The 71,490-nt window shown below is 38.7% G+C and overlaps 4 protein-coding genes across 4 annotated transcripts; all 4 read left to right on the forward strand.

The window, feature by feature from the left end:
- The first annotated feature begins 4,263 nt into the window (after nt 1-4,263).
- LOC103057958 (phospholipase A2 inhibitor alpha-like protein) lies at nt 4,264-7,938 on the forward strand. Its single transcript, XM_007420743.3, has 4 exons — nt 4,264-4,370; nt 4,690-4,787; nt 5,352-5,435; nt 7,371-7,938. Exons 2-4 carry the CDS (start codon nt 4,706-4,708, stop codon nt 7,709-7,711), a joined length of 507 nt encoding a protein of 168 aa, XP_007420805.1. The 5' UTR covers nt 4,264-4,370; nt 4,690-4,705; the 3' UTR covers nt 7,712-7,938.
- Nucleotides 7,939-22,859: 14,921 nt separating this feature from the next.
- Nucleotides 22,860-34,459, forward strand: LOC103059146 (uncharacterized). The gene is made up of 7 exons (XM_025167242.2): nt 22,860-23,049; nt 26,592-26,699; nt 28,451-28,558; nt 30,261-30,377; nt 32,668-32,784; nt 33,136-33,219; nt 34,083-34,459. The coding sequence occupies exons 1-7, from the start codon at nt 22,860-22,862 to the stop codon at nt 34,457-34,459; spliced, it is 1,101 nt and encodes a 366-aa protein (XP_025023010.1).
- A 16,598-nt stretch (nt 34,460-51,057) lies between these two features.
- Nucleotides 51,058-53,905, forward strand: LOC103057714 (mannose-binding protein C-like). The gene is made up of 4 exons (XM_088154439.1): nt 51,058-51,259; nt 51,590-51,688; nt 53,227-53,298; nt 53,487-53,905. The coding sequence occupies exons 1-4, from the start codon at nt 51,058-51,060 to the stop codon at nt 53,903-53,905; spliced, it is 792 nt and encodes a 263-aa protein (XP_088010565.1).
- Nucleotides 53,906-63,810: 9,905 nt separating this feature from the next.
- On the forward strand, nt 63,811-70,307 carry LOC103057469 (pulmonary surfactant-associated protein D-like). Its single transcript, XM_088129256.1, has 4 exons — nt 63,811-63,970; nt 65,514-65,589; nt 67,568-67,656; nt 69,934-70,307. The coding sequence occupies exons 1-4, from the start codon at nt 63,811-63,813 to the stop codon at nt 70,305-70,307; spliced, it is 699 nt and encodes a 232-aa protein (XP_087985382.1).
- The last annotated feature ends 1,183 nt before the right edge of the window (nt 70,308-71,490 follow it).

Raw genomic sequence — 71,490 nt, forward strand, 5'->3', positions numbered from 1 at the left:
ATTGTGAAATTTGTTTTAATTGGTTTATGTTACTCTGCTTCTTCTAATTATGGAAAGGGAATATTATTAGCAAAAACAGAACAAAGTAAGTAAAATAATAAAATTACACAATAGAGTAGATCATACAAAATATTTGCTTATTAGATTATACAAAATATCAATAATAGTTAAAGAGAGAGAGAGAGCACTAAAGAGCTGATTCCAAAAAGCTAAGCAGAGTCAGACCTGGTTAGAACTTGAGTAAGAGACTACTAAGGAACTCCAGGGCTGTCAGCTATGCTAGGAAGTTGAAAAAGTTTCCTTGAAGAAGATAATCACAAGCTACTTCTGTATTGTTGCCAGAAAACTGCATGCATGTACCCCTAGGATCACCAGGACTTTACCCTTTAATTTATTATAATAAAAGCAATGAGAAAATATCAAACTGGAAAATTCTGTGTTGTATGCATGAAGAGAGATTTCTTAATAACTGTTTTTCTCAAAAGTTGAGAAAAGTTGAGAAAAGTCACTTCCTTTAAAACACTTCTTCTCATCCAGGGGCTATCTCTGGATTGTATTCAGGGCAAATTTGCTATAATTGTGTAAACCACCATTGAACTGTTAGTATCTCTGAAAACAGGTCAGGTTCTAAATCCCCCTCCCCCCGCAATCTCTATGAAAAAATCTGCTGACTCTGTTGCAAAGGTTGATGTACAAAGGTTGTGCTATGATCTCTGGCCTCCATATAGTGTCACTTTGGTTGGGATCTTGAACACTAAAGGTTATTAATCAGGCTTATGAATTCCAGAGGTCCAAAAATGCAACTATCATTAATAACAAGTCAATCCAATATATTAAATAATATTTGAGGCTAGTGACACATAAGGCAATCCAGTAATAGTCACTTGGTAATGAGTAAATACAAAGAGCAGGTTACAGGTTAAGTTCTTAAACAGTTAACAATCCACGGGGCATTTAATGCATTCAATTCAATGAAGAAAGACAAAAGATGAATTCTAAAAAAGGTAAATGGAGCGTGCAATTTTGGGAAGAGATTCACTTTAAGGAAGGATATACCAAGTTCATCTATTGACAGGGAAAACAAAACAAAATTAGAAATAAAATGTAATGTTAAAGCTTCTTCTTAAACCAAACACTTTAGGATTTGGGAAACCATCGATAAGGTGTCAGACCAAAAGTATTTTTTCAATTCTGTCTTTCCAGACTGAGACCTAGGAGGAAAGGAGATTGATTGATTGATTGATTGATTGATTGATTGATGCATAAGGGCTACTTATAGAGAGGATATTATCAATGTTTATCCTAGCAAAAGACTTTACAGACACAATTATGTTTAAGATCAGCAGCAGGACAAACTTGAACCCTGGAATTATAGATTGTTCCAAATGTGGGCATCAAGAGGGGGCAGCAAATGACAAAATGTGAAGAATGATGTAAGCTCATCTCCTATTATAGATTGTCATGATGTCACCACATAAGAGGTGGAGCTTCTCCTTGATGTCATGACACAAGTTTCATCATTTTGACAGAAAGAACCTCTGGATTCTGTAGGTGCTGTTGCTACCGACTGTGGCTTAAACAGGGAACTATTCTTTGGGTCTTCCCCTTTGACAATGTTTGCCATTTACAGGTGTTTATTTCAGAGGATAGGAGGTTTTAAGAGAGCTGGTGGTGGGAGAATTCTTGCAAAATGCACTTTTTTGTCTTGGGAGGGTAGTCCCTAAATTTAAATTACAGAAAAGCTTCTCTGGGGCTTTTTCCAAGTTGGAAAGAAGTCTCTCCTTTCAACTGCAGGCTATCTTTGCCCAACCTGACTGAGAACTTCCTGCCAGTTCCTATTGTTGTTGGGACATGGGCAATAATACCCACTGTTCAAAACTTTCCCACCACCTCTTAACTTGCTTGGCCAAATATTATCATGACAGGATCAATTGCAATAGAGGAAGTCTAGCTGCCGCCAAGAAGTGTTTTCCACCAAAAGGGTGCCAATATTTCTACTTGGGCTAAAATATGATTGATTCCAATACTGCCCCAATTCCTAATTCTTATGTCAAGTATTTTTATTTAAAGTTTTTACATAATTAAAAGATAAACAAGAAAGAGTAGATAAAGAGAAAATAAAAAGAGGAAAAAAATGCTAGAAACAATGCAGGTAAAGAAAGAAAAAGAGAAAAGAGATAAAGACACGGCTTCTGATCTTCTTTACAGTAGATACAAACTTATCATCTCTCCCCCTTTCAAATTACATTATATATTTCCAGTTTTCCCGTATTCAACCCTTTTCAATCAGCAGATCCAGAAATCACCAATTCATTTTTGTCCATTTTCAGCAAAAAGTCCATAAAAGGTTACCCATCTTTTATAAAAGTTCTTATTGTTTTGTCCCTAATCAAACAGGTCAATATTGCCATTTCTGCAAGTTCTGCCATCTTCACAATCCATTCTTCCATTGTGGGTACTTCTGTATTTTTCCATCTTTGTGCATATAATAACCCCTCCGCAGTAACCATATATAAAAACAATCATCCACAAGTCTTTTCTAATTGAGTATCCATTAATCCTAATTTTAAAAAAGTTCTTGTTTCAACTGAATATTAATTTTTAAAATTCCTTGCATCATTGTATATATTTGTGTCCAATATTTTTTTTGCTTTTTCACATGTTCACCATGCATGATAAAGTGTCCTTCCTGCTTTTCACATTTATATCAATAATTAGAAGTACCTTTATACATCCTAGACAATTTCTCCGGTGACATATAACTTCATCACTTTGTAAAAATTCTCTTCTAAATTAAAGGAGAGTCCCAATTCCTAATTCTTAAGTATCTCTTGCTCTAAAAAAGGATGAGAGGAAAGAGAGAAAGCATTCAATATTGAAAGGAGGGGCAAAAGATATCACAGGCACGCACACAAACAAGCTTACTGATAAATAAAAGTATAAGATTAAGAAAGATGGAGAATATGCATAAAAAAGGGTTCCGTTTGGTTAATTTCCTCTGAAGATGAGCAAAGTGTGATGGAAAAATAATAAAATAAAGCTGGAAACTCTCTCCCCCTTCCCCTTGACTCTTCTGCAGGAACCTCTTTACTCCCCCTCCCCTTGTCTCTCTTTCTGCCCCCTCCCTCTTGCCTCTCCTGCAATCTCTTTTCTCCACTTCCTGCCATTCTTTACTCATGCAAAACAGGATCCGCTTCAAGCTGTTGCACAACCAAGAGTGACCAGGTTCCACTGCCAAAAATAGCCTCTTAGCACTATCCTATTGAAACAACGGGAGGGCCATCCCCGTCTGCTTAAGGGTTTGCTGTGGTTCTTATCTCACAATAGAAAAATCATTTATCCCCCATTTAACACCTATCCAAACCTATCCTCCAATCAGATCGCTCAGATTTCCACCTCTCAACCTCAAAAGTGTATAAATTCTATGTTTTTCTATCGTTCAGGGTCTCTCCTTCTTGAAAACAGGCACCCAATGATCATTGGCACCCAAAGATCAACATGGTTCTTCTCCTCAGCGTTGTGCTCCTGTCTTTGGCAAAAATTCCACAACAAGAGGATATTTCCAGGGAGTGTTTTCCCAGAAGAGTAGCCCGATGCAGAGACAGTGGGGTGAAGGTCCTGGACTAGGAGCATGGAGACCTCGGTTCTAGCCCCCTCTGAGCCATGGCGGTTTCCTGGGTGACTTTGGGCCAGTCCTCCTCTCTCAACCCTCTCTCAGAGGACTGTTTTGTAGGGAACAAGAAAAATTGAAATTGTCAGATTCTAACCACTAAAAATCACCCTCTAAATCTGTTCAGGAGTATTCCAAGCACCAAACATTATTTTCAGAAGAAGCAAATCCATTTTATCAGCTGAGCTTCCCGCAACTCTGTCTCAGTATCTCTACCAGTCCAAGCACCAGCTAAAATGAAAGAATTTTCCAGCCTTTTTCAAGGTATCTCTTTCTGTCTAAGTGGAAGATAGTGGTTTGCAAAATTTTGGATTTGTTTAGTGTAAACATGAAAGGATCTTTCTGCAAAGCTATGAAATGTAAAGGGTTGGTGTTTTATTGCAAAGCATTGCAAAATCTTTCAGGGACATTCATTCACACGCACACACCCTGTAGTGTCCAGTATTTCCTCATATTTTCGATCCCTTCTGACTGGAGAATTTCCAGATTTTCTCAACATTCCATGAGAAAGGCCAGACTGTTCTTAAATAAACAGCCATAATTTACCATGGGGGTTGGTGGTAAAAGACAGTGGCACCACCTTGAGCAATCAATTTGCACAGAACTCATGTTGCCCAATCCATGACTGATATAAAAGTACCCTTGCACTGGACAGAAAGCAGTTTCTGTGAGCCTCATCTAGAACAGCAGAAATCCCAGTGTGAGTGCAAAATAACAACTTGCTTGTAATGTACGATAGCTAATTAAGAACATTATAGTTTCTAAGAGGCATCCTGCTGGAATGTTCATCCCTAGGTTTAATGGATGGGCTAGAAAGTATGATTAATGGATGCTTGTAGTTTGTTGAAGACAGTAATTTCTGCAGATATGTATCAAAATGTCTTAGATTAGACTGGGCTTGCATAGATTGTAGACAGTGCATGAAATGATGCTTTTGATATGTATTACCTGTACAATGTGAATCTAAAGTTTAAAATCACTTGCATGCCATAGTAACTCTGTCTGTATGATTTGTATAGGTTGCACGGTCAAAAGATGCATCTGATTCTGGTGTCCAGTCTTCTTCTTTTGGGGACATCTCTGGCCAACGGACATGAAACGGATCCTGACGGACAAAGTGATACTCCTAACCCCATACAGTATATGAGAATGGGGAGGGGGCTTAGCACATGGGCAGAAGTGGGAAGGCAGGCATGCAATTCCTTGTTATCTGAATGCAAAAAAGGCTCCTGGAAAGCAGAGTTGGCAAAAGAGCTCCTCAGAGATCTTTTATTCCCTAAATCCAAACCAACAAACAGATCGTAACCATAGAAATAAGCATATCAGGGCTGAAGCTATACTTGTAATGCAAGGACGCCTATTCTTTGGAAGAGCCTTCAGAACCTGCAATGGAATAGTCAGCAAAGCAGACTTGCCGACTTCCTTCTTGTTCACATGGGGGAAGGTCCAGGTAGGCTTGAGAGTGAGGCAATAATCTAACCCCTACCCCACCCCAAGATGTTTCATGCATTCTTCTGATACATATTAAGCTGAGATGCCGAGCATTCAACTGAAGGAAGAGTAGGCAAGTCCAAGAAAGAGTAGATGTTGACTGTTTCAATGCCAACCTATTAGGAGCAGTTTGGTTTAACTCGGCTTGCCTTCTGCGACTCCATTAAAGTGATGCTGTTTTCCTTCCTAGTCCTGCATTCTTTGGTTGAAAAAGTACACAAACTTGAAGAAAAAGTAGAGCACGTGTCAAATGCCTTTTTTACAGTCCACAAAGGTAAGGTACTTGAAAACCTGGCTTTTCCTCCAAATTACGTGTTGAATTCTAGCCACCTCTCTCTTACCAGAGTGTCTATAGGGGCAGGGGTCAAAGTAGTCAAGATGGTGGCTGTGACTGTGCAATCTTTTTTTAGCCTATCACACATGCCACATATGTAGAAAAATGTGGGGCTCTGAGTGTGTGGTTGAGGCCACCGTTTTACCCTCCCTCCCTTATGGGCTTCCCTTATTGCTTATTGCTGGGTTGTGTCTTGTCCTATGGAATGAAAACAACAAAAGTCACATATGAATCCTCTCTTAGGCTAGTTTTCAGCTTTGTACCTCTGTCTGCAGCCTCCAAATGCCTGATAGATACTCCCACACTCTTTCTGTGCTCTTTTCCCAACTGCGTAGAGAATGGCCAAAAAACTATAGATCTCTTGAATGATTTAACATTCATTTGGATGTGCTAACAGTGAGAAACTTACTCATGTTGAGTATTACTCAAAGTAAAGATACCAAATCTGGTGCTGCAAAAATTCAGATGATCACAAGTGGCAGCAAAGGGCTACAGTTTTCGGTATCTTTTGTTTGCCACCTGGTAGTCATCTGAAGTTCTGAAGTCTAAATTTGGTAGCCCTTTTTCAACTTTTTTTTTGGGGGGGGGGGTTGCCAATTATTGCTGTAATAATGTTGTCATTATTACTGTAACTTTGTTTGTGTAAGCCGCCCAGAGTCATCGTGTGTGAGTTGGGCAGCTATATAAATTTGTTTAATAAAACAAACAAACAAACAAATAACTATTACTGAGTTTATGTCTGAAGAATCTGCATTGCCTTGCTGCCCAACTCAGTTGGAGAACGTATCAACTGATGTAAGTTGATTGCTCCTCTTGACGGAACTGTGTCTTTTTTTCAGGAGGAAATGAAATAGTATTAATCATTTGGAACAAATGCTATCCATTAAAGATCCCTGATTTTTCCATTTCCCTGTAAAAAGAATGCCCCTTCAAGAGTCACCTTGAGGTGACTGAGTCCATTCCTTAAATAAGAGGCATTTTTTTCAGACCCTGCAAAAGTCGGGAAAAAATCAGGATCCTTTCAGGAATAGCAGAGAAATTCTGTACGTGCACCCAGTCCAGAATGTGTCCATCCTATGAATTCAGAACATTGCCAATAGTCCCTTTTTCCAAGTTTCCAATACCTTTCCTATTCAGAAGGACGCTGAAACATGTACAGATTCTTCTTCTTACTTATTTATTTATTTAAGCAATTTATATGGCTGTCCAATTCACTCATGGTGACTCTGGGAGGCTTACAGGAATAAAAATCCCAAATACAAAACCCACCCCACCCCCGCTTCATGCTTTCTTCCCAGATATGTTCTGAAGTTTGACAAATGCTGTCGCATAGAGTCTTCTGCTCTTTTAGGACACATTACACCTTTTAGGATACATTCTAGGATCGCGTGCATCTGAAAGAGCTTGCTTAAGCAAACCACTTTTCTTTTGAAGAAATGCCAGCAAGCTTCCTGCTCAGCTTCTTGCCCACAAGCACACTGTTTACATTAAATGGCACTCCTGGGAAGATGGGTATTTTCAGCAGAAAACTAGAGTAAGGTCCTATTCTGAAATCAGAAGCAGGACAGCTTGGTTGAATGTCCAGAACCGTGCTTTTCTCCAAATAATAAAGGACCAGATTATTGCATTTTTTAAAAGCGAAATGGTGTCTGTTGTTTGGCCCATTTGCAATTCCTTGATTTTTCTCTCTGCTGCTCTTCATGGTACTTCCTTTCAGAACTAAGTACTAAAATGTAACTTTCTTGCTTTCTCTTCTTGTAAAATCTGCTTGCTGCCCTGTATCTAGGGAGGGGGAAACAAATTTTCAAGTGAAAGAAACATGATCTGTAGAGCATTTTGTACAATCAAACGTTTGCTTGTTTATTGTGTTTCTAGCTCGGTCTTTTGGAAGTGGCAGTGAAAGGTTATACGTGACTAACAAGCAAGAAAGGAACTTTGAAATTCTCAACTTGACATGTACCGAAGCCGGTGGCCATATTCCTTCTCCTCAACTAGAAAATGAGAATAAGGCCTTTGCAAGCGTTTTGGAAAGGCACGACAAAACAGCCTATCTTGTCATCCAGGATTCACCAAAGTTCACCCACTGGGCTGAGGGAGAACCAAACAACGCTGATGGAACCAAGGCATGTGTGATAGCAGATAAACACGGAGAGTGGCACTCTGCATCCTGTGAAGAAGTGCTCTTGGTCGTGTGTGAATTTTCTTTTATTGAATGAGAACGAAGACTAGTGTGCTGTGCTAAGTAGAGGGGCTACCTAGAGCTAACACGCCGAAATCAACTCTACCAACCAGGAGACTTTAAGAAGACCCCCACCCTTATCTATCACCTGGGAATGCTGTGGGCATAAAAATGTAGAGCACCTATGAATGATTCCATTTGCATTTTGAGTATATACAATATATATATTCAAGAATGGTAAATAAATGCATGAAATAAATGTCACTTTCTCTGGTTCGTTTGTTTAATGGTTTGTTAGTTCATTTGTTTCTTCATCTATCTATCCATTTATTTTAAAACATGAATTAAAAACATAGATATCCTTTAAGTTAGACCTCACTTAACAACTGCCCTGTTCAGTGACCATTCAAAGTTACAATGGGGCTTCACATGACCGTTGCAGCGTCCCACAGTCACATGATCGAGATTCAGGTGCTTCGCAACTGGCAGGCATTTATGACCATCACAGTGTCCTGCGGTCATGTGATCACCATCTGCATGCTTCACAGCTGGCTTCTGAAAAGCAGAATCAATGGAAAAGCTGGCAGTGAAATTGCAAGTCAGGGTCATGTGATGTTTCGCTTAACAACCAAATGGAAAATGACGTTGTAAGTCCATCATAGTCACATGATGTTTTGATGGAGTTGGCAGTCCCAACTGTGGTCACTAAGTGAGGTCTACCTGTAATCAATCAAGTAACGAGTTTGCATACAGGGACGATGCCCTTTTGAAATACACGATTTATTTACGCTTTGAAAATATCCAGGTATCCTTCTAGAAAAAACTGGGTTTCTTAGGCGAATAATGCATATTAGAGCCAGTTTGGTGTAGTGGTTAAAGGCACCAGACTAGAGACAGGAAGACCATGAGTTCTTAGTCCTGCCTTAGGCATGAAACCAGCTGGGTGGCCTTGGGCCAGTCACTCTCTCTCAGCCCTAGGAAGGAGGCAATGGCAAACCACTTCCGAAATCTTGTCAAGAAAACTGCAGGGACTAGTTTAGGCAGTCACCAGGAGTCAATACTGACTCAAAGGCACACACCCACACATCCACAAAGAAAGCATATTAAATAATATCACAGTCATCACATAATTATTATTTTGGTTGGGTTCATTTATTCTCCCTGAATTGATGACGCTGTAGAAATATGACATCTCCTGGGGTATTAATCTTAGAGGATTGGTTGAGGAAAGGTTTCAGGTGTTTGTCTTTTGGAAGTTTGATTTCTGTTTTTGTTTTATTTTGTTTTTTTCCTTCTGAATTATGCTGGGTCATCTGCTGCTGCTGGGAGGAAGAGAACACCGATGAAAGTAAATAAATAATGGTGAATCCCACTCAGGCTGTAAGTAGGGGGTCACGTAGCACAACGATAATACAAAATAAATAAGGGCCATGCTTTGTTGCTACATCAAAGCATAAATGGTAGGGATTTATTAGGTATGGCCAGATGGAGAGATAAATTCGACATAGTAAGAAGGAAAAAGACAGAAAGTCCTTTGTGATAGAAGCAGATCTGTGCAGCTTGCATGATTTACCTGTTTGGTTAGCTTCCTGTATTGCAACAGTGCTTTAACAATGAAATCCTTATCCTCTGACTCCACGCACACACCGAGCTAAGGAAACTTCATATACGTATGTGTAAGTGTTTGTGCGTATGGCCGTGTATTGATGTACGTGTATGTAAGTATTGGTATCAATATTGACTAGCACCCAGATGTCTCTGAAAGTTGACATAATGTTAGGCTGTAGCATAGTGACTTGTTGTAATAAACCAGTCTTGTCCATCAGGGAACTTCTTGGCTTCAACTTCTGAGGTTTTTAGTCCTTATTCATTTGGAAGGCATCAAGAAGGGGAAAGGCTACTGTAGATATATCTGGAATGTCATAAATACAGACCAGATGGGTATGGAGTATCATCCCCACAGACTGTACAAGCACACTTTCTCTATTCCTACCACTTCCTTTGGAGCAGCATCTCTCCAGACATTCGAATGATACCTTCTCTGTTGGCCTGTAGGAGGTCTATAAAGAGTCAGCTGTTCAAACAAGTCCTAGGGGCTGAATGATATGCTTGCCCACTGCTGATGGGGGATGGATTGCAGCTATTCCCAGGGTTTTATATTGAGATTTTGTATTATATTGATTTAGATTTATTGATTATATTTTGTTTTGTCTTAATCTAAATTACGGAGTAGGTTGGGATTAGAGCTGCATATCAACTCTGTAAAAGAGGGAGGGACAAACACAGAGAGAGATGGGGGGGGAGGGAGAGAGTTTGGTGTAATGGTTAAAGGCACTGGGCTAGAAACCAGGAGACGGTAACTTCAAGTTCTACCTTAGGCACAAAGCCAGTCATTCTCTGTCAGCCCTAGGACCACTTCTGAAAATCCTTGCCAAGAAAACTGCAGGGACTTGTCCAGGCAGTCACCTGGAGTCAAGAACGACTCAAAGGAACAACTGAAAAAAGACCAGTAAAAGTTTTCAACTTTGCATCATTCTGCCAAATGCTAAGATGCTTTTTGCCATGATAATAGATTGTAAAAATCATCATCGTCATCATCATCTGTAACTCATCACTCAGGGGGATTAAGATGCATAGTCCAACTACCAAATCTGAGCCGCCAAACCCCAGAGGACCGCAAGATGGCAGGAAAGGGTTAGAATGTTCTTTGCTGCTATCTAGTGGTGTCTGAAGCTGATAGTCCTAAAGTATAATTCTATAGGTTTTGTTACATTCTGTTCTGTCCATTTCAATGCATCTTTGTGCAGAACAATGGGTGGGAAATGCCTCCATGCACCCCAGCTCTGTTTATAAACATTCCTCAGATAGTTCTGCTTTCTATACGGCTATCTGAGATCAAGTCCACTGAATCCACCAAACAAAGCCAAAGTCGTCTCAATTGCTAATATATTTACAATGAGGGAGAAGGTGGAGGAGAGAGACCACAAAAGCCTGCATTCTTTCCTATTGAATTCAACTTACAAGTAATAACTTCAGGCCGTATGCCTGTTTGTAGATATCAATGTTCAACTGATGCTGTACACAAAGCCTCCCTGTTGCAGGAAGTCGTGATTTTGCCCATAGATGTCTGGCTGTTTGCTGAAATCAAAGCATAGCTTGGGGAAAGGTTGGCTGATAAGATTTACAGAACTTGCAAGTACGTCCCCTAAATCCATCAGTAGACAAGTGAAGATACAAGGATATTGTAGAACAATGGATGCTTCTCTAATAGCCCTTTATACTCCCATTCCATTTCCCTTCCCATTCAAAGGAGGTTACTGGTTTCTAAGCACAAACAGATTCCCAAACTTTAGCTCTGAGCTGCAATTCTACTCTGACATACTAAACAGCAGTGGTAATCACACTCTTGACTCATGATCAACTCTGGATCAACTCTGGCAGAGACACTGATGTGGTTTTCTTGGGTACAGCATGGATGTTTTGTATAGATTGGTTCTTCTCAGTGTTGTTTTCTCTCCCTCCCCCCCCCCCATTTTGTCCTCATTACCTTGCATGGCTCACCACTTTTCATTTTGTTAGACAGAATATGGACTTTGTCAATAGGGCCACAGTGGGTCCTGATTTGAAGGCACCACAAATGTTCATTAAAAAAGTCACTTGGGGCAGGAGAACCAATTGGCTGGGACAAATGAGATGCCTGGAGGGGCCTGATATGTCAACCATATCAAATCAGTGTTCCTGTGTGTCTCTGTAATCCCTTTCATGCCCAGCTAGGTGGCAACTTCTAGCTGACTTTATCTTGGCTATGAAACTAAGCTGGGCTAGGCCTGATTACTACTTTGATGGGAACCATCAGGAAATGCCAGGACTGTAGGCTAACCCAGGAAGTTGAAGGAAAAGATCCCAGAAAACAGCAGTAAACTAGTTCATATGGGTTGCCCAAAAAAAGCCCTACATGATCAGTGGAGTCAAAAAGAATCTTCTGTGACTTGGAAACTTGACTTGACTTAATCTGCTCCATCATATCAAATATGCTACTTTTAATATGCATCTTTCAGCCACATTTGGTAGAACCTTACTTCCTAGTATGGAGATTTTCAAACAAAGCAAATCTTTCTCTTCATTCAGCTTTGCCATATCGGAAACTCTATTTGTATTTACCAGGGTGTCATTTTCTATTAACACTATTATTTAAGTACTATCTTCCGTACCATCATGACTTCCAAAAATTACCTACAACCATTTTATGGATCAGAAAAAGTAAACCAGGGAATATGCATTATTTCCAATTAAGATATTTTAATAAGAAATAGAGCAGATTCCTATTAAAAAGTAGTAGACTCTGGAGAATCTCTAAATATTTGTTTTCTTATACCATATGCATTATTCAAGACTTCTTGGAAATGCCAGGAGCTCTTCTTTGCTTGACAGCTCAAGCAACAACTGAACATGCTCTCATTTATTTATAGCAAAAAATAATAATAATAGTAAGATTTACCATCCACTCTGTTCTACTGTCAAATTCTGATGTTCTGGAAAGAACTGGCCAGCACAGTTTAAAAATTTGAAAGTAAGGGGGAAAAAAATCTTGCCAAGCCAGTTATTTTTAGGGCTGGGCAGTTCTCTGCGAGGATGCTGCTTCAAAAACATTGGAGTAAACTGTTTTATAAAACAACACGAGTCCTTTGCTTGTAAGAGTGAAGCAAAGTAGCCACATGGACTTGCTCTGTTCTCTTCTGTACCTTCCTCTTGGTCTCCTCCAGTGCTTGCTGAAATCTCTTCCAGCTTTTGCAAGATGAAAAGGATGTTAGAAGATGATACAAATACCTAACTGGGGCAAGTTTCATCTCCTTTTCACCTTAATAAGGTGAATTGCATTGCCTTCATGGTGCAAAACAAATCCAAGGTGCTTATTTATCTTGCTGGTGTAATGATTTGAACACATAATAAGAATCTGGGAGAGAGTGCTCTAACATTTAGCTATGCAAATACGTAGCCTTCTCATCCTGAGTAAAAGAAAAACAGAATCTCTTGATGTTTCCAATCAACTTTTTCCATTCTAAGCCTTTGTGCTTTCTCAGGATTTTATCCAGAGTCCAGATCATCCTGAATCTTAACCCAAGCCACATTCAGAAATCCTTTTCAGACCTGAACTTGCCAAGGTGTAGTGAGCGATCAAGGATGCCTCACAAGTGCACCTACTTTACTTTGAACAGAATCAAAACCAAGCCAAAATTCAGGTTGAGTGTTGACTATCACTCATTATTACAACCTTGCCAAGCCAGAAAGGGGAAAGTGTTCTGATGCTGCTGATCCCTTCCTTGCTATTCCCTGTTTAGGGAAGGGAAATCTGAAGCAGGAAGTCTCCCCACCCCAAATCTTCCTCCCCACAAGTGGGGATGGAGCCAACAGAAGGGGGATTGGAGGTGGCTAGCAAAGACAGAATTAATCTTCCCCTCCACACAAAAACAATTGTGTAAGGCTTAACGCCTCAAAGGGTTTCTGTATTTCTGAATCCTAATCTATGATTATGAGTCATGCTTACACAAGCAAGCATCAATGATAATCCAGAGCAGAATGTGAGCGTTAAGAATTTGGATATGCTGCCTTTCAGCCCAAAGTTGTCAATGAGCAGGAAGCAAGATATGAACTAAAAGAGCTTGAATCTAAATGTCCCACCATACTTTATGCCATTTCTCAATTTTGTAGGCTGAATCAGAAGAAGGTTTCCCAGCTGTCAGATTTCTTGGCGGAGGATGCTTATAGAAACACTGGAGAACAGAGAAGTAAAGGGTCTACTATTCAAAGAGAAAAGTAGTGCACAATATGGATTTGAAATGTTTGGGATGTTTTGCACTCCCAGAAGTGTTCTGTGCTTCAGATGGGTTTCAGTAGCTCAGCTCCTGATGTTGAAATGGGTGTTTGGGACTAGAGATAGGATCTTGGAATCCTTCCAGAATAGTTGGAACTGCCCATTTCAAGCTTAAATAATTGCTTCCAGCTCAAAAACAGCATTTTAAGCATCAGATGTTTGAAATTTGAAATGTTTTGTACACCCCTAATAGCCAGTTTTCATCTTAGCAAGAACAACACAGAGTAGCAAAAAATATTACAGTCTAAATGAAGCTTTCTTAATTTGGACAGATTGTACTAACAACTTCTAGTTCCACAATGCTTTTCAGCACACCCAGCCTGAAAATGGATTTTATTTCCATACTATCTACATTCTTAATGTGTTTCAAAATATAGCCTTCAAATCAAACTTTTTTCTCCTGCTTTTCTTAGGCATGACAAACTTTTTGCACTTTCACAATACTTTTAACCATCTCGCAGAAAACCAAATGTGAAAACATGCATTCATAATAATCAAATGAATATAGTTTTATAATATAGCATATTTAGTATTTAGAGTAGGTAATAAAGATATCAAAGTGGTGGATAACTTTTGCCTTTTAGGATCAACCATCCACAGCAAAAGAAGAAGTCAAGAAATACACCATAGACTAGCCCTTGGTAGAATGGCCATGAAGGCCTTGGAAAAGATATTCAAATGCCGTGAAGTGTCTATACCTACAAAGATCAGAATTATGGAAGCCATGGTATTCCCTGTGACACTCTGTGAAAGCAAAAGTTGGACTTTGAAGAAGCAGAACAGGAAGAGTATTGATGCTTTTGAACTTTGGTGTTGGAGAAGACTCCTGAGAATACCACGGACAGCCAAGAAAACAAACAAATGGATCAACCTAGAGTTCTTACTCGAGGCACAAATGACCAGGCTCAAATTATCCTACTTTGGACACATTATGCCTACCTGTCTGGAGAAAGGCTCTAATACTGAGAAAGGTGGAAGGAAAGAGAAGAAGAGGATAACCAGCAGCAAGGTAGATGGACCTCAGTGGTGATGGAGGCATCATTAGATGACCTGAAAGATTTTCATGGGAAAAAAAATCTATCTCTGTGGTCACTAACAGTTGACACCAACTGGATGGCACATAATCAAATCAAATATTTAGCATGTTAGTACCAAATCATTTACATTCTTGTAAAATGAGTACATCTATGATTGATTGTTTCTGCACGCATAATATGGGTGCATAATCAGAATACACGGTAACACCAAGCAAAACACAATGTATAAGAACATTTTGGTATTTTTCTCCAGACATAATTTGCTGTCCCTTAAATTCTGAACTAACCTTAGGAACGCCATGTTATTGTTCCTTGCAGAAAGCCAAACCAAGACTCCTGAGATACCGTACCAAAAAGTAGTTTACCTAAAATAAAATTCCCATAGTGCCATAACTGATGCAAAATTGAGGACACCATTAGGACATTTAAAATGGTGGCTCACAGGTCTGGCGACCTCATGTTCTGAGTGAGGGCCAAAATGTCATCCAAAGGCGCCACAGCTATAGAAGAATGCCAGCTGCTAGCGCCAATATTGCAAAGGCTATGCTCATGTTACCATATACCTATTTTTCTAAAGCTCTTAGCATCAGTGCAAGAAAAGGATATTCAGCATTGTTAGACCAATAACAAGGATAATCCTTACTGTGTAGTATTTGTTTTGAAATGGAGAAACCCATTAAACTGTCACCATGGTTTTGGGGAAAGACTCTAATAAACAATAAAGGCAGAGAACTGTGTAATTAAACATTTAGCTCCTAATTCTTTTAATTCTATTGCCCATCCTCTGATGCATTTGTCATTCTTCATCATATCATAGCCATAAAATCTCTTCAATTTCACAACCGGATCAAGAAAGGCAGAATGCTTGCCCTTGGGAACAATGTCCTTATAGTTTTGCTCATGTGGATGTATTTCCAGAACCTACTCCTTTATCTCTGAGCTCCTTAAGTTTCAGGCTGGTGCCTTTAAGGTTGTTCAATTTGCCAAAAAAAAAAAAAATGTGTAAATTATAATATCAGCACAACAGATCATTTTCAATCAAAGTTATAAGACATGAGAAGGACAAAGAATATTTTGTTGGCAAACATGATTATTTATTTATTTACTTATTGGGTAAACCTATTTCCTGGATCATGATAGGTTTAATGGTAATGTCAATGTAGACTGAGTCTAATTTCACAGTACTAATTGTTCCCATGGAAGGTTAGCCCTATTCAAATCCTATTGGAGATCTTCTTCTGCTGGGTCAGAGTTGAATTGCTTAACTCTACCATTAAATATACACCATTTTATAGTCCACAACATTTTTATAAGCCTCTCTGTTTATACCCCTCTGCCACAGTTGCTCATGCACTAGCCGTATGAACACTAAAATAAAAGGGCCATGTATTTCCACTTTAGAAAGTCTTCACTTTCTTATGGTCCAGAGAAAACATCTAATCACCATAGGTGAGCAAGTACTTATTATTCATAGTCTGGATCCACAGTTTTGAGCCCAATCACAATGTATTAAATAAACCTTGATTCGCTCATTAATGGGCCTGCCTTACAGCTTAATTCCTCCCCTCCAACAAAAACGTGAAAACAAAGCGTTTGAAAATCACTATTTTTAAAGTGAATTTGGGTGGTGTGTTTTGGTTGGATAGTAGAGAAAAACGCACATGCACACACATAAAAGGGTTGCTGACTAAAAGTTGCCCATCTACTGCAGTGACTAGATTCACCCAAAACACTGAAGTCAAAACCAAACAAACCACATTATGATAGTCTGATGTGTAAACCTAGCTGCAATCTAGATTGATCTACAAATTATCAGCACACTTTGTTACATTTTCTTCCTATTCCTATTCCAAAAACCTTATTTTTCATTCCCATATAATTGCCTTAGTATTACTTGGTTTTCCATGATGAAAACATGAACTACCCACAGGATTTTATCTATTCAGATCACCTAAGGGTGCTGGGCTCAATGTCTTGTCGAACATTACCCCCAGGGGTATCATTTAACTACTTTGGGGTCACTTTGGAGTCACTACATGAAGTCCAAAACTGACATTACATAAATCAGCCAATGTATTTGGCCTGGAAAGTTAAGAAAATCAGGTTCTAGTTCTGCAAGAAATCTGGGGGCTCTTAGTTAATCCATAAAGTCTAAGTTGCAATGAAATCCTTATTTTCCCCAAGCTGGACCTGGTATCTATCAAAAAACCAGGCTTCTGTTGAAGCTGCAGATAACTGAAAGGTTAATGTTGAGACTTGGAGCCATACATTGTAAGGTAATACCTTCCATTTCATCTGCAAAATCTGTGTTGCCTATCCATTTGCTTGGAGGTTGGTAAACCATCAGAGATTTAGAAAGCAATGTCTCAACATCTGGAAGCTCCTTGCATCTGAACCATGAGTTCCTTGCCGAGTAGAGCTTTTATTGCCAGGAAGGTGAACTTTTGGTTACAAGAGAAGCAGAAATATACTTAAAAGAAAAAGAAAACGTCGTCATGCTTTCTGCAGAAGCTCTATTTGAATATCCAGAGTATTAGGCTGGGTTTTGGAAACAATGCAAAAGCATTCTTTAATTAAATTAAGTCACTTAATTCTTATTTTCTTAATTCTAACCCTAACTAGCAAAATGTTAACAGCTGATTTCTAAATCTGTTCAGTGCCATTCAAGTCAGAGTTCTCACAGACAGGGCTTCTGTGAACGAATCAGCTTTTTGGATACCTGTTGGGATGTTATTGTTAAAGAAAACAATGGTGTGACATGATGTGTGTGGGGGGGAAAGGTGCATGCATGTGGGCACACATATCTCAGTGGGGTGTTGACAGAATTTCCCATTAGTGATTATAAAACACTTGGAGTTCCTTAAGCACTCCAGAAAGAATACTAAATTGCACAATTCTTTACAGCAGAATTGCTTATTCAAGTGAGCCCTCATTTCTCCAAGGAGCAGTTGCAACCAAGCCAGAAACTTGCAAAACTCTTCTGTGGTGGATGCGGGAGGAGCACCTTGTGAAATCATTAAGGAAGGTTTGACATCCTTCATGACAGCACAGCTGGATTCTCATATGTAATTTCCAAAATGCTTTTCTGCCTAAAATCAGGGCTGCTTCTTAATGAAGACAGAGAGTACAGTTGTGTCTGGATTTACTTAGAAATGAACCTCACTGGATTCGATAGATTTTATTCCCAGATAATTAAGTTTAGGATTTCAGCCTGGAAATTTGTTCTGGTACTACACTGTGCATGTGCTTAACTGCAGGCAATTTAAATCTGGGGCCAAAGGAAGATAAATACACATTTGTTGGTTCAGACAGACAGAATATCTGTTGCATTATGTGAAGAAATACATATGTGAACCAGGTAACTTGGTCCTGCTTTCCTGCCCATCATGATGGGAAGGGTTAAAGATGAGACAATGCATGAGCTCTACCTAGTAGAACATCCTCGATTCATTTGGTACCAACTTCATCTGTAGCACCTTTAATAGAGATCCTTTATTTCTGCATCAGTTTGAATGAATATGTGAATGAAATGCTGTGGGGGAACAGCCCCTAGGGAATGCATTCCATAGTCCGCAAGCAGTCCTGGAGAAATCTGTCTCTGACATGTCAGAAGATGAGGGACTTCCTTCAGAGATCTTTTCCTTCAGATCTTAATGGCTGGGTAGGTTCATGACTGGAGCAGTGGTCCCTCAGGTGGTGCCTTAATGAGTAAATGAGCCACTAGTGAGGAACTGAATGATAGGTAGCCATTTCCTAAAGCTGCTCTGCCATTACTTTCTTTAAGTCCAGTAGGGCCATTAATACACTGAAGAAAACTTGAGCCTTGAATCTTATTCCTGGCAAGCAGGTTGCCCAAGCTCAAGCAGAAGACGTATTAAAGTGATTTAAGCTTAGTCAGTCTTCTAGCAGAGTCAAAATAGTATGCATTTTTGAGCTCTTGTGTCTTGTGCACTAAAATACCAATTCTTTCTTCTCCTCAAGTTGCAAGAAATGAGGAATTTTTTTTTCTTATCTGCCATCCACTCTGATGAGTTCCATGTAGATTTCCAGTAAGGTCATATGATTGAGAAATTGGAGCTGATGTTACTTAACGCCCGGCCTTTAAAAGGACAGTTAAGCCCTCAGTACGTGATCTCTATTCAGGCCTTCATAGAACATCAGAAATTGCAAAGTGAGTGAATGGTGTTTTCCTTTGCCCTTTACTGGTGGGTCTTTTGGGGAAACAGGAAAATGAACTGTGATAGTGAAATACATTAATGTGAGATTGAAAACTGCCACCACTTCCTTATAGAAGCTGATCCTTTTGCCTTGTGCTCTATAGCTTTGATTAATTTGATTAATTTTAGATCTTCCTAATTCACTGATAAGCTGTATTTTGATTACTAAGTGTTTTCCATATCTGATTCTCAGATCTGTCTGGGCTTATCTCAGAATTATCTCCAGTTTTCATGGCTACTTGAATTTGCATCCAGTGGCAGTATAATTTGTCTATATTGTTATCTCTTTGCTTAACACCTTGATTTAAAATGCAGCTGGTAAGTTGTCTCTTCTGAAGGCTTCACGAGGGTGTCTGCTGCAAAAGAAAGTGGTGTTTGTATAACTTTCAGAATTTTGTAGAAGAGGAAAAATGAGCACAGTTTTCTGCGTAAAACCATGCTGGTTCAGATATTTTTGTCTATCGACCAAGGAATGCAGTCTGTGTATCAGATCAAATGAAGACCCTATTCATTTTACATTCCTGTGCTGTAATTTTTAATCAACTTACTTTAGAGTTGGGTTCATGAAGAAATATAACAGCAGAAGGGTTATAATGCCAAGACCAAGACACCCTTTAAGGATTTCCAATACCATCTAGGCTAGCAGACAATCAGGTCATGGAATCATCTTCAAGGCTTATTTTTCTACCTAGTGGTGATCTGAACTTAGCAGTAGCATGCAGTTAGATAAATACTAAATAAAGCTGTGCAAAGATTTGAATGGGGGATTTGATTCAATGAAGCTTCAATCGAATCACCTCATCAAAGCAGATTCACCAACTGAATCCATTTCAAAGCAGTGGACTGAATCAGGTGTCTCCAAAACTTTGAAGCTGAAAAGCTTTCTGAAATGCTCTAAAGATTTGAGAGCTTTTCTGCTGCTTTGTACAGGTTGAATAGGATGTTGCAATTTCAGTTCCATATGTGTCGAACACTGAGAAGGGCATGTTGAATGTTGTAAGGACATCGACAGGAAGAGTCCAGCAATATGATTTATCAACTTGTTCAACATTCTCTCTATCAGAAGTCTTTTGGGGTGACAAGGCTGAGCTTGCTTTTGATTTCATTCACTTTCTTAGCTCCCAACTTCTTCAATGTGACCATGGGTGGTAAAGGACTGCTCCTCTTCCATGCTGGTCCTGCCAAGACATCTAGGAGCTGAGCAACCCTATCAGCATTTTAAATATGAGTGCAAGGCTAACCTGACTTTAAAATTCTGCACAGTTGGTGCAGGGTTAGATGTCTTCTCAATGGGTAAAAGGGTGCCAGGTTAACACTTATGAGTCCCACCTTCTGAAAAGAGGGGTGCAGTGGCAAAGACTATAAAGGCCAGTCTCTTTCTCTCTGCCTTGCCCATTTCTATGGCTCTGTATTTCATTATGCCAGCCTCTTTCTGCAACCTTTGATATTTAAGGTCATTTCTGCACTAGGGACTTTTGGCTACTTCATCCCATCACTCAAGTGTCTACCTTACAGTTATTTTTGGCACAGCAATAGGTGGGTGAATCTAGAAGATGCTATGATCCTGGAAATTGCGAGGCTGTTCATTCAGAAAAGAACTATGTTTCCCACCTAGTTAGGCACCCCAGAAAACCCATTAACAGTAGGAGCAAAGCTGCAGCATTCCAGAAGGTAAGTCTGCAGTCCTTCTTCTGAGGCCATGTTGTCCATTCTGTCTTGCCCAGCCTGAAGACCCACCAAGGCCAGTGATGAGGGGCTCCTTCCAGGAGGGCCTAAGCTTGCCAAATAACTATGCCAGCCCTCCTGGCATGTGAGGAAACCAATGATCAGAGGCAGTAAAGCAACTGGAAAGTAAAAGTCTGCCCTGACTCTGCCCTAAAAGAAATATACAGGGGAGTATTTCAAAATTTGAATGTGGTAAAGCCCTTGATGGTATCCAACAGAAACTTGGCAGGGTCTTTAATTCTCCAAAGGGCCTATCAGCCGCACTACATTCATCCCATTCAGTTGTGGTGGGAAAACTCCCCCCAAAACACCAGCAACTGGACAGGATCCAAACACAGTTTTATTTCTCCAAAGCTAACAGGTTACAGTGACTCACTGGTCTCTTGTACTCAGATGAAGCAAGAGCCAGATCCATAACCCTACATATAGAATAGTGATCAAAGACACTCTGAGCATGCGTATGCCTTAATGGAAACCCCAGAAGAGAGAATTGTGTTACAATTGATAAGAAAACAAGAAAAGCACAAAAAGACACAGGCATAAACACAATACAGACATATCCTTGAAAGGCAATACAGTAGTTTTGATTTGCAACTTACTCCAAGGCTCTAATTGGTATTCTAAGAAGCAGTTTCTGTATTTTACTGCAAAGAGAGATAAGGAAGCAGAGCAGTACACATATTGTCTTCTCCCAAGGCATGAACTCTGTAATCAATTAGCTACTAACAAGCACAAGTGCCTAAGTGGCACAATAAAGAACATTCCATTCTTAATGTTTCTACAGGAGAGGTATGGAAAAAAAAAAAACACGTATGAAATAAGAAAGCATGTGATTGCATAATTAATTCAACCTGTACTCACATTCCAACTCTCCATACCTGTAAAAAAAGGAAGAAAAGGTTAGCTGCTTAGATGAATCTTATTCCACACTGAATCTTGCATCCCAGAGCAGATCATGTAGAATTGGGCTGCCATCAAATATCAGATTGCAGACTCTGCAATCAAGTCCCTGCTTCTCACACGTCCTAGACCTCTTTTTTTTTTTTTAAAGGTGCCTGTTTGGGTTGCAGCTTTGGGTAGGTTAATGAAAAAAAGAAGGAGAAGAAGGGGGAGGAATAGGAGGAGGAGGAGGAGAAATTAGGAAGGCTTAGGAACTGAGGCTGTGCAGCTTAGTACTGCAATAACTGTGACATCCATGGTAGACAGAGGTTAGAAGGTATATTGGTGGCACAAAAAGAGAGGTGATACTGGTGGCAAAGCTTCTAGGAGAGCAAACAGGCAGGAAGGAAGGGCCCTCAAGGCAACTTTCACATGGTCCCCATTGGCTCAGTCCCTGCTGGGAAAAGTTCCCATCTTTTGCCCTTCAGTTGCCACTAGACTGGCAGGTACATTTCCATTGATTTCTACCAAAGCAAGTGGGTGGGAAAAACTTTAATACTTCAAGCAAAACATAAATGAAGTTATATTTCTGCAGGCAAAATCAAGTTGCCAATGTAGAGCAGTCTTTCCATTTGTAAAATGCTACATGGGGGGTCAATCAAAATGGATTGCACCCCAGGTGGCTATCAGATTTCATGAACCTCAAATGTGGGAGCTTGCACTGAGCTTTACAGATCAATGCCATGACTTAGCATATTCAGCTTCCAGTATTCTCATCAATGGACTTTATGAGATTAACATGATAACCATTTTGCAAAAGAAGGGCAAATACAACTATCCAACCATGGTAGGACTTTGCAAACTTACTTTGTTCTGGACAGCTTGTCCTGCAAAGTGATTGCAGCTGGCTAGGTCTCCTTTGGAAGAGCTGGGTTTGCTCCTCTTCCATTGGCTCTTCTTATGATAAAGGCCAGAGGACTATAGCAGAAATGAAGCTTGACCTCCATCCATATTTAACAATCTGATCTAGAAAACACTGGGTTGAGAGCTATGTGCTATGATGAAGAAGCTGGTCCTTTCCTGACCTTCTATAAATCGAGATTATTGTTATTTGGTTGCCCCAGTTAAGCAATGCCTTTTTGAAACAGAAAAGAAGGAAAGGTGCAGTGGAAAAGAAATGGAATCCCTCCAGTCAATTCAGAAATACCTTGCTCAGAAGCGTAATAAACGCATCATACTGTAAGGCAAACCACTCTCAAAATGTTGCCAAGAAAGCTGCTTGAATTTGTCCATGTAGTCATCAGGAGTCAAAACCCACTCAAAGGCACACACATTTTGAACACATTGTTATACCATGGAACATATACTTGGGCTAGCAACAATCTTAGTTAACTCCTTCATTCTCTCTCTCTCTCTCTCTCTTGTTCATTTTTTTCCAGGTCCTATCACTCAGCAATGCTAGTGTTTCTGCTGTTTGGTGCTTTAGTGACAGCAGTGTTGTCAGAATCGCCCCCAGTGCTAAAGCAAGTATCCCAAGGCTGGAACGCTTGTTCCTTGGTGGTATGTGCGCCAGCTGAAAAAGGGATACCAGGACGAGATGGCAGAGATGGAATTCAAGGATTAAAAGGGGAGAAGGGAGACCAAGGTTTGGAAATAATGTCTCTCAAGTGGTGTTAACTTCTTTCCAGTCATACATTAAAAGAGGGATTTCCTTCCCTTGCATTTTCTCCAATGTATTTATTCCATTGGGGGAGTGAAGTGCATGCCATGAAAGCATAAATCTGTGGGTAGGCTGGGCTATTCCTCTACTAATTCTTCCCCTTCTCCACTTCTTTCTGTCACTCCATCTTCAGCTGGCTCTTAATAGAAAGAAAGGAAGAAAGAAAGAAAGAAAACTCAGGACAGAAATCTGGACTAATTACTTGTAAGTTGTGTAGGACCACATAAAAGTAGGATGGGGAATGTAGGTTGGCACAACCCTTTTCTAGTCCTCCTGATTCCTTTTCACCAATGCTACAACTGCTGATGATGACTCTATCTTATAAGTAGAAATCAGTTCACTGTCCAAGTGTGGAAACTTGAAATTGGGTAGAAAACATGTACAAATCAGCCTCACCCTGTTCTCTTCCTTCAATTAGGAGTCTGGAGTAGAACAGTATCTGTTTTGCATGAACAGAAGCGCAGCCCTGGGTTGTATTGAAGAGCTGTCTTTGTGCTCAAGAAAACATGGATACAGTTTTCCTTCAGGTCTATGGCTAAACATACAGAGTTGGGGAGAAGAGATGGCATCTGAATTTTTCCATATATTTCATTAAATGGAACAACAGGGCTCTAATCTCAGAGTTTAACCCTAAAAGTTTCATGCCATTAATCCCTGTTTCAAGTGACTCTGATCTAATCACCATACTCCTCTTCTTAGGATTTAAAGAGGAAGGAAGGAAGGAAGGAAGGAAGGAAGGAAGGAAGGAAGGAAGGAAGGAAGGAAGGAAGGAAGGAAGGAAGGAAGGAAGGAAGGAAGGAAGGAAGGAAGGAAGGACCTGCTTGATCTGACTGTATGTGCTCTTTTTTTTACCCCATATCATCAACAAAGCTGTCTAAAACAATTCCCTCACCTACAAGTTTTCTAGCTACTGTCAACAATAGGGGAAAATATGCAAGAGTTAAGAAAGAAAGAAAAAGAGAAGAGAATGTGGACATCTGCATCTGCTGTTAAGAAGGCTGATAGTTCAAGTCTTGTTGAGATCCAACTGAAGGGAGTAGAGGGTCCTGAAGTCACCCATCAGTGGTTAGCATCAGGATGGTCAAGTGATGACAACACAGAGAGCTCAGAGCTTTCCCTAATTTCATAGATATATCAAATCTCTATTTAAATTATAGTAATGCTGGCAGGCATGCTCTATACATATAATTTAGCTTCAGGCACATTTCATGCATCTTTGTATTTGATGAGTCATTTCTTCATTTTTGAAGTTACTTAACTTGAGGGAAAGTGAGAAGATTGGAGAAGAAACCAGAAAAGATTTAGCAGAGGAGGGGCTGGAAGCAAAACAGAATGAAAAGTGTAAAACAAGCACCTTCCCATTCTGTGGAACTTTCTTAAATTTCTAAATAGGTTAAGGTGATTCAGGAAGTAATCTGAGTAGATTTTCTTGCAGGGCTTTGACCTTCTCTTAATACAATTTATCTCATGGCTTAAGAACACTGGGCCTTCCCTCACCAGGTTTCTTTAGCTCCCATTATGCTCAGCCAAAATGAACTTTGTTGTCTGGGAATTGCTAGAACTGAAGTCCAACATACCTAGAACACAACTTGTGGGGAAAAGCCAGGACAGTCATGATTTCAAACATGTAAGTGAAGAAGGCGCAGCTGATGAAGGAAGATGGATTGGATACTGTGGCTTGCATGAGACAACTTTCAAATATTACCTTGGCTAATTTAGCAAGAATTATGAAGTAGATTCATATTTAAATTAGGTTTAAATTAGATTTAGATTTAAAACCTGCTTATCATTGTGCTGTGGCTCTAATATCTATATGACATTCAGAGCCCCCCCCTCCCATTTTGTTTTTCCTCACCAGTATTCATTCAATTTGATGGAAGGTTTCAATTCAGTTTGATGCTTTCCAAATTAATTCCAACCGAGAAGAGAGTTTCAGTGAAATTCTTATGGGTCAGCTCTAAAACTCTTACACTTATTGACTTAAAAGATGGTTAAGAGTTGTGTGTGGATCTTCTTTCTTTTTTCATGCAGTCTTCTGTCCAGTGGTCTGCAGGTTTCCTTACTTCCCACACTTCTATTCAATTTCAACAAAGTCACCATACAGGAACTTTTCCCACTGGCATTTTTCAAACTGGAGAGTCCGGGCAGACAGAGAGGTTTCAGAGTCACGGGACAAAGTGTGAGAGAAAACAAGAACCTGCAATAACCTCTTCTACCATGTCCACCAAAGAAGTCAGCTCAAAATCGACAAGAGAAATTTGAGGGAAAAACAGGGGCGGGGCGGGGGGGGGGGGAGAGACAGGATCTGAAGAAATGTGAGGACTTGCAAGGTAGATTCTGGGCAGCAAGTTAAATTGATATTGTTTCCTGGTCAAGAGTTAAGTAAAGCAAACCTAAGTGAAGACTAATATGGCACTTCTAAAGATCTGACGGCACATGGAAGTGTTTCCATTTTCCTTTCATTAGTTTCAACCCAAGAGATTTATAGGTGAGAGGTAGAATCCTGCAGCCTTTGGAGAAATGAAAAGTCCTTGGCTCTTTTAGCTCAAAAGCCACCTCTGACTTCTCCCCACTTCCAAATTGCCCATAACCATGGCTATACCAGGGGCCAGTATGGCAAATGTATTGGTGGACTCTTTTTACAAGGCAAGGGTCCCTTTTACCCATTCTGCTCCTCTGTGGCCAATGGATTTGATTGATTGATTGATTGATTGATTGTGTACAATCAAGTCAGTGTTGGTCTTTGTGACCATAGAGATGGATTTCCTCCCAGATGATCTGTCCCTAACCTGGTCTTTCAGGTCTTCCAATAGCACAGTTCCTCTGTAAGAGCACCTGCCCTCTGGAATGAGGTTCCTCCCAAGAGTCAAACAGCCCTCACCCTACTGGTATTTTGAAGGGCCCTGAAGACATGGCTCTTCATCCAGGCCTTCAGTGAGGACACTCTTTTTCTTCCTTTTTCTTGTTCCCATCTGGATTTGTTTTCTTTGCCATCTTTGTTCCTTTGTTTTGTATTGTTTTGTGTTTCTTGTATTGTTATTGGTTTTAAAATGTTTTAACAATCTGTAATCTCCCCAAGGTCTCTGGGAGTTTGGTGGCATACACATTTAATTAATAATTATAATTATAATAATTATAATTACACTCAACACCACTGTAACTGTATCCATTCACCTTGCTGTTGGTCTTCCTTTTCTTGTCTTTCCTTCTACCTTTCCCAGCATTCCCCAGAGAGCTGGGTCTTCGCATAATGTGTCCGAAGTAGGATAATTTGAGCCTGGTCCTTTGTGCCTTTAGTTAGAACTCTGGGTTGATTTGGGAGGGAGGGATTTGATAGTTAGGTTTATTCTGTACAGGGTTAAACTTCAACTTTTTCATGGGCTAGATAGATTGTTTCATCCTTGTATGTTCTTTTCCAAAAGCACAACATTATCCAATCAATAATCCTTGCTTAAATTTGTTTGAAGGATTGCAAGGACCAAGAGGAATCCTTGGTCCTCCAGGGAAGATGGGGCCAGCAGGACCGAAAGGATCTCAAGGGAATGATGGATCAAAAGGAGATATTGGAGAAATGGGTAAGATGCATCTTAGACCACATTTATTGTTTCCAGTTTTTCAAAATACAGTGTACAACTTCTGTACTGTGTGATTGCACCTATCAATAGTCACGTTATTCTAACAGAAAATTCTTACTGATACTATTTTTACCCTTCTCTCATTAGGGAGCCATGTCCCTAGAGGGCACATGGAACATTGTCCTTCTTATGCATCTCAGAAAGATAACAAAGCTCTCCAAGACATTTTGCCTCCCAACAGAGTATCAGGTAGTCCACCACTTCAAAAACAGAAATAGGAATGAAGGCTCCAACCTGAGCACACGTTATTCGTTGCTGAATGGCCTTTTTCACTATCAGTTCTACTCTGCTGCTGTAGAATGCTATAATGTGCTCATCTGTGTTTAGTGTTAAGGGAATCGAAGTCTTGATGTTTAAGAAGGGAGCACTACAGGTTTTATGGTCCTTCCAAGCTGCACATCCAGGAGAAACATGGTACATACTCAAATGGGCAGCAAGGCAATTATCTATATGAGCATATCATCTCGCTGCCCATTTCTGTATGTGCCAAGCTCTCCTGGACGTGCAACTTGGATAGACCGCAGTGCTTCCTTCTTAAACATCAAATATAAATAAAAAGGAATTTGTTCTGTGGTTTTTGCTCAGTGCAACACATGGAGGTGGAGAGCAGCATTTATAATTATTTATTTGAAGGGATACAGCCTGCCTAAATGTCTGCATAGAAAGACCAAAGTGAGTATCAATATAAGTGGAACATGAGCAGGATAAATGAATATCCTAGTTCTGAGTGGTTTATGGCTTGTCAGGATAATTTGTTCCCTAAATGACAAATGGGTCCCAAACTGATATCGTTAATTAATTGCTAGCCTGTAGAAAAGTGTGGAATTGATAACTGAAAAGATGTGTTTCATTTCTTCCTTATCTGCCCCTGAAACTTAGTTCATCATAAAAGAAATGTGTGAATACATTCTTTTGAGCTAAACAGCAATGCCTTTTGCTTATAAACTGTGACTGGGCTTTCTATTTTGATCTGCACATGTTCACTTCACTTTTCCTAAGCCTGCTAAATATTTTAATCCAGATCTGAACTTGCCCTGTATAGCAACCCTTCTTTTGGAGGCATGATGAGATCAGCTGATGGCCCATTCCTACAAACTAAACATTCAGCTTATATTTTCAAATAATTTAAATATTAATTAAATAAATAATTGCCATGAATGAAAAATGAACAACAGTGTTTTGGTCAGATCAGTTCAAAAGTCAAATAATGATTGAATTGATTTCAAAATCCTAGCTGAGTTGATTTTCTAAATTGAATTGCAAAGCTAACTTGGATTGAAAGTGATTTGGATTCTCTTGTGCAAGATGTTGGGCCAGTTTGAGAGGGAGGCTCAGAATGGTCAAGATGGTAGCTGAGAGCACATTAAAAAGGGGCAGAGCATCAATCACAGTTGTGGCTGCCACCTTGAGGCTTTTTGACATTCCCCCGCCCTCTGGATGCCCCCACTGACATGTACCATTGAGTTATCTGATCAAGGCTTACTGACAATCAGCTTCATTGCCCAGAGATATGTCTGGTCCAGATCTCCAATATTGTAGTTTACCTGTCAACTTACAGATTCAAGAAGACTCAGTTCTGTTCCCCACAGCTCCTGGTTGACTGCAATGGATTGTTGTAAGCCTGTTCTCCTTGGATCTTCCCTCTCTCTCTCTCTCTCTCTCTCTGCTCACATTTGATCTCATTTGATCAGGACCACGTGGGATTCGAGGTTTGCAGGGTCCTCCTGGAAATGTGGGCCCTTCTGGAGCAAAAGGCGGCAGTGGCCCACAGGGTGAAAAAGGTGTCAAAGGAGAAATAGGTAAGCTTGTTTAATTGAGATTAACTCCCTCTACTTATACTAGGGAATTCAATTAAAAATAATTATCAAAGAATAATGTAACAGCTTGTTCAATGGATCGATGGGGTTGTATTCTTCAAACAGCAATTAAGAGATCATTTATAGTCCATTTGTAATGCCCCAAAGGGATCTGCTGTTCAATCACCATAAGGAGATCAGAAAGATCAGTGAGTTTATCTAAGCTTCTGAGCATGGTCAAAGCAGTTTTCATAATTCTAGGTCTTGCGTATTTCAACCCTTTTTTAGGTAATTAATAATATGTTTTAAATTTAGAAGAATCGGGAAAGGAGAAAGGGATCCTAAAATGGTCAGACATTTGAAGTTTACTGTTCTTGCTCTTCCTACTTTCATAAAACTTCTGAATGTCTTGCCTCCAATCAAACAAAATAACAGCAAGTCCATGAAGCCTATTCTCTTTTCAATTACTAGACGAACCATCAAGCAATCCACTGACTCTTAGAAATAAGGAGTCCTTATCTTCTTAGCTTGCCTTCAGAAACATGAAGAAACCTCATGGGCATTAGCTGGTTCTGTGGTGTGAATTGGGGAAAAAACCAAAATGTTTGACTTCAATATTTGGTCTCAATACCACTCCAGACTGCTAGTCTGCTAGTGGTAGATTCACAGAATAGCGTGTTCCTCTATCCGAAAATGAAATCTCCCTGCATATGGAAAATAGCATGTCAGAGAACAGAATTGTAGCCTACCTTTGTTTTCCATGCCCAGCTAGTTGTCTATAGACAGAAACTGTTTATTTTTTTGCTCACTTACTTATTTTATGTAGGGCATTCATTTAGCGTCACGCAAACTGGTGGTTCATATTAAAGGTTTCTCCAAGTAGCCTGACAGCCATGTACCCAATACAGCGTTTAGTAAGGCTGTGAAGATTCTTTGAAAGAAGTACTTTGCAGCAGGAAGGGTTATGCATAAAGCATCTTCCATGAATTATTAAAGCACCTGCATCAGTAATCATTATTTCTTCCTTTGCTTATACAGCAGTTTTGGGAGCAACTTCTGAAACAGCCATGCAGTCTTCCCAAAGCTACATCTACTTGATATTTTGGATGATACCTCCCATTATCTTTAGCCAGTGGTCATGCTAGCTGTGGCTGGTGGGAGATGTAGCTCAAAACAACTGGATTCAAGTTAGAGAACATTGCTATTGAGATAAAACGGCAATCAGACATTTGGCAAAAATAGAGCTGTACTTTCTCTTCCAGGCAGCTACACCTATTGGATCCTGAGTCTAGATTTGAATTTGCATACGTTTATGGTGTTATGAATAATTGTTAAACAAATACAGAGGTAGTTCTGACAGCCAAGAATTTGGGGCACATAAAACACAAGAAAGCAGAAGCTTTGATAGGAGACAGCCCACTTCAACAGGTGCATCGGACCCCCAAAATCTTAGATTTTGTATTTCTCTATGGTGCTGTTTAGTTTTGTTGCAATGGCATAATGAGTCCAGTGGAAATAAATTTAGGAGCATCAGATTAATCTTATGCAAAATGGTTTAGATCAGCAGGATATCTGCCCTACTCTCTTACTGTCCATTAACAAACTAGAACTGCAAACTAGAAATGACTTTCCTGTTTCGAGGTCTTTGTTTTTTCAAAGCACCTGCCATTCTGAGTGTTTTTTTCAACCCTCAATATCATTGCAGGTCTGAAAGGAGCCCCTGGTCCTCAAGGCCCCAAAGGCAACATAGGTGCCCCTGGTCCAGCTGGGGCCAAAGGGTCAGTGGGTGAAAAGGGAGCAAAAGGAGATGTGGGAACCAAAGGTAAGTCATGAGTCCTGCCAAACTGCAGTCTGTTCAATTTAGAGCATTGCTTTGGCTGAAAAACACTTTGTAAAATCCTTGTGTTGATCTGATTTGCAAATAGGTTTATGCAACTCCCAGTTTCTGGAAGTGACAGGAAGCAAGAGGACAGAAAGCTCTGAAATTTAGACAAGGGGAAAGAAGAACTGAGAAAAAAAAGGGGGGGTACTTTTAAAAAGAGCAAACAGGGGCAGGAAGCAATCAAACTCTTGCAAAAGATTTTACATTCTTGCAAAACCAGAATGGAGAAATAGATATTCTAGCTATGCAAAAAAAAAAAAAAAAAAGGAGGGAAATGTATTTCTCCAGGCATAATCAAGAACTGGAGATTTGGGTGGGGGTGGGGGTGGGGGTGGGGGTGGGGGGTGTTATTGTGTGTTGTAGCCTGCCTAATGCAAAGGCCAGACTCAGTGAAAATCTGTCTACAGACAGCCTCTAAACAAGCATTTTTACTAGTAAAGTTCAGGAATAACACAAGACCTTGGACCATTTCTGTCAATATTTCTGTGTGTTCGCTTGTAGCATTAAGCAAGGTTTCCCCAGCCTGGTACTTCCAGATGGGTAGACTGCAACTCCCAATATTCTCAGCAATGGCTAAGGCTGACTGGGGAATTATGGGATTTGAAGTCCACACATTTAAAAGGTGCATCAGTTCTCAACAGCAATAAGCTGTGAGAACTAAGACAAATCTCTGCAAGTCAGAGGAAATAATACCCTGAATTCCAGCTTTTTGAGCACAAGGACACATGTGTGAGTGGCCACTCTTGGAAATAGGATGTTGAATTTACCTGGACCTTTGTACTGACCAACTTTTGCATCTTGGGAGAACTAGAGAATTCATCTAAAAGGAACAGGAAAGACATCACTGGGGAAAAATGGTTAAGGAAATAACACACTATGTAGCTCTGGGGAGTGGAATTGTCATGGACAGGTACTCTGCATTTTTTAAAGGATGCAGGGAAGGGGAAGAGGAGGAATTATTGATGGCCAATGCATAAAGCTTATGCCAGTCAGGAACTGCTTTGATGCAGAAAAACTGTTAATATCCACCTGATGAAAAGTATCTATCCAGAAAAAGCAAGCAATCCTTTGACTGGAAAATCAAGGCAGTGATATTATAGGATTACCAGATCTTGGACTGCAAGAACTGTTAGTTTCCTCATCTTGACAAGGTCTGCCAGCTGCTGAGACTAGAACTGTTCAAGTCAAGCCAAATGCCTAGTGATTCTCACATAGGCTGAGTATAGAAGTAGTTGTCCTTGACTTCTTCTTGAAAGGTTTTCTCCCTGTCCCAGCATTCTAGCCTGCAACCCTGATCTTCCCTCATGATCTTCCATCCAGCTACTAAACAGGTCCAACCCTAGGGTGAGCAGTTCTGGGCTGCAAAAAAAGTAAGTTTCCTACATATGTCCTCTTGCTTCCATCTCATTGTCATCTGGAGTTTTGCAGCCCAGATCTGGTAGCCCCACTCAAAAGGTTTTGGAGCCCAGAGCAGTAGCAGTGTTTGAGAGTCTGCTGCTATATGGTGTTGTGCCCATAGTTAGTTTTGCTGTGAAACACAGATGTTGGCACACCATTTGCTTTGAGATCCTAGCCCTGCGGCCTGGGAAATGAGCTCTCACCTAAGAATATCAGATGGTTGTGACAGGTTTTGGTGTCTTCTCCTTACTCTTTTTCTAGTTGGTGGCTGCCTGTTTGATTTTTTGTTTTTTGTTTTTTGTTTGTTTTTAAACAAGTTGGCCAAGCTAGGTGGAACCATCAAAAAGCTAGGCTGGATTCAACATTAACTGAATTCCATCAAATTAGGCAATGGCAAATTTTGGATTATTGCCAAGAAACTACATAGATGTGCCAAGTATTCGTCAGGAGTTGAGTTTGATATTAAGGAGATTTAAGTTCTAGCAAGTGGCAGCATCTAACCAACATTGACTGATCTCAAAAAGCTAACTGGCCCTGACTCTGCTTAACTTTTTGACGGCATCCACCAAGAAATCCCAAGGCTGTAGACTTGACTGAGAAGTTGGAAACAAACCCAGAAGGTGGAAGTGATAAGCCACATCAGTATCTTCGCTGAGAAAAGTACATGAGCATAGGAACTGAGCTGGACTCAAGGGAGATTTAATTTAAAGAGAGTTAAGAGGTTCCCACCCCACTCGTGCACTCCTTAAGAATCTCTTAAAGCCTTAAATATTCATACGGATAGGAAAGTAGGAGAACTTTCCTGACTTGCTGGTGTGATCTCTCACCATAGGACTGCAAGGCCCAGCAGGACCACAAGGGCCAGTGGGGAAGCCAGGTTCTCCTGGATCCAAAGGAGATAAAGGTTCCATTGGTGATAAGGGGACAAAGGGTGATAGCGGCCTCTCGGGTAAGTGAGGTGAATGTTGCCTGCTTGTTAACGATTCATCTAACAAATTTTGGGAGAACATTTCAAGTCGGTCCTTTTCACGTCACTGTGAATGAATCCCTTTCAGTGTTCTTTTCAGCAGGGATGTGGTTGATATTTGAGACCCAGTGTGTTTAATGTTTCTATCAACCTTTTGTCACTAATGCATTCATGCTGGTAAAGGGGAGGTCCACCTATATTTCCAGCAAGGAAAAGGCAAGTGGGAGGGGAAGCCAATGTTTGGATTAGTCAAAGATTTTATGGCAGTGTCTTCCTATTCATGATGCTACAGTCCAACAACTTGCAGATTGTGACCCTTTTATTCTCTCTTAGAGGTCAATCTTTTGAAGAGTAAAGTTAGTGCCCTGGAGGGACAGCTGAAAGCTCTGCAAGCCAATTTTGCCAAGTACCAAAAAGGTAAAAACAATGTATAGAATATGCAAATCACTCTGGATGAGTTGGATCTCTCAGCAAAGAGTTGGTGGGCCAGGACAACAAGACATGTCTGCAGATCTACTGCAGCAGCACCCATACGTCCCAAACTAGAAGACGTGACAGCATGTACTAAGAGTTGGGAAGGTGCACTGTATTTGCAAATCATTCACGAACATGAAGCTGCTCGACCGCTTTAATCACTGGGGTTGTGCAAGTGTCAAAGGGATGCTTCATTTCAGAGAAAATTCATGAGAAACACCCCTTCCAAATAGTTTTATGGAGCAATGTTTCCCTTCAAGGCAGCCTCTTGCATTTCCAGTAGGTAGAAGAAACCTGTGTGCAAGGACAGGAGATGAGGCAGAGTGAAATAACACAGCAATGAGAATTGCATTGTTTCCAAGGCAAAGCCAGGTTTTTACACCTAGCCCTATCACTGCAGGAATGAATTATGTATGCTTATCCTAATGTACAACACAGTCGACCACATGAATTTCCAAGGAAAGTGTCAGCTGCTTTCTCAGAAAATAATCCTACTATTTACTACAAAAGCTTAAAAAGAAAGAGTAAAGAAAGCTGATTTTATTTTTTAAATAAAATATTCCTGCAATTCTGATAGGGTTTAGACATAACTATGGGCTCACTGTACTTCTGGACAAACCCCTGTAGATTTTCCAAGGGTGGGATGACTGGGGAAAGAACACATTGCCAACAGCAGTATTTTAAGAGGCAATGACCCCTTCCTACGGCAACTTGATCTTGCCTCAAATTACACAGTGTAATGATTTACTATACAATGGCTGATTTTGGCCCTGACCTACGAATACACCCTTTTTTGTTCATTCTAGTCGCAACATTCCCAGGTGGACGCACAGTTGGCAATAAAGTATTCAAAACCAACGGCTATGAAGGCAACTTCGAAGACTTGAAGCAAAAGTGTGTGCAGGCTGGAGGCCAGCTTGCAACCCCAAGAAACGCTGCTGAGAATGATGCTGTCCAAAAGGTGGCGGCGCTCTATAACAAATCGGCGTTCCTTGGGATAACGGACTTAAAGACCAAAGGCACATTTAAGTACCTGAATGATCAGCCCATTACTTACTCCAACTGGCTGCAGGGAGAGCCCAACAATAATCAGGGCAACGAGAACTGTGTAGAAATCTTTACAAATGGGAAATGGAATGACAGAGCCTGTGGGGAAAAAAGGCTATTACTTTGCGAATTTTAGGCCATGTCATGCAACATTTGACCCAGGGAGGCTCCCAGGTTTTAATACAATATTTGCTTCTTATCTATAGGGATTAAAGAAATCATGATTTAGCTAATCCTTCCTAAATTCTAGTGAGGTAGGACTGTTGATGTCATGCATGCAATCAAAACAATTTTACCATCAAGGCCAGTTCCCATATAAGCCACCTAACGAAGTACAATTGAGTTAGAACCTTTTCCTACTTCTTTCAATGGTGAGAAGTCCCGGGGAGATATCTCTAAAATTTCCTTTAGATCAGACAGCCAAGGAAGGCTTGCTGTCACCTCTGTTTTAGTTACAAATATGCAAGCAGAACCTGCACTTACATACTTGTAAATAAAGCAGTCGGTTTGTAAAAGTAGAGCGCAGATTGTGCTGGTTTCTGGAGATTTCATCCCAGTGGGGAATCTTTGCCAGTTCAAGGCAAATGAGGCTGAGGCAGATAACCTAATTCAGTATATAACAGATGATATCATCTGTTAAAGGCTGAAGTACACTAATACCAAACTGCTAATGTTTCTTTAAAAAGTTGGGTATGTCTACAGACATTCGAAACGTCCATAACTACATAAATATAATGGTAGTATCCAAAGATTTTGATATTAAAGTTTTTTTAAAAAGGAAGTGAAAAATTACATTACAAATTAATGTAAAATAAGAAGAAGAAAAGAAAAAGAAGGAAATCAAAGAGAAAGCTAAAAGTGCAAGAAAGGGAAAAAAAAAAGAAAAATAGAAAAGAAAGAAAAGAAAGAAAAAAGATACAAAGAAGTAGCTTCCAATCTTCTTCACAACAGTTATAAGTACAATTATAAATTTACCTCTTACTCTGTGGTTACAACATAACTCTCTTCTTTTTATAATCTATCTTGTCTAATGATCAAAACCATAAATCATAAGTTCATTTTTTTCTGTTTTATGCAAAGAGTCCATAAGGGGTTTCCAGTTAGCAATATATGTAGAAATTGTCCTTTCTCTAATCAAATAAGTCAATTTAGCCATCTCAGCAAGTTCCATCATCTTCGCCAATCATTCCTCCATTGTGGATAGTGCCAAATCTCACCATCTTTGTGCATACAATAATCTCGTGCAGTTATATACAAAAACAAAGTTCCATGACTTTTTTCCAACTGTTTGTCCATCAATTCCAAAAGAAAGACCTTTGGTCTCAATTGTATATTAATTTTTAAAATCTTCTGAATAAGTGAATCCAAGATTTTCTAGCTTTTTTACATGTCCACCAAGCATGATGAAATGTCCTTTCTTGTTATTCACATTTCCAACATAAATTTGAAGAGCATTTATACTTTCTAGACAATTTCATCATTTTATAATTTTTTTCTTTAAAATTATAACTATGTAAATTTCAGTCCTTCCCACCACATATTTTCCCATTGTTCCATCTGTGTATTATAACCAAAAGTTTTAGCCCACTTTATCATGCATTCTTTCACTGTTCTTCTGTTTCAAGTTTCAATAAAAGTTTATACATTTTAGCAATTACATGTTCATCATTTGTACATAATTCCATTTCAAACTCAGTCTTACAATGTTCAAAACCATCAATTATTTTTTTCTACTTTAAATCTTTCTGACAACTGTAAATAAGAAAAACATTGGCAACTATGTTCCTCTGCCATCAGTTCTTCTCTTGATTTTATTTTGTATTCCCCTTGACAAAATTCTGGTATCTCATGATAGGTCAGCCATTTGTGTTTTCCTATTATTTTTCATCTATAAAATGCTACTTGTGCTGAGAGCCACAAAGGTATTTTTTGGCATAATGTGTATTCAGTAATGTCTGACGAAAGTTTTAGTTGCATCCCAAACCATTTTTAAATGGTTTAAATTTAAATCCTTGTTTAAATTATTTTCAAAAAAATATTTTAATTTCTTTTTACAATCCTCCATTATTGCTTCTTTCTGTAACAACATTTCATTTAATCTCCAGCTAAAAAAACTGGATTTCCTTTTATAAACCAATTTATAAAAGGATTATGATCCGAAAATATCTTTGGTAATACTTTAGAAACCTTAGTAGCCAAATTCTTCAAAATCCATATCATATCTATTCTTGAAGAGGATCTATGTCTTCCAAAAAAGTAGGTGTACTCTCTTGAATTGCCATTTTTCTGTCTTCATATGTCCACAAGCCCTAAATTGTCCATCAAATCAAAGAAAAGATATGGTAATTTGCCTTGAGTTATTTTAGTATCTTTTTCTCAGAAGTTCTATCCAGTTGTGGGGAGATCACTCCATTCCAATCTCCCATCAAACACCAATATTTGTAAGGGAAAACTATTAGTCTCCATAAGTCCTTTGTAGAACAATACTTTAACCTCAGCCTAGCCCTGGTGATTCCAATTTATAAAAAAGGAGGGAGAGATTTACCTTCAGCCTTCTCAGTGTGGTAAGGAAATTATATGCCAGACATCTATACAACAATCTCTGGAACTGGGTTATAATGAAGAATATCTTGGCTGAAGAGCAGGCAGGCTTTAGAGAGGGTCACTCAATCTTTGACCACACCCTAATTCTTCAACATCTGATCGAAAAATATTCCTCTGGAGCTCGCTCAACATTTTATGCAGTGTTTACTGATTTAAGATGCGCTTTTGATCTCATCGCCAGAGCCAAACTATGGGAAAAATTGAACTCTTCCTCGATGGATAGAAGATTACTGTTTCTTATATATAAGCTTTATGAAAACTCTCGGATGAAGGTGCGCTGTAATATGTATGGACATGGCACCAAGGAAATTCCAGTCAAGAGAGGAGTGAGACGAGGGTGTATCCTAGCTCCCCTTCTCTTTAACTTATACATTAACTCCCTTGTAGACAAACTGAGTAGCCCATCTCTGCATCCTTCAAAACTGGGAAACAGACACATCTCTGTTCTTCTATATGCAGATGATGTTGTGGTGATTCAGGTTGGCCTGAAGAGGGCACTTTGTATGCTGGATGAGCATTGCCAAGAAGAATGGCTAGAAATTAATTACTCAAAAACCAAGATTATGGTTTTTGCCAAGCTCCCTGAGATACATATCTGGTGGTTAAACAATCATCTAATAGAGCAAGTCAAGATTTTTAAATACCTGGGGATTGTTTTTCATGCCTCGGGTAACCACAAATTTCATGCTGATTATGTCAGTCTCAATGCACAAGAAACAGTGGCAGCTCTACAATCTTTCTACTTCTTCAAAGGGGCTCAATATATACCAGCACCGATAAAAGTTTTTTCAGCTAAGATTTGAGCTCAGCTCCTTTTTGGAGCTCAGCTGGGCCCTTATAGGTCATTCCTTTCTCTTGTGAGAGTCCAATCCAAGTTTTTAAGATCTATTTTCCAAGTTCCTTGCTGTGTCTCCAATGTGGTGCTACGCCATGAAGCTGGCCTACTAAAAATAGAAACTTCTGCTTGGATTTACATTTTCTCCTATTGGCTTAAGCTCTCCTGTTTCCCAGATGGCCTAGCTCCCCTAAATATGACCGATAACTTTCGATCCTCTTGGTGCCAGGCAATACATGCTAAACTGCAACTATATGGCTTTTCAGGGCAGCCATTATCCTGCTGGGCTACGAACATGCACTAGAGAATCTTAAACAATGGGTCATTAATCTAGAGCTATAATCAGACCTATCACTTCTACCTAAGAACATTTTCTTGGGTCATTCTGCACAGCTTCTCCAACCAGCTAGATATCTTACCTGCATAACGATTCCAAAATTTAGAAGGGCCTTATCCCTGGCCAGATTCAACGCCCTTCCAACAGCTTTCACTGAAGGCAGATATTGAAATATTCCCCTCAACCAAAGACTCTGCCCGTGTGGCAGAGGAATAACTGAAACAACGGAACACGTCATCTTATATTGCCCTCTCTATGCAGATGCTCGCCAGGAACTATTATCCCAGCTTTTTGATAAACACCCAGATCGTTCGGACTCCTTCTATCTCAAGTTGCTCCTATCAGACCAATCTGATCTTATTTCATTGTCCTCAGCTAAATTCTGCTTTACAATCTGTACAATATGCTATAAGATCCCTAATCGGGTGTGAATCTTATGTCTAACTTCCTACTCTGTGACCAAATAATAATTGATCTGATACAACTTAGTATAAAAATTTATTACTCTTGTAGTCTTTTATAAATTTTAGTATTATTTACACCATTTTATAGTTACTTGTTTTAGTCAATTACAGTATTTAGATTATTTGTTGTAAAATTAACTGTAACCACAAAGGATTCTTTTGTTTATAATATCTTCACACTGCAATTTTACCTCAGTAATTTATCTTCATCCTATTTTATGCTATTAACATGATTTTTGTTTTTATATTTACTGTAGCGTAAGAGCTATATCATTGGTTATGTGCTGGTCTATGACCGAAATAAAATTGATTGATTGATTGATTGATTGATACTTTAACCTCATTCGGAGCATAAATTCTCAATATCAGAGTCTTAGTCCCATGCAAATTAACTTCTACCCCAACAAATCTACCATGGTCATCAGTCAATACAAGTTCTGGTTTTAGTTGGGGATTTATATACAGAACTTTTCTTTTCTTTTCTTTTCTTTTCTTTTCTTTTCTTTTCTTTTCTTTTCTTTTCTTTTCTTTTCTTTTTTCCTTCTTTTTCTTTTTCTTTTTCTTTTTCGCTTGCCCTTCCTTCCTTCCTTCCTTCCTTCCTTCCTTCCTTCCTTCCTTCCTTCCTTCCTTCCTTCCTTCCTTCCTTCTAAGATAAATTCTTCACCCAACCTTTTATAAATCAAGTATTTTATGTCCTTTTTTCTAATATGTGTTTCTTATAGGCAAATTATATCTTGTTTTATTTTTAAAAAATAATGACTTTTTTTTTCTCTTTTGAGGAGCATTTGCTCCATTTATATTCCACATTAAGCATTTGTAATACATAATCAAGCCAAAAATTTAGAAAAGTCAATATCTACAGCACCTAGTTAAGTATCATCCCTTTCAGTTTCCTGTTGCACCTGTTGAAGTTTTCGTGTGGTCTCATCTGACATCAAAATACATCCAGGTGACCAAAAGTTGAACTCAGCTCACATTGGTCTATTCTTTACATACCAAGCCATCATTTAGATCTTGCTAATTTTTTTTCTCATTCCATTTTCTGAGTGAGGGAAGGTGATTTTTGTTTATTTCAGCTTGATTATCATTGCATCTCAAAAGCCTTCTGCTCAGAACATTTAAAGCCAACTTTAAAGTACATAAAAGTCAGTCCTGTTTTTAATAGGTCTCATGTAGCAGAGCAGAGAAAGACTTGTGCTTAATCTACAGACAAGATGTTAAGATTCAGAGCAGAAGTAATGGAGAAGCTATTGATGTGCTTAATACTGTAAAAAGATAGATCATGGCCTTAATGTGGGTTGTTCGCTTACAGCTTGGTCTGATGAGTGAACTCAACCAGTCCTTGTACTACATGTAACCCAAGTTATTTTTAAAAAGCTTTATTTCTCCAGAATAAAAGTTCAAAAGGATGGGACAGGCGTGGACTTATCGAATCAGATCTCAGGAAATAATTGACTATAATTTTATGGGCAACAGTACTGAAATGGTTTGTGAATGCCTTCTTTTGGGAGATTTTTTGACTTCTCTAATTTATAGTCTTGAGATTTCCTGGTGCTTGCCCATCCAAGTATTAACCAGGTCCAGCCCTGCTTAGCTTTTCTGAGACCAGCCAAGGTTGACTAAGCACTGCCACTTGAGTTGGTCAAGAATAGAATCAGGCCCAAATATAACCTTTCTGCATATCTCCACCTACCCCATCTTGACCCACAACTCCTCCCCCTTTGCTGTCATTTCCTTTTTAAAAGCTATCCATACCCTCTCTGTGTGCCTAAGTGACATCTCATTCAGTTTGGCCCTAAGGTACGTGAAGCTAAGCTAGTTGCATTGACATGCCTGTTGGCAAGTTTGGATCATATGCACAACTGAACAATCAGAAACTGTTTACACTGGCATTTCAATTTACACATTTTCTTTTGGCAATTATCCCTCTTACCTGGGCCGGGATGAAAATTACATGGAGACTGTCTGCAAGACAGAAAACAGCTGTGACCTGTTATTTTGTTCGAACATCTTGTGGAGATTAAACATACTGAAGTGTGAAATTGGTTGATGCTGTCAATTCACGCACTCTCTCTGAGCCTTCATTGGAACATGTGCAATCATGGTGTGATCACATTAATTAGTGAACACATATTGATTTCAAGCGATATATCTAATTTATATCATATTTTTCCCACCCTTCCCCAGCATACTCATTATTCTGTGCATGCATTTTACTGGGATTATTTTAGGCTCTGTTAGGAATCGTATATCATGCTTTTAAAGCTAAACCTTCTCCAATAGAATACTGTACTAGGAATTTATTTCCTCAGGATTTGGGACTTCCTTAGCCATGAGTAAAAACACTGATCAGTGCAGATGTGAAAAATGCATGTTGTTTCATTTCTGGCATCGTTACCTTACCTGGTCCTACAGGAGAGAGATGATGATGATGATGATGATGATGATGATGATGATGATGATGATGGTTTATTTTAATGTGAGTTCAACGAAAAATTTTTAAAAACACACATATGAAAAAGAAAAGATAAACTACATACAATAAGAGCATTTATGTGTATACAGTAGTACGACTCAGTTTTTAAACAACAAATTAAATGTTGACAATCAGCAAGGTGAGCAAGAAGATTTATTGGAAGGTCATTTGGGGGACTCAAACATCATTTCTTTCCTTTGAAACTGAATCACAGTAAACTTCCTCCTGCAATTGTCCTCTTTCCATTTCTTCATCCCTTGCCACGGAGTGGTAACTGGGCATCAGAGAATAGCCCTGTGGAGTCCAACTCACAGAGCAGAGGTTCTGGTAGAACTTTGTTGTCCAGCATGAAAGAAACTATGATCCCTTATCCAGAACCTTTCAGAGAGAATTGGAAGCAAATAATTAGCTAAGAGGGCTGTGCAGTGCTTCAGATTGAAAGGGGGAAAGGTGCACAGGACCACTTCTGTAATGTCCATTGGCAGTTCCTTAAAGCCTCAGCATATTTGGCCAGGATCACAGGGATGTCCTCTGCAGTCTCCAGAAAATATGTATTTGATCTAAAGAGTTGCAAGGAGGTACAACATTTTTGGAGGAAATAACTTATGGTGAATATTTCTTCCATTAATTTCTTCATAGAACTTGGAGTGGGGTGGGGGCATAAACCCAACCTCAGCACAAATAGGGCTGAGAGGATACAGGGAGATTCGAGCTGAAATAAGTCCATAGGTGTGGTGGATTGCAGCAGAGATCAAGGCTATCAGGAAGGAGGGGGTGCAGTCCAGGAAGGGAAAGGAGACAAGAGACAACACAGTCCACAGGGGGAGCATGGGGAGCAAAAGAGGTTCAGGAGAGCCCCTCCCTGGAATCCCCCAGGGTAGATCCACTAGTTTCAGTAGGATAGATTTAGTCTGGCAAGGTTCTGTCTATAAGGTGTAAGCAAATAAAGGAACTTTGCTCGACTGGGTCGTTTTGTCATTGTTCTTGGGCTGGGCCTGACAACAGGTTGCCAGCACCTCACCCATTATTTGAAGAACCATCCTTACAGTAAGTTGTATCCTAATTCTTAAAACCATAATTAGTAAGTCAACATGCCAACAAGGGATGTGGCCTTTTTCAGAAAGCTTATTAGCTGTCTTATAGCACACAATCAGTGATAATCAGTAGCATTAGCAGGTAGCTCAAAATATTTGGTATTTACGCATCTGGAAAAACATCAGCAAGTTGAATACATCTTTGTAAAAGCTTGGATCGAATGTTTGGATGTGATGGTAAAGAGTGAACCTGTTACAATTGTCGGAGTGCCTGGCTAAGAGCTTTGAGATTTGGCCTGGATTTAAATATTCCTCTATGCAGTTGGTGATTGTACATCTGGCTCTGCCTTTGGGTGAAAAAAAAGCAGCCACCCTCAGCAGAGTTCTGAGACATGTTGCAGATTGCAGCTGAGTCTCCGAGCACATCCATTTCACTGTTCCTAAATGGCATGCCATAGTCTCTTGTCAGTCATCCTGTACAGGCTGCAATGTACGTTTTGAGGTGAGCAGGCATCTGCCTGCAGAAGATCCCATCAGCTGTCTACAGGCCAGCCAGCTAGCTGTCAGCCTGAAGGTGTGTGATGACCCTGTGGCAACTACAAAGGAACAAGCAGTGGGAGAAAGCAGGAGGAATATCAGCAGTGCGCGAAGAGAAGCAGATCTTTCCACTTGAGTGTCAGTCTATTCAGCACAAGAATTGCTGAAACTCTACTTTATTGGTGTAGGATAAAATAACAGAACCTTCAAAGTCTGATAGAAATTTTATCCCCTCCCGCCCAATAAGAATCAAAGTGGGGCAATCTTGAATTTCTTTCTCACCACTTCTTCCCTTCTAAGCTGGGGTTTACTGAATTCCTTCTTCAAGGTCATCTCCATACTCAGCTAATAAGTCTGCTTGGATTTATGCATTTCTATATGCAGTCTGCTACAGAGAGCTTATGTGATTTTATCTAAGATAAGAGTGTACAACTCCTGTCATTTTCAGGGCCATACCAGCCCATGAGTAACTTGAATGCCACATTCCAAAAATGGGTGTGGGGCATTCAAGAGCTTTAAGAGATGAAATGAATGCATTAAAGAACTGCAAAACTTAAAGTATCCATGTTTTGTTGAGAAAGTAGGGGTGGGTGGGTGTGTGTGTGAAAGAGAGAGAGAGAGATGAGATGAACTGGCAGTCTTCTGTTGTTCTCCATGGCTGGCTTCACAGATTCTGTTTTCCTCTAGCCCATTTATTCTCAATTGGCAGATAGGTTGGCAGAAAGCTATCCAAATCTAATTGCTTCCAAGGCATCTCTGAAGCTTGAAAAACAACCAGTGTCTGGGCTGGCGGTCAGCTTGCTTCCCCAGGGACTTTTACAGAAAACACAGCTGTCCAGCAAATAGTGTCTTGCCACATCAAGGTAGCATATCTGGGAATGAATGACAAGCAGTGAGAATGCAGCTTTGCATCTATTGACAGTGGCCCAAACAGATATATAAGCTGGGCAAATAAAGAACCAAACAATGCCAGTGGGAAATAGAACTGTATGAAATTTATTTGGAGAACGAGTGGAGTGGCAGGTTCTGCTCTGAAAGATAATTAATTGTGTGTGGATCTCAGTATCATAGATCCAATCGAAGGCAGGGTTCCCACCCATGTCCCATCTCTAGCTCTGAATAGACAGCAAGATAGTGAGTTTATCCATTTGGGCCCACCTAAAAAGCCCCTACAGAGACATCTCAGCTGCTTGCTCTTTATTCATTCAAAGAGAAACATCAGAATAATACATTGACAGAACCTTCCTTTTATTACAGCTCAAGTAGAAAAGGCAACCTGGTGATATTTTAGGCTACTGCTCACACAGTTCTTTGCCATTGGCCATGCAGCTGGAAGCTGATGTTAGCTGAAGTCCAAAATATTTAGAAGACATCTGTTTACCCTCATCTCACTGTTAACTCCCAACTTCAGCCACTGTCCATCCTGACTTCTTTTTTCTATTGCTGGATTTATCTCAAAGAAAGACAGCCTCAAATTTAAGATAATCCCCTATCTCAAAGGGAGATTAAACAGGGGGGAAAGAATTCTCTTTTACTCAGTGAATCTAAAAGGACCTCTCATTCTAAAAATAAAGTGTTTGAGAAGAAAACTTTTTTTTTTTTTTAGTCTTTTCAGGGGAAGATAATGCTGTTTTGCTCACTCTGAAGCTACGATATAATAGCAAACTCAGTTCTTCTTGATGCTTCTTGATGCTTTCTTGCATTGTTTTGACTGTTTTTCCCAACTCCTGTGTGTGTATCTGTGTTTGTCTTTGCGGTTTTGCTGCACAATTGTTTCTAGGGTAGACAAGCAGCAGATTATTTTACAAGAGGAATGATTCAAAGAACTGGACTAGCAAGCTTTCAATCCTCTAGCATTGATTTCTACCACTCCCTGGCTTTCTTTTTCCATGTTCTCAGCCACTTTACTTTGTTCAGCAGCAATTGAAGAATGGTTTTTCCTCTTGAATACTTGCCATTTCAATTGTTGGTCTTTCTCCTGTCAGTTTCCGCTTCCCTTCAAGTGCTCTTGAAGGGACACTTGTAGAATTGTGGGGCCTGTGAAATGACCCAGAGTTGATGTTGTCATTTTATATTTGTCACTTCTGAAAAAGCCATTCTGGAAGAAGGTCGTGACAAAGCCCTTTTGAAACCCTACCAAGGAACCTGCACAAATTAAGTCCAGGAAGTGATATGTGGAGTCAAGATTGACTGCAGGGAAAATTTAATGTGGAGTTATCTGCATTAAATGCAAAAAAAAAAAAAAAAACCCTGCAGATAATCATATAAATTCATTGCCTAGCTTTCCCTACCTCCTTTAAATGTCTGGCACAAACTATTCCATATGCAGGATGAGCAGTGAAGGGGAAGAAGTCACATTTTGTGGGGGTTGATTCTCTCTTGAACAAGGTCCATAGGTAGATTTTTATTTGTGTTGGTCAAAGACCATATTAAACTTTACTATTAGATCTGCTAGTCCTTAATAGGGCAAGGTCCTGCTATATAGATATATTTTATATACATCCAGACATTATTAAACTCCATATAATTTTAGATATTATGATTACATTTTAGATGTCATCACCTTTTTGTAATTTTAGATGTTATTATATTTTAGGTAAATTGTAGATACTATCTTACTTATATCTTAGACACGGACTGTTTCGTCTGAATTCTGCCTACGATTTTGTGCCAGGTTGTCTTATATATGTATCCTAAATATGTATTAAATGTTATCTAAAGATTTCTTAGTTTTATAAGTGAACATAGATCACTCATGAACAAACTTCTTGTACTGGTCTAAGACTGTAATAAACGGCGAGCTTGAACCACTTGAGATGTTCAGTGCTCATGTATGGACAAGATGTCTGCAGTGCCTCTGGTGGATTTTGTGAATCCTGCTTCACAGGTGGAAAAAGAATGGAAATCTAACCCTGCTTTCAGGAAAGAGTGGGCCAACATTGCTTCAGCTGTGGAAAGGTCCCACAGATACTGATCTCTTAACCTAGACTGCCTGTGGGGCTAAACTACACCAGCCTTCCCTGGTCTAGCACTCAGCAAAGGGTTGGGAATGACTCCTATTCAGCCTTAGCATCTCTAACAGCTATTGTTGCTGCCCCGTGTATCTGGAGGTGTGAACTATTTACTACTACGGCTGCTGCTGCTGCTGCTGCTGCTGCTATTATTATTATTATTATTATTATTATTATTATTATTATTATTTCAGTTTGCAGGTAAAGGAGGCCAGTTTTGAATGAGTTTGGAAAGCTGTGTCCCTGATGATCTCGTTATCAGCTTCTACACTGGGTGGGTGGGGACTGGGGTGCTCATAGGAAAATCAAAGAAGTGTGATCCCACACATTTTCACAGCCTGAAGTGATCAAATTAATTTGCTATCTTGGGATACAAAGAAAGGCCTCTTTATCTCCTTCCTCCGAATTTGGTTTTATTTTTACTTTTCCTCCTTCTCTGTGAACAGCAGATGTTCTGACAGAACTGGAGCCAATGGGGAATGCATGACAGGAGAGCATAATCACACTGTGGTTTTTTTTTTTTTTCCTGAGGCTCACATGGAAGAAACTTTTTTTAAGTTCCTTTTTCCAGCATCTTGTGTAAAAGTGAGAGTCAGTGGGTAAAACAAATCTTGCTGACTCCACTAACTTGTCCTCAGCTGAAAGTAGGACAAAAAGAAACACACAGACACAGGGTACTTTCACACAAGACAGTCGCTGCCCAGTCAGCTGCTATGCCAGGAGAAATACCCAACCCTTTCTAAACTAAAGTTTTACGGGATCAAAATTTTTAGGAGAGGAAAGGTTTACAAGCCTGTACAATGTTGCAGAATGTTATAAAAATGAAAATACTAAAGGAGACTTTTGAAGAATGGAATCAGAAAATAATAACCAAGTCATGGAAAAGGATTTTCACTAGATCTACAAAAGAAACTGGCTGAGGTTTTAAAATGTAAAAGGGAAATACAAATGAAAACCATGAGAGTGATCTGGATAATTTTTTCCTACTGCATTTACAAAAGAGGCTTGTTAAAGCCTTGAAGAACTCTGTGTGATGGGACAAAGAAGAAATGAAGAGACATCAAATCTTACGATAATATTTGAATGAACCAAAGATTAAGATTGTTAGAAGTAAAAGGAAGGAATATAAAGTTGGTTTCTCTGATCAAGGTTAAAACAAGATACATTGTTACTTCTGGCAACCCCTTATGGACTTTCTGCTGATACCAGGACTGAAAAGATGCTTTATGGATTTGTTTATAGATAAAAGATGGGATATAGGATGAAGAGATGAATGTTTGTGACCTTATTGGGGGTGAAGAGTTGCTAAACTTGTGATGAAAGTTGGAAGTCACTTCTTTATATATTTCTTTTCTCTTTCTTTATTATAGCCTTACTTTTCTCTTTCTTCTCTTTCTTTTCTCTTTTTTCCTGAACTTTTTACTCCTTTCTATTCTCTTTCCTTTTTTAAATTTAGCTTGTCTTAGATTTTATGATTATAATCAAAATTCTTAATAAAAAAATTATATTTGCTATATATGTGCTCCAGTGGCAACACATGGTTGGAGATTCTCTAATCGGATAGAGAGCACGTTCCTTCAGAGAATCGTTGTTTTCCGCCACTCGGATTGCTTGTTTTATTTTTTTCAAAAAGAGAAAGGAACATGAGCTGCCCAGAGTCACCCACTGGGGGGAGATGGGTGGCATACAAATGTAATAATAAATAAATAAATAAATAAATAAATAATAAACATGGCCTGACAAAGAACAGCTCCACCACAGATGGAGTTGGATATCCCATTCCATTTCTTTTGTGTTTCATGGCCACATTTTTATGAGCTCTGAGAGTAAATTATATACCTGGGAATTTACTGAAATAAATGTAATAAAAACGTATTTAAGAATCACTATTCAGGTATTTAGAAAAGCATAATGTAGACATCTAAAGATGGCAAAAGTTAAATATGTACTGGTTAGGAAGAATACCAACTGTAAAACTATTTTATCAAGGATCAATTATTTTACTGTTTTTTCAGTAAGAACCGGAAAAAAATTAAATATAAAGCAAAGACAACTAATGGAGGGGAGGTCAAACAAAAGACTGAGGATTAAATTTAGGATTTTGCAAGACATTTTGGAAATTATAGGTTACTGATTTGTTATAATAGTTAATATCTTATATATGGAGAATTAATCTGACTGAATATTCTTGTTCAATTTTACACAGTCTGCAAACATCTTTATGTATATATTTTGTTCTTCCATTTCTTATTCCTCTTTTGTCTTTGTTGTGCTTTTAAATACTTGTTCAAATAAAACAAAGTGATTTTTGAAAAACAAAAATGCCCACATTTATTACTGCATGAAAAGGTGAATTTCATTCAGAAGTGAAAATAAAGTTGTACGTTTTTTCCCCCATACCCCCAAGTTCATGGACCCCCAAGAGTCTAGAAACTCTGCACTAGACAACCCACAGATGCACACTTTGTAGCATATAGACACCAGATACAAAAGGGTCCAATGCTGATTATTTTCATATCCTATTTTCTTACCCTTTCATTTCCAGCTTTTCCTGTACTCACTTCTGTTTATCTTCTCTCCAAACACTATACAGTTTTTGCCAGCTTCCTCACCAAGTTCTTTTAAGCTTTTTTTTTTTGGGGGGGGGGGGAGGGCAGCAGTTATCCAGTGTTGTGACACTGTTTTGCAATGCAGAGTTTTTGGGGGGTTTTTTAAAGCAAAGGTTAGTTTGTTACTTCGGTTTTTTTAAAAATGCAGTTCCCCAAGATAATTCTTGCTTCATCTGTTCTTTTCTGTTGTGAATCATTGCAACATATTGTGGACAGAGGTGGAGTTAGAGAGCGAACTCCACCGGAATTCCCCTAACAGGTAAAAAGTGGTTGAAGCCCAACAATAATAAATCTCCCCCCCCCTTTTTTTTTTTTTTTAAGATAATGATTAGTGGGGATAATGGGGAAGAAGGAATGCCACAGCTCAGAATATACAAAATTCTTTTGCCAAATACACCATTTCTGAAAACCAGACTACATATGTCCTTTTTTCATTCACGGTGCTTATAAAATGTGAAATGTTTATGATGCCAAAGTGAAGGCCGTTTGAACAAATTTTTAGATAATCTTCTGTAAAATAAAGCAAACACAGAATGGGCAAATTGGTATCTGAGGTGCAGTCAAGTTCAAGAAAGAGCAGCCATCTGAAAAAATAAGGCTAAGTGGCAGGTATGAATTGATTATGGGCTATATAAACTTCTGCATTACATTAGCAAACAAAACAAGAATGGCATTAAATTAGTAGTGGAACAAAACAAGGATGGTTTTGTTAATCGTTTAATAAATAAATGACTCTATATTGTCATATAGACATATTATTGGTGCAACAAATTTAAGCTTTGATAAAACTGTGTGCCCGTGTTTGGTTGTTCTGGAAATATCAATACCTTGAAGGATCAATTTTGATACTTCTAGATTTAATCAGATGTTGCTATACTGTAAAATCAGGGTTAATGAGGTTTATTAAGTCTTGAGTTACACACAAAATCAGCTATAAGCAGGAATTAAACTAAAGGAAATTTGAAACAGTAAGCTAAAATCATGCATCATTATTCACTTCTCAAGTGAATAAACTGGAGCTTTCTAATCAGGGTGACCTCAACATTTCCTAACAAAACTTTAGAAATGATCTGTTTCAACAGTCGCCTGTTCTAAATATAAAATGCCTGTATTTGTCAATCTCACCACCACTACCCTTCCCCCACCCACCCCCAAAAAAAGGAAAAAGAAAGAAAGAAGGATTGCAATCAAATAACAAGGTTTTAGTAATGATGTTCAAGGCCCTTCTCAGTTCTCAACCCTGATAACCAAGGGACCATCAGTCCTAGTACATACCAGCCCAGATGTTTTAAATCTGCAGGTTGAAGTCTTCTCCAACTGGGAGGAGCACAAGTGGAACCAACTAGTGGTTTCCCTCCAGCTGGTCAATGGGAGAGTGAAAAAATGCCATCAAATAATTGTTCCACCAGCTGAATCACCACAAAACTCAGAATATCAGAAGTTTCTTCACTCCAAACAAAAGGGAAATAAAAAATATATTGTATTCACTGCAATTCTGAGCAGCTGCTGAAAGGGGAAACTTACTGGCTACAAAGACACCATTCCCCTGTTGTATTAAAAAGCCCCTAGCAAGGTGTGATAGTGGAAAGATGGCATATTGGGGGGGGGGGGGTTGCAATTGGTTTTCTTAGTACCTCTAACCATGGTTGTCTGCTACTATGGCAACTGGAGTTGCGGGATAAGGTTTTGTTTAAAATGCTCACAGGCAGGCACCAGGAATAAGCTGCTGAAGTTTAGGAGTCAGGAAGGGAAAAATGGCTGCTATAGTACAGAAGACAGGTTTTCCCATCAATGGAAAAATGGCGTGTCCACCAGCAGATTCTACAGAACTTTGGCACTGTAGATGGAGCGCTTACCTTTTTGGTGATTCTAGATGTGCAGAAGTGGACCAGAAATAAATCAGCTCAGCTGTTGAAGACAGACACAAGTATGAGATCATATTAAGGTGGAACTATTCCTGGAGAAAAGCAAAGAGTCCATATGGAACAGTCCTCTTCTAAAAGTGGGGTTAAAGTTAGCAAGCAAATGTTTTCAACTGATCAACCCTCTGAAGTTATTCCAAGCCTACATAGTGTTCATTTCCACAAAGGGTCAAAGACAACTGTGTACCAAACTCATCATTCCAGGAATGGAACTTTCCAGGAAGGACCAGAACAATCTATAATTCTTCCAGAATGTGCCAGTCAGATGATTCCAGGTATAGCTTGATACTTTTGCAAAGTTCAATTATTATTCTGGAAAATCTGAGGTGGCCAGACTGACACATTGCAGAACAGACCACTCTGCTGTTTTCCAAAATGTTCCATGCTCAGAATGGTGAATTTTGTATACCCCTAATAGTAGCTCATCAATGCTATGGTTTCAAATCAAATTTTGTTTACAGTCATTGGCCAGAATTCTACATAAACCATCAAACCAATAATAAAACTAAAATAAAAAAGAAAGGTATAACTAATTGCCTTCTCACATGGAAGCAATATATCGGAATTTAATTCTAGCCAGTTTCCTTACAGAGATCATGACTGATTCTCTTCTATTTGAATCATGATTGAACAATGTTAACATTTAAGCATTTTAGGTAGAAATTCTATTTGACATGATTTTGCATAGTTTTCTCTTTCTGGATTGCCTAGATTGATATTTCCTGGCTACCATTATCTACTCTGGTGATTCACTTAAGATAGATAGATAGATAGATAGATAGATAGATAGATAGATAGATAGATAGATAGATAGATAGACAGACAGATAGATAAAATGGATCTATATTCTAATCTGATGCATGCATGCTTCTATTTTCCCCCTCTTTAGCTCTCATTCTTGAGATATGCAGCTTCATGCTTTTTATACCCTGGTGCTGGGAGTGTCATTGGTGAAATCATCAGATCCTGAGCCATGCAGATGTGAAGAGAAAGTCAACATCTGCACTGTTGTTCCTGGCATCAATGGACTGCCAGGAACCCCAGGAAGTAATGGCTTACCAGGAAGAGATGGGAAGGAAGGTCCTCCAGGGGCAAAAGGAGACCAAGGTACAACATAAACAGTCCCTTAAATATTCTTAGATCTATGCTGAGTATAAACATTAGGGCAAGAGCCATTGTTCAGTAATACATTATACACAATGCAAGCAGAAGTAAAGACTAGTAAAAACACTGGTGTTTCCACCAGAGAAAATGGAGAGTTTTCATTTATTTTCCTCCATAGAAAATGGATGGTTTATGTCTGAAGATCAGTGAAGATTCCGAGGTTCCTGCAGAATATTCTTAGAGCAGTTCTTTCATGGTTTCTGATCTTGTTGCGCATATTAACGGTTGCAATCAGTTTCTTCACGTTTGTTCATTTGTTTATTGAATTGGCAGGCTTACGAGGAATACAGGGGCCTCCGGGAAAAGCTGGACCTCCTGGTTCAAAAGGAGATCAAGGGGTAAAAGGGCAACAAGGTGATAGTGCAAGTAAAGGTAAGAGATAGCAAGGAGCAGAGATTTTACTGAATTCTTTTGGTTTTTATGTAAAATATTGGAAGGAATATAAGCTGATTTTTTTCTTTTTTGTAAGGGGAAAAGCATTCAAAGTTGTAATCTGGGAGTAAATACATCTTTATTGAAAGAAAACACGATGGCTGTTCTTATTATCCATCCTTTTGTTTGCTTAAAGTTTGTCTATGCCCTCTGTTTGTCTTTTGCATGGGTAGATTCATCAAATAAACTTTTCGTGGATCAGTTGACTTGGATGGATGGATGTTTGGATGGATGGATGGATGGATGGATGGATGGATCATTACAGTACTCTGTTAAGGCCTTAAAAAGCTGTCTCCTCTCCCCAAAGTCCTTCGCACCCATTGGGATTGGGTGAGGCTGGAGCCCAGTGATGGTTCTTGTTATTGGAGAGTGTTGCTTTAGGGTGCCTGGTGTTCTGGGTTTTTTTTTTTTTTGGATGTTGGTTCTTTATTGTTTCATATATGTTTTCATTGTTGTTGCTGTGAGATGTCCAGCCTTAGGTAAATAAATAAATAACAAGGAAGCAGTCTAGGGTACAAATGGCATATGGGGTGTAAGTTTATGGAGCAGTACATAACAGAATGTCAGGTTTTCTGATATTTTCAGACTCCTCAGAAAGAGCCTGGTAGCACCTTTTCAGACTAACACATTTTATTAAAGGCATAAGCCTTTATGAGCTCATGAAAGCTTGTGCCTTTTAATGGTATTTGTTCGTCTGAAATGGTGTCACTAGATTCCCTCTGATTTGTGGTTCTCCTAGACTAGCAGCTGTTCTCCCACAGCATTTCAGGTTATTGTAATTGTACAACTGTATCAACCTTCCGTGGAGAGCACCAGTTGTCACATATAATACTTTCACATGATTTTACAAGCACTTTTAGGCTGGTGAAAGTGAAACAAAACTCTCATTGTTCAGTAATAGATGATCCAAGAAGAATCTGAAATGAAATCCCTGTTCTGACCTCCAGTCCATCAATATTCAGGAACTCAATAGATTTTCCTGTTAGTTTTCTTGGTTGCCTTAATAACTCCAGGTGCCCAAGGATAACAATAACTCTACTAACAGAAGAAGAAGGGGGGGGGGGAAGCAATCAAAACCAGCATCGAACCACTTGACCCAAATTCCTGGTGAAACAGCCAGGTCTTCAGTGCCTCATGAAGGCTAACAGGCTTGGGGCAGGTGTTGCTACTGAGAATTTTAAATGTAGTTAAAATTAATCAAATACAGTTGAAATGTTCATTTCCTGTATTTAATAATTTCCAACACCCTTATGTTATATCATTGGTAATTAGCTCTGGGGACTGAATGCAGTGCCTTAAGGGGCAACAAACTATTGATACTGTGCAAAGTAGTATTTACCTTGTGTGTAAAGTAAATAAGACTGTGTCACATTTAACACTAGGCACCAACCAAGAAACTAGCCTTTCAGACGTTGTCTTAAATTCTATTTTATTTCTGACAGAACCTAAGAATAATTCTCTCATGTCATATCCTTTAGAACCTGAAGTTCTTAAAACTCAGATTCAGGATTTACAAGCAGAGCTGGAGGCTCTAAAGGAGAATCAGAAAGGTAAGACAGAGAACAGTCTCTTCAGGAACACTTGCAAAGACTTTCATAAATACTTTCCTCTGATACTTCTGATACCTCTGATGTTCATTCAATTAATTTGATGTAAAGATCAGGATGGGAACGTGAAGTTGAGTTATCATGATGAAAACAGGTGGGAAAGAATTAATTTTGGTTCTTTTGTCTCTCAGCCATTCGAAGTCGTGCCTTCCCAAGCTTCACCAGAATAGGAACCAAAATATTTGCATCTAATGGAGCTGAAGCCCATTTTGAAATTGCAAAAGCCATCTGTTACAACTTTGGAGGACAACTCGCTTCTCCAAGAAACACAGAGGAAAACAACGCTGCAGCAAAACTGGCTTCAAAACTAGGACGACATGCCTTTCTTGGAATGACTGACCAGGAGACTGAAGGCACTTTTAAGCATCTTGATGGGGACACAGTAGAATACTCAAGGTGGGCAGCAGGAGAACCTAATGGAGAACATGAGGATTGCATAGAGTTGTACTCGGATGGCAAGTGGAATGACATTACTTGCAATGCAAGTCGGTTAATCCTCTGTGAGTTTTTATCTGACCATCCTTCTTTAAGTTTGTTAGGGTGGTATTAACAGATTTGCAAAGTTCATGACATTCACCTATACCTTCTAAATGTGATCAAAATGGCCTTATTCACTCTGAGATTCAAAGACTAGCAAGATTTTACAAGGCTTTACAAGGTTTGCTTGGGCAACAGTCAAAGAGATGAACTTGCACTGGACCCATTTCAATTTAGTTCATTGTGGTGCACTTTGAAGGGTACATAAAAATTAGTGTGTTTTCATGGGTAATGTTTGCACAGGGTTTCTGACAACATGACTAGTAGCTATGTATAGGCAATTTTCATGTTTAACAGACTGCTATAAATAATCAGCTATTAAATGGTCTCTTTAATGCAATCTTTATTTGTGTTTACTACTTAAATATATACAATGCGTATAATGATGTATTACACCAAATCAATATCATGTAACTGTCTTTTAACAGCTTAGTGGCCTTCTTACCAGGACCACTTATGGCTTTTAATCCAAAATCCTCTTGGAAGATGACAGCGGTTGGAATAACCTTTTACATTTTAAAAGAAGCCTAAATAGATCACTACTGCACTATTTTCAAGCAAGTTTGTACTCTGATCAATAGAGTGGTCAAACCAACTTGCACAGTGCTCTTGAAGAGGCTTTCTAATGAATTTCCTACTGGATAATCATCCTGCCTCATTCCCAGGATGTACAGACATTGAAAGTGTCCACATACAACCCTTCTAGTTTTTTCCTCACTGCTTTATGCACCTTTTTTTATCATCCATAATGTCCATCAAGGAAGGTAAAGATAAAGTTGACATGGAATTTATTTTAATGATTGGTGCTTGTTATTAAAGGTACCAAAGATTGCAGAATGATCTGATCAACCAATCGATCAGTTGGTCCTGGACTAAATAAAGGCCGACTGTACTCCTGAAGTGATGAACAGCAAGCAGAAACACATATAGTTTGGGCATGGGATGTGAGCAGATGATGGACTGGGGGGGGGGGCGGGGGAGATTATACTTGGCAAGATTGGAGGGAGTAGAAGGGGGAGGAAATAGATAAGATGGATAGACGGGATTAAGAGGTTCTTTGGAATGTCCTAAGTAGTGTTGTGGATTATTCCCAGGGGAGTGGTTGGGATGGCTTGCATTTGCCCTACAGTTGCCAGTGGTTGGGTTCAATTCAATAACACCTAACTAATTAACTGGGACCACTCCACCAGGAGCTTCCTGCTTTGCGGTATATCACTAAAAGCAGATCAGCAAGGGGTTCAAATTGCAAAGTGTCACAAAGGTATAAAATTCAAATGGTAGACGGCTTTTCGTGTTGATGAGATGTCTCTTATCCACACTTCTGCCGAGGACTTTAATTCCCCAGTGGATCTCCAAATAAGTCAACAACAACAACAAAAAGGGGGTGGGGGTGGGGGTAGGGAATGTCCATCATAAGAAGCAAGACCTTCACTGATGTTTTACAGTCAAAGACTCTAATAATAATGATTTGCAAAACAAAAACTTTGGCTATACACTCCATATTAGGTAAAACATGTTAGCAACTGAAACATATAATAATAATTAAAAATAATAATAATTGGAGTGTACAAAATGCCCACTGCAAAGTGCTTTTTTGGAGATAGATAATGTCTCTGGATAAAATGAATGTTCTGTTGTGAAATTTTTGCTAAAGACAGAAGCACAATGTTGAAAAGAACCATGTCGATCATTGGGTGCCAATGATCACTGGGTGCCTGCTTTCAAGAAGGAGGGACCCTGAACAATAGAAAAGCATAGAATTTATACACTTTTGAGGTTGAGAGGCAGGAAATCTGAGGGACCTGATTCAAGGATAAGTTTGGATAGGTGTTAAATGGGGGATAAATGGTTTTTCTATTGTGAGATAAGAACTACAGCAAACCCTTAAGCAGACAGGTGATGGCCCTCCCATTGTTTCAGTAGGATAGTGTTAAGAGGCTATTTTTGGCAGTGGAACATGGTCACTTTTGGGTAATGCAATAGCTTGGTGCGGATCCTATTTTGCATGAGCAAAGAATGGCAGGAGGAAGTGGACAAAAGAGATTGCAGGAGAGGCAAGGGGGAGGGGGGGGGGAGAGTTTCCAGCTTTATTTTATTATTTTTCCATCACAGTTCAAATGGTTGATGCTTCATAGGTGTTTACATCATATTTATGCAGATGTTGGGATTTCAATGACCAGGATGGCAAAAATGAGTTTTCATCTAAATCAAATCCAACCAGCAAATCTAAGTATGCATAACTCCCAAAGTTATTAGGATATTTTCAATATCTGTAGGGTACTGTTCCATTATTTTGATTTCATAAAAAAGAGAGAATCAACAAAACCTAATAATAAAAGCTTTAAATCAATTATGCTTAGTAAATGAAGGAGGTGGAAATTGAATTGTTTTGACTACTGTTTTAATACAAATGTGACCATTTTATTAGCTATCAGTCAGTACTGAGTGTGTTCCACTGTTCTGGATAATTGAATGTCATTAAATTACTGCAACTTATTATTAGTCTCCTTGAGTTTTTTTTTTAAACAGTTTTAAAAATAGAATAAATGTAGCTAATGCAATTCTATTGCAGATCTGTGGATGCAATTATAGAGTGTAACTGTGGCAAGAAAGTAGCCCTGTGAATGGAAAAACTGATCTTTACAATTCAACATTGTGTTTATCTGTCTAGCTTTATATTTATCTATCTCTGTATTGGCTCCTTGTACAACAGCTAGTTTCTACCTGGGTAAAAGCTGAAGTAGTTTTCCTATGGTGCTGATTACACAGTGCTTCTTAATTTTGTTTGACCAATATTGATTAAAAGCTGGTCAAAAGGCAACTGGTTTTGAAGTCTGGGTTGGTTCCATGCAAAAGGTTGCTAGTTTGTACAAATATCTGAACGTCAGGATCCTTGGTTGAATAAGACAGGAGCAACAGAAAGGTAGAATACTATTGATGATTATGTCATTCTGTCTCACTGATGGATTTACCACTTGTGGCATAATAAGGATATACAGGTCAAAGAGAAACAAAGTGTGGAATCCATTATATTCAAAAAACAAGCCTAACCAGAATATTTCTAGAAAGGACAGAAGACATCAGCTGACCCATTCTGACTTTTGATAAAAGAGGCTTTCTTATCTTGGTATGAATTTTCCAGAAAGAAAGAGAATACTAACTTAAGATCAACTTCCCTGCCTCTACAAACTTCCAGCAAATGGATGAAAATTCATAGTGCCGAAATTTGGCAGAAAAATGACCAACTTTCAGTGGCAATATTTTCATGAAAACAAAGCTGAGATGGGCATGAAAGAGCTCTGCGAATTGAAACACTAACCAACCAAGATCTAACAATTAAATTGGAATACAGTTATCAAATCCATCAGGTCACAAATGACTGGCCATTTTCTCTTTGGAGAGTTATAGATATTGTCTCTGAGAAGTGTTTTTTGTTCTTGACCATAATGTCAGGATGCTCCTCATTAATATTTCCCATTTGTTAAACCCTCCAATGATCTGGCAAGGCTGAAAGAAACACCAGGAGTCCCAAGAAAAGTGGAACCCTTGGTTTAAAGATGATCAAACTTGGAGGGGGGGGGGGGACCAAAACAAAAAGGGAACAGCATTGGCCAAAGAAAGAGATATTAATGGTGAAAATGTAAACACAGGATAGTTTTACTGAATTCTATTTAATGTTCATGTACATTAGATTAATAGAAATATAGACTGGATCTGTCTTTTTCTTCCTGTGCAATCTCCTTTTCTCGTTCCTGGAATTTAGCAGGAGATCTAGACATCTGCTACTTATATATAATTCTTCAATCCTTTTCCATCCTTTCTTCAGTCTTTTTCCTTACTGGTTCAGTAAGACAGTTCCGTAGCCTGGCAGTAAAATCATGACCATAAAGGACTGTATCCATCTTTTATCCATAGCTTGGATTTGCCAAGCTATGATGCCACTGTAAAATTCCTATGACATGACGCTCCAAGATCAAGTGGAACAGCTGAACAAAACCAGTTTGTGAATTGCTTACACGAATGGATTGCTGTTGCAGAAACTATAATACCAAAGTGGAACAAGGAACAACATTCTTTTCATGAAAATCACCACAAGCCTTCTATGAATTCTCTTCTTAGAAATTTCTCAGGCAGCACTCACATGAGCAAAAAAAAAAAAAAAAAGTATATTTTCTTCAAATCTGTCACCTGATGACCAGTTATAATATAGAGAACATTGGTTATGACAAATAGGGCATCAAATATAGAGAACTGATTCCAGAAAACCCGTTAGAATAGCATCAATTGTTTCTATTTCTAATGTGATATAATTATGCTGATAGTAAATACGATATTTTAAATAGTAGGCTGTTAAGAATACCACATAAGATTTAAGTTTTCTCCTGCATTGTCTAAGTCTTGAAGCAGGACTGAACAAGATCAGGAGATGACAACTTTTTCGACCTCTATCCTAAACCCACTACCAGGAAAAAAAAGACAAATCGTAATGTTATAGTGGTTTCACCTTAAGAGCTTGCAGAATCTTATGCAAGAATAAAAAATCTTATGCAAAAATTCCAAAATCTAGTGATATTTATCTTTATTAAGTTTGCGACACACTGCAGTGCAATGTTAAGGTAAAATTTATGGAGGCCATGTTGATGACTCTTAAGCTGGATACTTTGTTCCATTGCATTATTAAAATAGCATTATTCTAAATAGGAAAAAAAATACAGAGTGCCCAAAGTGTAGAGATCTAAGATGAATAAAAAGTCCAAGAATAAAATTGGTAAAGCCTAGCTTTATGTGCATAGTTATAATTTAAGAATGATAATTTATGTGGAAAGTTTTGCATTGTATTTCTGCTTCACCTGCTACTAAAAGCTTCTCACAATCTTGTAACAAAAGCACCTGTGGGGGGAAAATAACTTTATACTTGTTTTTTGGGTCCTCCTTGGTCATGTTTTCCCAAATAGTGTTAAGTGTTGGAGGAAAAATATTTGTATGCCCTAGACCTGAAGGTAAGTATGAGGTTTCAAACTGTGATATTTCTGTTTTCATGGCCAAATTGCATTTCCCAGGAATGTTGCTGAAACTAATGCCCTGATGAAAATATTGCAAAGCCTGAAAAATCTCCAGTTCTTGGAATGGTTGGTGTTGAGATGGAAGGCCTCTGAAGACTTAAATGCTGGAAGAATGGGGCAGGAGCCAAACAGTGTAAATGTGGCCTGCATAAAAATGAGCACCGATGGCAAATGAAATGATAAGACATGTACTCAGTCCAAATAATTGTCTGTGAATTTTGGTCCACCTGGTTTTGCTTCCTTCTTAACCTATTCAGGTTCAAGTAACAGATTGAATTCCATGGAAGTAATTTTTTTTTTAAGTTATCTTTGAGGAACATTCACATGGAATTGGGTCACTCTTGTGAAAGGATCCAGAAAGACTGAAACCTAACCTTCGCATGAATAACAAATGGAATTAAAGAAACATCTGCTAATATATGTCCTGACTCGGAGCAAGATGGACCATCAGGGGTTAAATAAGGAGAAACCACAGTTGCTTACATGCTTCTCTTTAGTGTCTGGTTGGCTGTTGCTAGAACAAAATGTTGGACAAGACAGCTAAGCAAAAAATCCAAGTACTTTCCTTCAAACAAAAGGTTCTTTCGGTAAAACATATCTTCAAAGCACCCTGAGAAGAAGTAGCTATGTTACTTGACTCAGGGAAAGTAGTTCCCCTCACCCCATACGATGTAGTGGTCAAGGAATGCCTAAACTCCATAGAACAAAGTCCCTTGTTCGGTTGGCTCCTTTGAACCTCGTTTCAGGTAGGTCTTTAGCTTGATCCAGCAGATCTCTTTTGATACTCCAAAAGGTGTTAGAGCTTTTCAGCTGAGTGAATCTCCCTGATTTGCAAAAATAAAACAGAACCATTTGTGTTCATAGTGGCATCACTGATGCACTGAATTTACACTGAAAAGGCAGTGAATTGGCCCAGAGAAGGGTACAGATTCCCATTCAGATATTAACTTGCCTTTTTTAGGCTAGTAGGAAGATGAGGTGGAATGCTTAGAGCAAGAGAAGGGAGCAAATATGGTACACTGAGTGAGTTTGATGGTGTTGTTTCCTTAGTTTTGCTTTCCATAGTCATATTCCTTAAGAGGTTGTTTGTTCTGCTTACTCTTTCTTGTCCCCTGTAGATTTACAATTAGATTACAATTAGTACTTACTGTATTTTTAAAATATACAAACTGAACAATTCCCATTTATTTATGAGCAGAAACAAATTTAAAGAGGAGTGCTGATGAAGTGTTGGGAACAAAAGTGTATGCTATATGCTAGGGAGACCCCAATTTAAACAAGATGTAACTATCTAAATGTGATGGCTTTATTTTTATAAAATAGCCCAAAATGATTTATGACTTTTTTAATGTGATAAGCTAATATCAACACATATGAATAAACAATTGCTCATATTAACATTGTATGCAATGTCTCAATGGTATGTCTATGCAATGTAAAATAAAAAGATGATGTTCACACTGGCTATTAGTCTTCTTCAAACCTTTTTCTTTTTTTAATCATTCCTTTTGGAATAAAATCATGTATTTTATTTCTTTTTAACCATCAGGCAGGAAAATCATATATAATGAATATTTATATATGTTTACTTAGAAGAAAACCAAATAAATTCAGTAGGGTTAATATCACCATAAAGACCAGTATGTATGTATATGTATGTACAGAATGTGTGAGTGTGTGTGTGTGTTTATGTGCATATGTAATTTTGTTTTTTCTTACATCCCTTTAAAACACTATTTCCCAATTTCTCCATCTCATACATCCAAACCATGGAATAAAGAATGAAGCTATCTTCCCTTTAACAATTGACCAAAGTATAATTAATGATAACTAATAAAACTCCAACTGGATGATAATCCATCTTCCTTCCTTCCTTCCTTCCTTCCTTCCTTCCTTCCTTCCTTCCTTCCTTCCTTCCTTCCTTCCTTCCTTCCTTCCTTCCTTCCTTCCTTCCTTCCTTCCATCACCTTACTCAGTGGGTAGAAGTTACTCTTGGTAAATTTGATTGATTTACCAGATTGAATGGATTTAAATCAAATCAAATCAAATCTCAACAAGGCGTATTTGAGCATGATCAAGTGTACACCCAACTGAAAGTGTCTGATTCAGTTTCAGGTATTGATTCAAAAGTGGGATCAACCCAATTGCTCTTGAATCTGATTGAATGTTTAGCCTGCCCTATTCTTTAGTGTAAAGAACTGAAGGAGTTTTCTCCTTACAGCCTTAGTGGGCCCCAATAGCCCGTTACCCTCCAGCTTATGAATCTGTTGCCCATATAGTAACTGTCGGTCTTGGGTAGATAAAATAAGCAGAGTTCAAGAAGATTCTTGTCTTTGTCCTCTTGGGTCTAGTAGTTGTGAGGAGCAGATGGGGATAAATTCTAGGACTGTGCAGGCTTTGAAATGTGGAGAACCTGAGTGCAATGCCCTTTTGAAGCAGCTGCATCATTTTCCAGACTTGTGTGGAAACATGAAAAAAAGATGCAGTTGCTTTAAAAAATGATGTGTTCCTGTTCCCACATGTTGCAAAGCACCTTTTCCAAAGTATTTTTGATGTATGCCAAGTCAATAAATTCTTTGTCTTCTCACAGATCTTTTTGATTATGATTCATTTTTTTCTATTATACTGCATCTGCTAGTGTCATATTTATACGATGCATAATCTGATCGCCACATTATCAATCAACTAAGCATCTCCAAAAACAGCCTGCAACAATTCTAATTAATTTAAATTAATCTTAAACTAATTCAAAGGATAGGTACAAATGTTTCTTCTTGACCTTTAAAATACCTTAAGAAACCTAAAAAAGTTTCTTAAAGGTTAAATCTCCCAGAGACAAACTCCTCCTGGTGACTTTATGGACATGTTTATGTCCTTTTCTTGGCAACAGTCAGACATGATTCTCTATTGCCTTCTTCTAAGATGCTTTATAGACTTCTCAGGCCCTGAGTTTTTCAGATGGTTCCATCCTGTCCCTACTTAACTTTTTCAGACTTAACCATGGTCAGCTAAGTGTTTTTTCTGTTATTACAAAACAGACAGATGAAAGGCAAGAAACAATTGCATTATATAATAATATTCTTATGACATTTTTATGACCAAGAATGCAACACTGTCAAATTATACATTATTTTTATAAGGTGCAGATATAAAGCAAAATAAAACAGAACAGCTTCAGAGCAGGAACACGTTTTTCCTATTGGAAATTCCTCTCTAAAAAATCTATTTTGTCCCAGGAGGAAAGCGAATAATTCATTTGGTTGATGGAAATAAGAAATGCTCATGAAAAATCATTTCCAGATCTGTCAGTCAGTCCAGAATCTTTAGAAAAGTTTCTGCAAGACCGGAAACGGGTTAACAATTTATCAGTAAATATTTGCTTTCACCGAATACAAAGAGCTAGACTGCTCCTTGCTTATGTTTTAAAACCACCAGACAATACTTGCTTTGTGGTTAATATTGTCTTCCAACAGCCAATAAGGAAGCAACGGGGACGTCATACCCCTAAGTGACACAGAGCTGTGCTGAAAAATGTGGTTTGAATATTGTGACTCAGAACATTTATTGTTAAAATGTGAATGTCAAATGTGAGACCTTGTTACATAAGCCATTGTCTATAAATGGAAACTTGAATGTCTACAAAATTATTCTTCCCAAGACTCCTGTGGAACACTGGAAATTACAAAGTAAGTGACCTGACTTTCGATTCAACCCTGAAAAGAATTCCACTAGGTAAAACTGGCTACTATATTTTTCCATACAGGCTACTGATTATTTCCAGATATGTTTAGAACTAATAGTAGCTTATTCGACTGAGCAATCAAAATGCTTGTCATTATTTACAGAAGACCACAAAAGGGTAAGCCTCATTTCTATGTGCTATTTCAATACCTTTATGCACATTTTCACATGTATTCTCTTATGCATAGTGTGACTTAATTCTTTGTATACTTTTATAGTAATAAAGGCTAGGATTAAGATAGGTACTTTCTGATTCCATCAGCTTTTGGTCATTTTTTATATTTATCTCCCATCTTTCTCCAAGATGCTCAAGGCATCATTCCTTGTACATTAGGTTGAAATGAGAGAGAGTGATTGCCTCATCATCACCCAATATGGTCCATGGGTGATGGAAACATGAACCTGGTCTCCCCAGTTCTAGTCCAACACCAATTTTGCTATACTAATTGAAGCACCAATGCAGATTATAAATATCTATTTATCTATCTATCTACAAATAATTTATGCTGTATTTTCCTTCTCTGAATCCTATCTTGTAAAGACTACAAGTGACACAGAGAAGCTGAGCTGATTCTGCTGAAGGATCTCCTTTATTCGACTCATGATAGTGATGAGACTTTCTGTTTGTCGTTTACCACTGATTATTACTACGTAAGAAGGACATTTTGACTCCTGCAATAGTCTTTTAATCACCTACTTGTTATTTTGTAATGTTCCTGGTTCTCCTTGTTCTCACCTTTCAAGGGGGCATCTGGCCATGTTGGCAGTTCAAATCTGCTTTGATTTTCTATTGAGGTACCTTTAATACTTTTCATCTCCCAGTTCCTTAAAATCAAATACTACTGATTAGAATTGGATTTAACTGGGAGGGGGATTCTAGAAGGGTGGAGAATATATGTAGCTCAGGGTTGAATTATTGGGTCTTTGGTGGGACCTGAATTTCTTTCTCTTTCTGCATGCACTAATAATGTTAGTAATGAAATGTCTGCAGTTACCCAATAAGGATTCCACAATAAAAACTTCAGGTACTGGTCCCGTATCTAGCATCTGACAACCCATGTAAGATAATTTGCTTTATATTATTTTTTGCCTCCTTAGGTTATCCATCCAGACCATGCTGACATTCCTAATACTTCCTCAGTTGGCCTTGGGGGTATCGCTTCAAAGAACCTCCAGATCAGCTACTGTTCCTCAGGGATGGGTCCCAAATGCCTGCACATTAATTATATGTGCATCTGACAAAGGGGACCCCAGAAGAGAAATGGGCATTCCAGGTATCTAAATCTCCACAAGAAGAGTGTGCTGCTTTTTTTTATGCATGGAGCTAGGGTGCAGACGTTCTGCATGTTCTGCGTGTTCTGCGTGTTCTGAGCCAAGCAGCCAGGACCATCGAAGCTCCCTTATACTGATGAAAGGTTCCACAGATATGAAGGAACAGGGGAAGAAAAATCCAGAATTATATTAAGACAATACATGTATTAAGGCAAGGATAACAAAAATATATATGAGGTTTTGAGTTTTCATGAGTTTTTTATGAATGAAAGAAAGGGGGGGGGGTATGCTATGTGTTTTACCCAGAAAGTCTAGTTTATAATCTTAAGAATGGAGTAGTGTGTGTGTATATGAGTGTGCGTATGTGTGTGTATGTGAAAGATAGAGAGAGAAAGAGAGATGTTCCTATCAAATACATGTGATGTTAGGGTACATCAAAGTCTCTCCCAAAGCTTAGCATGGAATAAAACATGCAACTAAATGTTGGTCTTCTGTCCATGGAAATATTTTCCCTTTTTAAAATTTGTTTTATTGTATTGTTATAAGACATAAGTAATATATTATATCATTTGGGTACAGTGGTATTTATGCAGTATTGACTAGAATTATTAACGCTCTAATGTTTAGATAACTTAGACCTTTAAAGATAAAGCAAAAGAAGAAGTTTATATCCATATTAACTTTTTCTGAAATTTTGATAAGGTTGTCTAAATTTTACCTCCATGGAAATATTACCAGGTCTGGACTACAAGTATCCAGATAACCATTAGATGGTACAAAGAAGTATATTTTCTGTGTGTGTGTCATCTTTGCTGCCATGTAATACTAATCCAGATTTTTGCAGCTCATATCTGGTTGCCTTAGGAAATATAGAATCTAACTACTGAACTGGAACCCGGTTTCATTCTCTCACGAGATGCACCAATTGCTTGTTAAATGGAAAACAGAAAAAAAAAAAAAACCCTCAGTAGTTTTTATATTACGCATTTTAAGACGCATTGAGTAAAAAAAGTAAACAACTGCTGATAGAACAGTCAATATTTTAGAGTAATACCTTATTAAAGAAAGGCAGGTTATGTAAACATTATTTCTCAGATACACAATTTTGAAAAATGTATTTTCTCAAATAAATAGAAAATTCAGGTCACTATAACAAGACTCAATAATCTGAATGTGTGTGGAGAAGCCACATACTAGATCTGGAGCAAAGCATAATTCAGTAATGCTTACTAATGCACATAGATGTTTGTTAGAAGCCATAATTCTGTCCCATATCTATTCACATCAGATGCACCATTTTGTACTTTGCATGATGACAGTGTGACACGCATAGTGTCGCTGGCCCCACTCACCTAACCAGTAGAATAGAAGACTTAGCCAGACTTTGGAAGCAAAATCTGAGTAGTAACAAAATCACAACCTTGATTTAAAAAGTTTGAAGTGTTGCTGCTACGTAAGGAACCACGGCTGATAAAGGCACTGTAGGAGTGGAAAGTATTTATTGGGTCATTAAACCGATTTGTCTTTCTCTTATAAAATTGCCAGGAACTCAAGATCTTTCAGGTCCAGCAGAACCTCTGGCTATTTCTGCACCAAACAGAGATACAGGGGGGACAGGAACAAGAGGAGAGATTCATTTTCCAGGCAAGAAAATTACTATGACTAAAAATACAGTGACTCTACCCCCACCCTCCAAAAAAATCCCCCATAAGCCTGGGACAAGCTGGAGTTCAAAAGAGAAAAAAAGTAAGGGAAGGGGGGGAAACTATTTATGATGTGAATACCAACAGGACATAGAAGGCAATTTATTATACTACACTTTTTAGTTACACAAAATGCTTTTTAATATTACACTTATTTATCTTCAAAACATTCTAGTGGGATAGGCTAGGACAAGAACTAGGGATCTGCTTATTTATTTATTTATTTATTTATTTACTTTAGTGAGAATTTTTGTTACATTGAGCCATAATCCTGCTCAAACCAAATCATAAGATACTAGATTCCCACACTCTTTGGCCAGGTTTGTTTTAGTCATTGCTTGCTGAATAAATCATAACTGACCTTCATTTATCCATCAATCAAACCATAAGCAATGGTTGCTGAAGCACATCAGTTGGGCTCAAACACCCATGCTAAGCTGTGTTGCATGAGTTCAGCCACTGAGCTTTGTAAACTGTGGTCTACAGCTCAGCATTATATGTAAACTCTGCCATATAATGACTCGTATGACTTATTCAACAAACTCTGCCTCAGTGTGCGGTGTGAACTTTACAGCTACCAGTTTCACTCTTCCGGGTCCTTGTATTTGTACAAGGTCAAAGCAAACGAAATTTGATATCACTGTGGTGAGTACACGTACAGATGAGTGCAGCTTTCCGGGCCACATTACAGAACTGGTTTGCCATTGACCTCTGTCAGGTTATTTGCTTGTTTAAAAACTTCTGATCTAGTTTACAGGCCTGGGGTTCCTTGAAGAATCAGTTTGACAGCCTCACTTCAGCTCTGACAGAAAAGCAACATTGCAGAAAGTTCATTTTTTGCCAGTTAATACTCTTAGCTGTTTTCCTCCACTGGGCTCTGATGTATCTTCTGCTCCTCAGAGAAAATCAACTGGGCCTCTTATTCCTCTATTGTTAGACCATCCCTCACAGAAACATTCCACAAAACTTCTTCCTTGGCTCACAGCTGGCATCTTTATCAGATCTGTCATTTCTTAAAGTTATGCATGTTTATACAAGGTTGCTTTAATTCCTTTCCAAACAAGGAGGCAGTTAATTTACCTGTCATCCACTGAGTTAATAAACTTGCTTCTCAGTCAAACATAGTTGTGGTCCAGCCAGAAAGAAGAAGAAATTTGGAACTCACTGTATTCTGCAGGTAAAACTTGTCCAACCAGCTTTCTATCAATAGCTAAGCTGAGATCTGAACAAAACATTGGAAAACAGGATACCTATTGTTTGGGCTGGTGATCTTCCTTCTGTCTTATTAAGAAAGTTACTCTGCTTCTTGTTCAACCAATAAATACACTGTGTGTGTTCAGTAGAAATATTCATAAGGGAAAAACAGTATTAGGAATCAAGGGATGTGATGCACATCACCACTTTAAATATGCATATAAGAAACATCTAAGCTATTGAACTCCCAAATTAAGGACATATAAGCCCTGATATTTCTCTTTATGTCATTAATTGGTATCTTCTGCATGAATCTTGGAGATCAGCTTTTTGGTGAATATCTACACTAGAGATTGCAGAAGAAATTATAGTTATGAAGGACATGTTTCCAAAAATAGAATACTTACCATTTTTCATATATTCCTAAAAGTGAAATTACTTTTAATTTAATTTTAATCATGTTTCCTGCTTCAGAATATATGAGATGACCCTTATGGTTTCTTTAAAAGAAGAAAAGATAGGACAAATCCAATCATTAGGTGCCTGGAGTAACAGCATTAGGAATTAGAGCCAGGTTACTGAGAACCTTTGACTATATGAAAATGTTCTCCGAGGTCATGCTTATTACAAATAACATTTTTTTTGAAGAACCACTAATTGAATTTGATGTCAATTGGGAAATCTAATGCAATTACATTCCCATTCAGAACTTGAACTTCTTAAAGCAGAAATGAGAGAACTTCAGAAACAGATGGAAGTTTTCAAAGCTACCTTCACCAAAACTCAAAAAGGTAAGAAATTTGGAAGAAGGGGTTAGTCTCTTCCAATGTGGGTAAGCTATTTAATCTTTAGTATAGCTCTCGGTTTACTGCTGTGGATATCTCATTCTAACATCACAAATAAAAACAGCATTATGATTCAATGGATTTTAGAAATTAGGGCATAATCCTTCTCTTATGGGCCAAAAAAAGAGAAAGATTTTGAAGAAATCACTTTTCATACTGCTAGTCAAATATGCAAATGTTTAAATGTCTTTTTGCAAAGGCAACTTGGGAATTATGTTCATTCAGTCAGTGCATTTAATTCCAGATATCCATTAGTGAAAGCACAGGTTTTTTCCCCTAAATTAAATTGGTGGCATGTTATCTCTTCTTCTGCAAAATGGTTATCCCACGAGTCTGAAAATAATTGCCTACCTTAGAAGAACCTTCCTCTTGTGTCGCTCTAGGAGTTATTGTACTGAAAATGTCTGCTATTCTTCTACGCAAAAAGAGAACAAAGGAAGAACATCCAGTTCTACCAAGACATTGCTCAGCCTACTGTCATCATATGAGGAGGATACCACATAAAAGCAAAGTTTCCTTTAGTCAACTCTCAGGGATATTCATGGATGTAGGCATTTAAGGTTTTGGGGTGGGGGGTGAGGGTTGAGCAGGATACAGAACTGGTTTACTATTGTCCTCTTCTGGGATGTTCTTTCAACTTCTCAATCAAGCCTACAACCCTAGATTTCCCAGTTGGTTCCCCATCCAAATATGAACTAGAGCCAGCCCTATGTAGCTTTCCAGGGAGCTCTGGGACACAAAGAGTGGCTCTAACAGGTATTCTCTTCTGTGGGTTCCTCATATATTTGCTAGAGTTTGCAGCACTATTGCCTGAATCTGATTTTTCTCATAGGATGCCAAGATTGTGGGTTACCAGGCAATTGTTGTGTCACTAGCACACTTCTAACATTATACAATAAATGAGTGATAAAATTCCCGTGAGAATTTAGAGAGCTTCTTCACAGGTTAATGCAGGGAGCAAAATGCTAGCGCTCTAGTCACTCCCACCCTGCCATTTGTTCAAACAGATAAACAGAGGTCCAAGATCCAGTGTTTTTTCCAGTAAAACATATCTGAATAGGGACAATTCGACTTAAGGGGATAGCCTTGCTGCTGCTAGCAAAAATTGTGACAAGAGATCAGAATATTTTCAGGAGCAGCCAACACTCCTTGTGAGTGGAGCAATGATGTGATGACATCACATAAGGAGGCAGGACTGGAATTTTATGTTTTTGGGTGTGTTTTTGGTTTGTATTTGCTTTTGGGGGGGGGGGTGTTTTGTTTTATTTGGTACTTTCATTACCCTTCAGGTTACATGGGATTTTGGCAAGAAATTCCTCCTCTATTTTTCAGGGTCTGCCCCTGAATTTTAACTACAGGATTTAGGAAGACTTAAGTACATTTTGACAATGAAACCAATGACCCAGAGAAGTGATTGTCTCACTTTTATTGGATATGTTCAACGAGAGGCCAATCATCTGTCTTGGATGCTTCAATCTGGATTCCTGAACTGAGCAGGGGACCCGCTCTGTGATTCTCAGTCTGGGGTTAGTGTAGCAAAAAAGAGTTAAAAGCCACATGTAGCTTCCTGGTTGCTTATTCATCTTTTATATGTTTCCCTTTTTTTAATTAAGTGTTTTTAAAAGGTCTATAAACCAAGACGGATGAAAGACATATAAAAAGAATAAAAGAGAAAGATGCAGTTAGCAAAATACAAATAAGTAAATACAGGGATGGGGATGTCATGGAGATTATAGTTTTCAATATTTCATCAGTTACTTATAAAGTTACGAAATGTATTAGCTCACTTTTTAAAGAAAAAAATTAAAAAGCGCTCTTAAGCTTTAAAGAATACCTAGCTGACACAGTATAAATCACTAACTAGAGTTATAGGGTATAATAAATTAGATCAGCACTAGAATCTTCTTTCTCTTAATTTGAAATATAGTCTCTAAAGATAGAACAACCCATCTTTGGATATGGTACAGATCAATGTATTAAGTGATAGTCCACGAATGGCTTCCAGTTAGAACTGAATTCAGCATCAGATTTGCCTTTGGATACAAAGTTATTTTGGACATTGAAGCATATGCCCATCCCTTGATTCTCCCAAGCATGTTTTATATTTCACTGAAAAACCTTCCCTTCCACTAAACTGCCATAGATGTTGTCAAGGTACATTGGCATCTTTCAGCATAAGCAAAACATGGCATTTGAAAGCTTTGCAATTCTCTTTCCTCCTAGTTCTCCTTATTCCCAATGGAGTGATTGTTGGTGAGAAAATTTTCAAAACAGATGGCAGTAGGGGTGATTTCCATGCCGCCAATGCCAGCTGCACACGCATAGGCGGCAACCTTGCCTTGCCGAGGGATGCGGCAGAGAACAGTGCCCTCCAACAAATAGTAGCATGGCATAACAGACGGGCAGTCCTGGGAATCAGTTACACGACAACTCAACACACGTTTGTGGATCTGAATGGCCATTCCGTAGGATTTTTCAGCTGGGCTCCGGGAGAACCAAATAACGTTGGTTACGAAAAGTGTGTGGAAATGCATCCAGATGGCAAATGGCATGACAGAATTTGTGAGCTCGACTGGTTAATCATCTGTGAATTTTAACATCTGACAGATGTTTTGGTCTGAGGGAACAAAGGGAATTCCACAACAGAGTTAAAAAAGAAAGCTTACTCTGTGTATCACAGATAGACTCTAACATACGGCAAGTAATTTCTAACCTGTTAGCTTTCCCTTCCTCCTTTGACTTCACCCTTGTCATTCCAATGCCTTCTTCCAGCTTCTCTGTCAAGCCAATCACCCTGGAACTCTTCGGCAGTCATCCACTGAAGTACCAACCAGACTTCATGCTGCTTAGCTTTTAGACAATCCATCATCCTATAGATTTTGCTTCCTCCCAAGGCTTCTCCAGCTTAGCCTAGATAGCCAAACTTGCATAGAAAAGTAGGAACTTATCAGATGTAAATAAATCCATTTCCCACCAGCATTTGTTGCTTGAGGTTCTATTTTTTATTTATAATGAGAGGAAGTTCAATATACATGGTCCTACAACAGTCTTGCCACATTTCCCTGAAATCCTTGGACAATTATGCAAAGGATTCCTCAGAGTCCTGGTGGGGCTAGAATTCAATGATGGAAAGTGTGTTTTGCACTGAAGGATCCAAATTTGAATTTAAAATTTGTTATTGCAGAAATTCATAAATCGAAAAGGCTGATTAGGTGGTTTATCACTCCTTTCTCTATTGAAACTCCCTATAATCCATTTTGTTGTGAGCCACACAGCCCAAGAGATGAGAGGTAAAAAATGATAAATCCTAGCTAGCTTGCTAAAGGAAGTTTGGCCTGGTAGGTTGACCAAAAGTTTCATTAAATATTGGGCTACTTGACTGGAATTGAAATATTTTGGTAAAGTATTTATGAATATATGTTTGTGAGTATTTAGGAACATAGTGTCACTTCCAAAGTAGCAGTAGTCTCAAGACAGTTATACCACTGAAGATCCATGGGCCTAGCTAGCCAGTACCAACCATCATTCTCACCCTCACCCTCATCACCTGTTTTCACTTTCACTCTCAAATTAAATTTGTTGTTCCATTCATTGCCATACCCTACAAAAATATATGACAAAAAAAATATTCTAAGCTAAATCCTGGCACCAGAAAAGGCACCAGAAAATGAAAAGAGAGGGAATGCAATTCCTGTAGTGGAAATCAGTCATTTCTCTCTCAGCAGAGCATCTTGGTTTATTAAAGGGCCTGGTCTGATCTCTGTTATGTCCTTTCTGGCA

The sequence above is a fragment of the Python bivittatus genome, unplaced genomic scaffold (assembly GCF_059951505.1).
Source record: "Python bivittatus isolate LINGU-HERP-01145 unplaced genomic scaffold, Pbiv_v1 ctg000050_np1212, whole genome shotgun sequence".
Taxonomy (NCBI): domain Eukaryota; kingdom Metazoa; phylum Chordata; class Lepidosauria; order Squamata; family Pythonidae; genus Python; species Python bivittatus.

Excerpts from the sequence above, each read along its gene's own strand:
- LOC103057958 (XM_007420743.3), top strand. The coding sequence starts at position 4,706 with ATGCATCTGATTCTGGTGTCCAGTCTTCTTCTTTTGGGGACATCTCTG. Across the intron at positions 4,788-5,351 it reads AACGGATCCTGACGGACAAA|TCCTGCATTCTTTGGTTGAA; the intron begins GTGATACTCCTA and ends TTTCCTTCCTAG. Across the intron at positions 5,436-7,370 it reads CTTTTTTACAGTCCACAAAG|CTCGGTCTTTTGGAAGTGGC; the intron begins GTAAGGTACTTG and ends TTGTGTTTCTAG.
- LOC103057714 (XM_088154439.1), top strand. The coding sequence starts at position 51,058 with ATGCAGCTTCATGCTTTTTATACCCTGGTGCTGGGAGTGTCATTGGTG. Across the intron at positions 51,260-51,589 it reads AGGGGCAAAAGGAGACCAAG|GCTTACGAGGAATACAGGGG; the intron begins GTACAACATAAA and ends TTGAATTGGCAG. Across the intron at positions 51,689-53,226 it reads AGGTGATAGTGCAAGTAAAG|AACCTGAAGTTCTTAAAACT; the intron begins GTAAGAGATAGC and ends CATATCCTTTAG.
- LOC103057469 (XM_088129256.1), top strand. The coding sequence starts at position 63,811 with ATGCTGACATTCCTAATACTTCCTCAGTTGGCCTTGGGGGTATCGCTT. Across the intron at positions 65,590-67,567 it reads GATACAGGGGGGACAGGAAC|TTCAGAACTTGAACTTCTTA; the intron begins AAGAGGAGAGAT and ends ATTACATTCCCA. Across the intron at positions 67,657-69,933 it reads CTTCACCAAAACTCAAAAAG|TTCTCCTTATTCCCAATGGA; the intron begins GTAAGAAATTTG and ends CTTTCCTCCTAG.
- LOC103059146 (XM_025167242.2), top strand. The coding sequence starts at position 22,860 with ATGCTAGTGTTTCTGCTGTTTGGTGCTTTAGTGACAGCAGTGTTGTCA. Across the intron at positions 30,378-32,667 it reads AGGAGATGTGGGAACCAAAG|GACTGCAAGGCCCAGCAGGA; the intron begins GTAAGTCATGAG and ends CTCTCACCATAG. Across the intron at positions 32,785-33,135 it reads GGGTGATAGCGGCCTCTCGG|AGGTCAATCTTTTGAAGAGT; the intron begins GTAAGTGAGGTG and ends ATTCTCTCTTAG.